Raw genomic sequence first — 72,089 nt, 5'->3', positions numbered from 1 at the left:
GCTAGCTTGGCTACCCTCTATTGCTATATGAGTGCGACCTCCCGCGGACGGGTGAACATAGTCGGCGGCTATTGGAGAGCCTGGGTGGTACCTTCTGCCCTGTTGATTCACATTTTTGTTTTTCATTATCTGTATATTGCACACACGGCACACTTTACATTTTGTACTTACATTCTGCCCTCAGCATTCTGTATTCATATTCTGCACTCAGCATTCTATATTCTGATGGCTTTTGCCCTGTTTTCCACAGTTATGGGTCTTCGCATACTTTCCGATGCTAGCCCCGGAGCTCGAGGTGGAGGCCCTCCTCATGACCCCTTATTCGCTCGTCTTCGAGGGCCAGTACCGGTCGCGGCCCCGAGAGACTCTCCCTTACCTACGACAGTATTTTGACACGGTGCGGGCCACCGAGGTATGTCAGAACTCTCAGTTCTTCCCGTGTTCATCTTTGATTCATGCTTGGACATTTTTGATTTCTAATCGGCTTATGCATTGGCTATCCGCAGATCTTATGGCAGCCCTGGGCGCCTTTGGGTGAGGATCTCCGATTCCAGTTTGCCAGAGGATGGGCCTCCTCCCGGTATAGGATCTTGTTCAAGGGGCCAGTTAGTAGGGCCTGGTTCCTGGGGGAATGCTTTCTTCGTCAGACTATGGGCTTCCCTGAGCCGAGTGTCCCTTCAGCACCCCCAGACGATATGAAGCTCGCTGATAGGCTTACTCCCCAGGGTGTCATTGACGCCAGGCTGGGCATTGATGCACTGCTGCATTTGGAGGACGGGGAGTATGCGACTTACCGTTACACCTACTTGATGCCTCCATTGACAGGTGTTCGTACTCCCTCGAGGAGGTCTACAGGCATGCCGTCTTCGAGTCGCACCCGAGCCAGAGACATTCCTTCGGCCAGTAGGGCTGGCACATCCAGAGGTGGGGCTGGATTGGTCCCTCCGATTCCCCCGACTTATCATCATGCCGAATGGCCAGGTATCCCAACTGAGTTGACGGGATGGAGATACGGGGCTTCCTACCCAATTCCACTAGAGCCTCCTATGCCAGATCATCCATACACCAGAGACCCTGACTCACCACTGGTATGTTTTACAGCTTTGCTTTATCACTCAGATACTTGGACATTCATTCATTCACTGATGATTTGCACTTGCATCTGCAGCCTACCACGGAGTATGCTGAGGGGTTACTTGGGTTAGTGGCCTCGCTCGAAGGCATGGTCTTGCGGAGAGAGGCACAACTGTCCATCATGGGCGTCTCGGTACTGTTTAGTTTTCTTGCATTTATCATATTTCTGATGACATGCTGAATTTGAACATTTCACTGTATTGATTGACCGACTGTATGCGGAGAGCACATCTGACACACACTACATCTATGTACTATATTTGCATACATCCACTCCATGTAGCTTTTTATCCGTACATCTGATATACATATTTTGGCTGATGTATTCAAATTGCACTCTTTCTTTTCAGATGCCTCTAATATATACCGAACCACAGGCCGGGCAATCTGGGCCTTCCGGAGGAGCTGGGCGATCTAGGCCTTCTCGAGGAGCCGAGAGAGGGGAGTCGTCTCGCAGACGAGGCGGGCGCCGAGCACATATCATTGAGGAGGAGTCCAGTGAAGAGGAGGAGTCCGCGCATCGTCAGTCAGAGACATCTGCTGGCAGAGAGGATGACTCTGAGTCTGGTTTAGAGGGCAGAGATGATGCCGAGGAGGATCTCGAGGATGACAGCTCTGACTCAGATGGCGATGATGGTGCTGAGGCTATTCCGCAGAAAAGGACGAAGAGGGCCTCTTACTCCTGTGCTTGAGAGCATTGATGCAGCTGTTCCCTGCTTTATTTACCTTTTTTACTAGTAGTTATAGCACATTGTACATTATTAGGCACTTTTATCTTCTGTAAAACTTGTACCCTTGTTGTAAAATGTTGTAACAAAGGAAACATGATGGAATGAAACAGCTTTTGTTCAAAAAAAAGTGTTGTATTTTATGTTCTTGCATCGCATCGCATTATTTTGCACAAAAATGAGATTGAATGGAAATCATGCATTGAAAATTGCCAAGTTAGGTAGTGAACCGACACAACAAACAAAGCAACTTAACTTACTAAGAAAGGACAGAACCTAAGCAAGTTTACAACTTGATAAGCAAGACACAACAATGTTGATAAACAAAGAGTAACAACTCAATACACAAAACTCGTCAACTCGACAAAACTTAACAACTCGATAAACTAAACAACTCGATAAGCAGCAACAACAACTCAATAAGCAGGATTTAACAACAACTCGATAGACAAATGCATTTCGGACGATCTGGGTGATGGAACGCATCTGAAACAGAGGAAAACTCGCACCTTTAACGCTCCCAATGCATGGAAATGCTTGGAACTTTCTTCTAGAGGCTAGAACAAGACTAAAGCCACCCTCCTCTTGATGGTCGACCACCTAAGGGAGCTGGCCGACCAGCTTTTTGCATTGGAGGGGAGAGGGGTGGTCGACCTGACAGAAAAGGTGGCCGGCCGGCCACCTAGCTCGGCAACCACCAAATTTTCGACACGTGTCCTCCAAACAGTGCCTTATCCTCTTTAAAAAAACTCCAGCCTCGTGGTTCTCTCATTTCATCTTAGTTTTGCACCAAAATGGAAGCATTTCTTACCCAAAATCTCACAGCTTGGATTGCTTCTCTAGATGGCTCGGAAAAGTTGAACTTCCGGGGTTTTGGCTTGAATGCACTATTCACGCTGAGCCGTACTTCGCTGCACATTCCGTTCTTTCATGCCGCGGCGAGGTTTTGGAATCTGGTAACACACGGCTTTAGCTTCGGCGGGCAAGAGATATGTCCGACCTTCGAAGATTTTCAAGTTTTGATGGAATCCGAGCGCCATGAAGAGATTTTGTCCCAGCTTCGCTTCGGTCACGCCCAAGCTTTAGAACAGATGTGTGGGCTCACTATGCACAACGCTCGGTCTCTGATCTGTAACGGGGAGCTGGATATCCTTGGCTTGATTCATCGCTTTTCTGATGCCGGTAACCGCAGCGACCATCATTGGCAAGGTTTTCGGCAACACGCACTACAACAAATTTGGGATTTAAAGACGAAACAAATTTGTCCCAAAATGTATATATTTCGTCACCCAAACTAATTACGAAGAACATTTTTCGTCACCCGTTTTGTCGCCAAAGGGTCGTCTCTAAAGGGTCTTAGAGACCAAAAAAAAAATATCGTCATTGAAAATGATAAATTTATGGCAAATTTTTTTGTCTCCAATACACTTTGTTAGGAACATACTTGTAAGTAATTAGCGACAAAATATTTTGTCATTAAAGGAGAAATTAGAGACAAAAGTATTTCGTCATAAATATAAGAAATAGAGACGAAATAATTTTGTCATGTTTAATATAAATAAAGACGAAATTTTTTGTCAAAGAAGCTACCAATAGAGACAAAAACAAATTCATCATTAAAAAGGATAAATTTGTGACGAATTTTTTTGTCTCCAATACACTCTATTGGGAACATACTTGTAAGTAATTAGCGACAAAATATTTTATCATTAAAGGAAGAAATTAGAGACAAAAGTATTTTGTCATAAATATAAGAAATAGAGACGAAATAATTTTGTCACGTTTAATATAAACGAAGACAAAAAAATTTTGTCAAAGAAGCTACCAATAGAGACAAAAACAAATTCATCATTAAAAATGATAAATTTGTGACGAATTTTTTTGTCTCCAATACACTCTGTTAGGAACATACTTGGAAGTAATTAGCGACAAAATATTTTGTCATTAAAGGAGAAATTAGAGACAAAAGTATTTTGTCATAAATGTAAGAAATGGAGACAAAATAATTTTGTCACGTTTAATATAAACGAAGATGAAAATTTTTTGTCAAAGAAGCTACCAATAGAGACAAAAACAAATTCATCATTAAAAATAATGAAATAATGTCAAAAAAAATTCGTCACACATTGAGGGTAATAGTGACAAAATGTGACAATATTTTTTGTCATGACAAATTTATTTAGCGACGAAATAAAGAATTCATGACAAAATTAATCATCCACCTAAGCTAAATAAGAGACAAAAAAAACCTTCTTTAGAGATGAAAAATTTTGTCAATAATTCCATAATATTTTTTTCCACATTATATACCTATTTTATCAAAATCTAAATTTTAATTCAACAAATATGACCCTGTTCATGTTGAAACCTGTTGAATATAACAATTCCATCACAACTTAACCTAACTTGTTATCAACACATTTACGAATTAACAAAATGAAGATATCCATTCATCATTACAAATAATTTCATCCTAATATAATAAAATAGTGAAATATCAACAAAATATCCAAAAGTTATAACTTGTTCAATTCCACCAAAAATCCAACAATAACTAGTCCATCAAGTCTAACCATTCACAAGACAGATAAGCAACATAGAAAATATAGGTAAGGGATAGAACATCAACTTCGACATCTATATTTTCAACCATTGTCTCACCCCCAAGCCTTAAATTTAATGTTTGTTTTTCAATGCCCTTAACTATAAGCAATTGTCCAAAATAGTAGCCTAAAGTAAATTAGTCAATTGCAATAATAATGTGAAGATCACATAAATCTTCATAAAATATGCACCATGAAATTTTCTGAAGATTAGTCCCATATTAGTAGAATGTAATATGTATCCATCAAGAAATTAATATCAACGTGATCTCAGAGTAGGATTTTATCGAAGCATTAAAATGCATCCACCATTAAAAAAAGAAAGCCGAAGAATGTTTGTGAGTGCATGTCGTACTTGCAATCCATTATTCTGACAACTGGTGGATCTGCATCTGGCGATAATATTACCTGCATTAGTAACAACAGAAATATAATCAAATAAACTCAAGCACAATGCCATATGAGAAGCTCAAAAGGCAAACACTTTCCATAACTGCACAAAATAAATATAAAAAAAATACAGAATAGTTAAACGTTTGACAAGACCATTGATTGGGGAAAATGAGCTCCAAGACAACGGCTACTGATAGCAAAATTACTAGAGTCAAAGAAGAGTATCACCTTGGGTGGAGCACTAAGAAAATCAAAAAACGGTGAAGGAGATCCTCAGCCTGACCGGATGGAAGTAAAAAATGCTCAGCATCTTAACAGAGATGAAGTTAAGGAAGAACTAATGACCACAGATGTCAGAAAAGGGAAAAACCTAACAAAAGAGGAACACCTAAAATTGAGAGGTAAGATAATGGTTAAAAATAAGGCAAAGACCAAAAACCAAACTTCCAAAGCAATACCTGTACAAGACCATGAAGGGTCAATTTCGCCTCGTTATCAACATAAATTTCCATTGGCTGAAAGGAAGAAATGTCACAGTAAAGCATATTAGGAGCCTTCCTGAAGGTAATGGAATCCAACACGAAATGAATGATGGATGAACATCCCTTCAATTGAGATTCCGGTCCATTTGATGTCTCCTTGCAGATATTCTAACTCACAAGAAGCAAGTCCACTGTTGCTCAACATATATACTATTATGTAACCAAAAGGAGCCACAGGTAAGACATCCAGCATCAACCCCATTAAAAACCCACACTCAAGGCCTAAAGTAAACAAGAAAATAACTAGGGATGTGAACAAAAGAAAAAATAAGGTACCGAAGAACGAAGAAACTATCCCCACACATCAGACCTAAAGACCGATCTTTCTTCTGCCACTACCCATCCCCTATCACATTACATACTTAGGTAGAATATTGAATAATGGGCATAAACAAAATGCTTTTGTAGATGTACTTACAATATGTATATAGTTATTACTTTACATTTGTCACTTTGTTCAAATTATGCTAAAGACTAAACTATTTTTCTATTTTTGATATGGATCAATTGATAGTTTTATGAAGAACTTAAGTTTAGGTCAAGTAGTTGAGATCCTTGGGTTTCATTTTTTTTTTCAAACATTCAAGTGATTATACTCCTTGATTTCTAAGAAATAAATTGGGGGAGATTCTGAGTTTGAATTTATGGTGAAGCATCGAATGTTTATAAGTAGTAATTTAACTTACTACTAACTAATTAACTAACCCACTAATTTTGACACCCGAAAAAAAAAATGTAATTTGATATTTTTAATTTTTTATTTTTAATATTAGTTTGGTGGTGTGTGTGATTTTGCAGCGGTTCCATTGCCATCTTCATCTTCATCACCTGGAATGGTAGCTGTAGGGCAGGTGGGAAGCTATGGTGGGTATGGATCTGTGACTATGGAGAAAAGTTTTAGGGTAAGTTACACTATACTATACTACTCTCTAATCTAATACTAGTTACTGACTCACTCACTGAATACAGGTTGCCGTCGTTATGTAGTTGGGCAGCCAGTGAACACAAAATCATGGTCTACTTATTGTCTTCCTCTCTCAACCTTTACAATTTCCTGGTTTGGCAAAAAGCCAACATGAAATTTGTACATCTAGTGTAGTTTATATGCATCATTAAAATAAAACTTTGTCTCTCCAAACAATTATAAAAGGAGAGACAACCTAAACATTTTCTTCACTTGAATCCTTCAAAACAGCTATTAAAAAAAGCCCTTTAGTTTTGTTGTTTGTTGTTGCAGTAACACTAGAGGGTAAGGTTTAATCAACTTCATAAAGGGTAACTCTTTTCTCTTTGAGCCAAACAACAAGGGTTACAGTCTATGCAAAGAAAATTTGAAAATAGAAGAACATTGATAATTAGAACATTGATAATCATTAAGGTATATTTGTTTTCTCACGTGGCTTCACTTTTATGCTTGGATGCAACCACCCTATGTACAAGGACTAGAAACATCCACCTTACAAGTTACATTGTGTCATCATTTTGAACTATATTGATGTTTTTTTTGAAGAATTTATGGCAGACTAATGTAAGAGCAATTATTGCATACAAGGACGACAGTAGCTTTTTAATTTTGTTTCTTTCTTCTCCTTTTCTTTTTATGTTCTTTGTTGATTCAAGTGCAGCTTTAATATGTCAGGTTTTGATTCTTTTTGTGGTTGTCAATCAATCTTAGGATATGGAAACGATTAGCAATAGACTTCAAAAACTTTAGGCAATGTTTGGTTCCAAGCCCATTGTTATTTATCACAACATTATGTAGTAAAAGTTATCCAAATTGTAGTTCATTATTCAACACTTTCAAAAATATCTCTCTCACTAATGATATAGCGATACAGGACAATCTATATAAGTCAGTCAATATCATTGTGGAACCATAGCAATATGTGTTGCAGTAGACTTGAACCGGAAACACTGATATTCTTTTCAACTTTATGTCATGGAACATGGTTAAGTATGATTTTCCTGGATTGATAAGCCAATCCAAAAGCAATCAGAATATTACACACATTTCTCTCTTATTCTGAATTTTATAGACCAGAAATTGGACATCAACTGCATTTTTTTAAAACTTATCTATTTTCTGCTTTACTTCATACTATATTCCAACACCATATAAACCTTCCTAACTGAATAGTCATATCTAATCTGTTCTAATTCAAGATTTCTAATAAATATACCCTGAAATTATACAATCCCTGTCCTGCACAAGCACATTTACGAACTTCGGTTGCAAAGTAACACATCTCAGAAAGTTATTCATGAATCAACAGCAGGCATTACGATTTAGTATAAATGGTTACAATTAATGCTTTTCAGACATCCATGACTAGTATCTACTTAATCAAGGTATATGAAACCCAATGTTTAATTTCCCATGTGATCTAATCATATGCTTATTTGACTCTAAAATCCCACAGATGTTCCTATACAAGAGGAGATCATATTGTGTTGTGTTCATAACATGATTAGGATCCACTTACACAAGGCATATGAAATCTATTGAATTCCCAAGTGTATCTAGTCACATTCTTATGTCATTCAAAAATCTCAGAAATTGTCCTATACAACATGAGATCGTATGAAATATCGCAATCGTCAATTGTTGATCCTCCACCGTAAGAGACTACAACCCCAAATGTTTACATAGTGCTTTACATGAATGTGAGAGAGAGAGAGAGAGAGAGGGGGAATCCGAACATACCTGAGATTTTTTACAAATCGAAGAGAAGAACCAGTCTCGCCGTCGAACCAGTCTCGAATTGTCAAGCGTTGCTGCCGCTGAACCGGTCTCGCCGAACCGTCGATCGCTGCCGCCGTCGATCGTTCCCCTTCGAAATCTGGCGCCGCTGAACCACTCTCCCCTTCGAACCTTCTCTCTTCTCCTTCTCTTCTAGGTTATCTAATTTACAGCTTTCTAACTTCATTAATTCACCCAAAAAAAACTTCCTTTTAGAACCCAATTAGAAGCCACATTTCGTAATACATTTTTGGTCATTGGCGCTTTTATTTATTTATTTATTTATTTATTTATTTTTTAATATCATTCACTCCATAAATTGTGCATTGTGAAAATTAAAAGTGGAAATTTTGAGAGTAACAAGGGGTTTACCTCCTAGAAAAAAAGAGAAAATTTTGAGAGGTAACTTTTCACCGCCTCAATTTTTAAAGACAGATCACCAAAAAATAGAAAAAATAAAAATAAAATAATTTTTAATTCTTTAAAAAAAATTAAAACTAATTTGAGAACTATAAAAATTAGAAATATATTTTTAAATTATTTATGACCTTCTAAAAGATAAAATTATATAAAAATAATAAGTATTTTTTTATTTTTTCACGAAAATTTTTTAAAGTTTTTCAGGGAAAAAAAAAATCAGAAACAAGTTTCTGAAAATAAAACTAAATATATTAAAATTAATAATCTAACATTCTTTGGAAAGTTTAGATTATCTCAAATTAGCCATCTCAACTTAAGAGTGTGTTTGGGCTTGATGGGTTCATTTTGTGATCTAATTCGATGATCACTTTAATTTTACAATTCAATAACTAGAATATTTAAAACTCTTTGAAAAGTCATAATAAAAACACAAATCACTAAATCACCTGATTTCATTAGCAAAGTTTTTACCAACGAATAGTGTCATCGTCGCTAAATGTTTAACTCTTTGCCCACGCCAACTAGTCGTCGCCAAAAGTAAGCACACTAATAGCGACGCTTATTGTGTTGTTAAAAAATAAGCTTCGTAGCTAAAATTTTTGAAATTTTGGCGCCAACCAATAATTTTGGCGCCTAGTGAATGTTATAATTTTTTAGTGACGATTGTAAATTGTGTCGGTAAAGGTCTACTTTTACCAACGAAATTGATCACTGCGTCGCCAAAAATATAGTTTTGCCTATGAAAAATTGACGTCGTCGCCAAAAGTGCAATTTCTTGTAGTGAAAAGTGGGTTGGGAGAAGTCAATAGATAGATAGATAGATAGATAGATTTAATAAAAATTTATGTCTGTTTTAGATATTTTTTAATTTTTTAAGATTTTTTTATAATAATAATTTAACAATCTCATCACTAGCCATAGTGTATGGGAGAAGTTAAAAAGGGCGTAAGAGTATATATAGGAGAAGTCAAAAAGTGGGTTGGGAGAAGTCAATAAATGCTGAGTTTTTTTTTTAAAATCAAAATATCAGGAAATTTAGATTGGGATATTGGAGCTCCTACAAGGCTTGGGGGTTAGAAACCCCCTTTTCCTTAATATATAGATATAGATAGATAGATAGATAGATTTAATAAAAATTTATGTTTGTTTCAGATATTTTTTTAATATACAAATTATTTTTTTAAAGATTTTTTTATAAAAATAATTTAATAATCTCATCACTAGCTATAGTGTATGGGAGAAGTTAAAAAGGGCGTAGGAGTAGATATAGGAGAAGTCAAAAAGTGGGTTGGGAGAAGTTAATAAATGCTGAGTTTTAAATCAAAAAATCAAAAAATTTAGATTGGAATATTGGAGCTTCCACAAGGCTTGGGGGTTAGAAACCCCCTTTTCCTTAATATATAGATACTAGTGGTAACCCGTGCTATGTACGAGATTTTATAAATTAAAAAAAATTATTATAAATATATTGAACTAATTTAATATTTTATCTTGTGATATACATGAAATTTATAAATTAATTTTTATGTTTATAACTTTTTAAATTATTAGTTTAAAAAAAATTAATATATATATAAATCTATTTAGTGCAATTTTGATAATTTGTAATAAAAAAAGAAATAAACCTAATTAAATGAGGTTACATTATTATGATATACCTCTTCTTGTTATGAAAATATACCAATTTAAAAGTTATAATTAAGACAAATATACAATTTATTATTAAATATGAAGTGAAGTGATATTTAACAATAATTGATATGATATTTCTGTTATTAATCCAATAAGTTAAGTTACATTTCTTTTGGTTTTAATTCCATAACTAAAAATACAATATGAATATAATAATGGAAAAAAAAAACATTTTAATGGAAAGCAAATTTTAATTTTCTTTTGGAATTCGATGAGAGAAATTACAATGGAGAGATTATGAAATATTTTTGTTATCTTTCTATTTGAAATCCATATATTAAGGGATAATTATTATTTACAGAATAATTAAATAGGTATGAGAGAAGTTGAAAAGGGGGGATAATTATTATTTTTAAAATAATTAAATAGGTATGAGAGAAGTTGAAAAGGATATCTATGGAAGAAGTCAAAAAGACTTGGAAGAAATTACTATGTTTTGAGTTTTTTTTTTTTTTTTTTTAAATCAAAAAATTAAGACAAATATACAATTTATTATTAAATATGAAGTGAAGTGAGGGCACTTTTTTATAAATCTCTTTTCAGCTACTTGTGTTCCATTTAGTCACATTATTTTCTTATATTTCAATAAGTCTTATGAATGATATAGTTACCCAAATATAGTTATCAAAAAATGCTAAGGTTATTTATTTTTTTAAATCAAAAAATTAGAAAATTAGGATTGGGATATTGAAGCTCCCTCAAAACTTGTGGGTTAGAAACCCCCTTTTCTTTATATAATAATAATAATAATAATAATAATAATAATAATAATAATAATAATAATAATAATAATAATAATAATAATAATAAATTGTGATTATCTATATATGTGAATTGCCAATGAAATATATTGATGTGAATGTTAATACCGTCAATGTAAATATTTATATCGCCAATGTAAATATTCGCACGGGTTGTGTTTACAATTATCTATATATGTGAATTGTGATTTTTAAATGTCTTTTTTTTAAATGTTTTTTTTTTCTTTTTTATATTATATTAAAGTTTAATATTTTGATAATAATCATATGTGCTGGACTTTTCAAGGAATTAAATCTCTTCTTTTTTTATATATTAAAGTTTAATATTTTGATAAGAATCATATGTGTTGGATTTTTCAAGGAATTTTTTTTTATGCTTGTTCTTAATGCATTAAAGTGTTATTATGAGGGATAATAATCATATGTGTTGGGACTTTTCAAGGAATTCATGTGTTGGACTTTTCAATGATTTTTTTTTTTTATACTTGTTCTTAATTCATTAAAGTATTATTACGAAGGTAAGGCTTGGGGTTGGGAGAAGTTAATAAATGTTAAGGGTTTTTTTTTTTTGTAAAAAAAAAATAGGAAATTTAGATTGGGATATTGGAGCTTCCATAAGGCTTGGGGGGGGGTTAGAAACCCCCTTTTCCTTAATATATATATATATATATATATATATATATATAGATATAGATATAGATAGATAGATATAGATCGATAGATAGATAGATAGATAGATATAGATATGGCACATACCATTTATATGACACAAGGACCAAAGTACTGGGACAACTGCTGCAATTTGCTCTCATCTAAATTAAAGGGATTTAAAAAGTTAAAAAAAAAAAGAACAAAATATTATAATATTAAAAAATGTTCACTAAAAAAATATAGATTAAAAATTAAAAATTAATTATTGAAAACTCCATACTAAACAAGGTAATGTTTTTTATTAATTTGAAAATTAAAAAATTATTATTAATTTTTCCTCTGTTTTTTTTTTCTCACAAAAAAAAAAGCTACATTAATTATCTTCTTCTTTTTTTTTTTTTTTTTTTTGTGGAGAGGGGTTTTGACCTGCGATTTTTCTAAAATGGGTGTTCTAGACGGAAAGGGTAGAGTTGGTTCAGACAATAAGAAAAAGTGCTTATGCAAGAGGCGCCTTCACTATGAGCAAGAATAGTCGGTTTTGCATAGGGTGCCTTCTTGTATAATAGCTTCAATACTGGTATGCATGAAGGGCTTAAGTGTGAGACATATGAGAGGGGCTTTAGTGCGAAAATAGAAGAAATGGTTTACAGAGTGTCTTCTTGCTTCACGACTTCAATACTTGTGAGAGAGGAGTAGGCTCAAGTGCGAGAGAGAAATGAGGGTTTGTAGGAAGTGTCTTCTTGGGTCATGACTTGAGTGTCCGTGCACATGAAAATGAGTGATAAGGGTCAGAGTGTGTCTCTTGGGGTCACGGTTTTAGTGCTCCGAAACACAAAACCATAGCATATTAATAAAGAGAAATAATTAGTGAAAAAATGTTTTTGTCTTCTTAAATACAAGAACAGAGAATTTATTATTGGTGATGAAATATTTTTGTCTTCCACAACATAACCTTATGAGACGAAAAATATATTCGTTGTGCAATCAATCAGAATTTATTTGTGACTAACTATTTTCATCTCCCACAACTTATTCTTCCAAGACAAAAATATATTTGTTACCCATTTAATAAAAAGATGAAACGGCATCGTTTGCATGATGGAGTGTTTATTTGTGACGAAATATATTCGTCTTCCATAACCTCTCATTCCTAGACAAAAATATATTTGTCGCCTAATAAATGGAAATATGCAACGACATCGTTTAATAGGTAGGAAATTTATTGGTGACGAATTACATTCGTCGCAAAAAATATATATATTTTGTGACAAAAATGTTCGTCTCTAATCAGCTAAAATAATTCGCACCAAAGCAAATGAAATTGGCGCCTAAATTTTGCAGATGAATTTTTTTTTTCGTCTCCTATACGTTTGAGAAAAAATAAAGCAAACAACAAAATTAATATTTTATCATCTTTGGGTTAAATTTTAAGACAAAAAAAAATTTCGTCACCAAATTTTGTCACAATAGCCTAGATTTCTTGTATTTTGTTTCCTTGTTTAATTATTATTATTATTTTTTTCATATTGTGGTGAGGGGTTTACTATGGGAAAGAATAATAGCTTTGCACAAAATGTCTTCTTGGATAATAATGTTTGCATGCACAAACGGCGAGAATAGAGGAGTTTCAGTGCGAAATAGAAGAGATGGTTTATAGAGATTGTTTTCTTGAGTCACAGCTTCAATACTTGTGAGAAAGGAGACTCAAGTGCGAGATAGAAATGAGGGTTTGTAGAGGGTGTCTTTTCGGGTCACGACTTTAGTATTTGTGTGTGTGTGAAAGTAAGTGATTAAGGTGAGAGTGATCTCTTAGTTTCTGACGACATTTTAATAAAGAGAAATAATTAGTGATAAAATATTTTCGTCTCAAACTCATATGTTCGTTTCCTAATCAACAAAAATACAAAAACAACGTTGTGTGAGGATGGAGAATTTATTGGTGATGAAATATTTTCGTCTCCTTCAACTTAACCTTATGAGACGAAAATATATTCGTCGCACAATCACTCAAAATGCAACACGACACATGGAGAATTTATTAACGACGAAATATTTTCGTCTCCCAGAACATATCCTTTCGAGACAAAAATATATTTGTCGCCTAATTAACAGAAAGATAAAATGAGCATGAAGAGTTTATTGGTGACGAAATATTTTTGTCTCCCATAACTTATCCTTCCCAGCCAAAAAATATATTTGTCACCAAATAAATAAGAAAATGAAACAACATCGTCTAATAAGTTTTGAATTTATTGGTGACGAATTCCTTTTGTCGCAAAAAACTTTAAAATTTGTGACAAAAATGTTCGTCTCCAATGAGCTAAAATAATTGGCGCCAACAAGAAAAAAAATTGGAGCCTCTTTTTTTTCTGATGAATTTATTTTTTCGTCTCCTACAGTTTTGAGAAGAATTAAAAGAAACGACAAAAGTTATATTTGGTCATGTTTGGGTTATATTCTAAAACGAAAATAAATTTTATCACCAAATTTTAAAAATTAATTATTGAAAACTCCATACTAAACAAGATAATGTTTTCTATTAATTTTGAAAATTACAAATTTTTTATTATTTGTTTCTCTGTATTTTTTCTCACAAAAAAATAGCTACATTAATTATCTTTTTTTTTTTTTTTTTGTGGAGAGAGGTTTTGACCTTTGATTTTTCTGAAATGGGTGTTCTAGACGGAAAGGGCAGAGTTGGTTCAGACAATGAGAAAAAGTGCTTGCGTACATAGGGTGCCTTATTGGATAATAGCTTCAATGCTGGCATGCACGAAGGGCTTAAGTGTGAGACAGAAGAGAGGGGCTTTTGCGCGAAATAGAAGAAATGGTTTATAGAGTGTCTTCTTGAGTCACGACTTCAATACTTGTGAGAGAGGAGTAGACTCAAGTGCGAGAGAGAAATGAGGGTTTGTTGAAAGTGTCTTCTTGGGTCACGACTTCAAGGTCCGTGTATATGAAAATGAGTGATAAGCGTTAGAGTGTATCTCTTGGGGTCACCGTTTCAATGCTTCGAAACACAAAACCATGGCATTTTAATAAAGAAAAATGATTAGTGATAAAATATTTTTGTATCCTTCAATACCAGAACAAAGAATTTATTATTGGTGATGAAATATTTTTGTCTTCCACAACTTAACTTTATGAGATGAAAAATATATTCGTCACGCAATCAATTAGAATTTATTAGTGACGAAATATTTTCGTCTCCCACAACTTATTCTTCTGAAACAAAAATATATTTGTCGCCTATTTAATAGAAAGATGAAATGATATTGTTTGCATGATGGAGTGTTTATTGGTGACGAAATATTTTCGTCTTCCATAACTTATCCTTCCCAGACAAAAATATATTTGTCGCCTAATAAATGGAAATATGCAACGACATCGTTTAATAGGTATGAAATTTATTGGCGACGAATTACGCTCGTCACAAAAAAAAAATTATATTTTGTGACAAAAATATTCGTCTCCAATGAGCTAAAATAATTCGCGCCAATGCAAATGAAATTGGCGCGTCATTTTTGCACACGAAATTTTGTTTTCGTCTCCTTTACTTTTGAGAAAAATTAAAACAAACAACAAAATTAATATTTCGCCATCTTTGGCTTAAATTTTAAGACAAAAAAAAATTCGTCACCAAATTTTGTCACAATAGCCTAGATTTCTTGTATTTTTTTTATTGATTTTAAGCATTTGGTGACGAAATTTGGTTTTTCTCTCTAAAAATAATACATTTGGAGACGAAATTATTTCCTCTCTAAATTTTTTTACAATGGTGACGACAAATTTCATCTCCAAAATGGCGCCAAATCTTCCACCAAAGTTTGGGTGACGAAATATATACATTTTGGGACAAATTTGTTTCGTCTTTAAATCCCAACAAATTTGTCCCAAAATGTATATATTTCGTCACCCAAACTAACTACGACGAAAATTTTTCGTCACCCATTTTGTCGCCAAAGCCTCGTCACTAAAGGGTCTTAGAGACGAAAAAACAATTTCGTCATTGAAAATGATAAATTTGTGACGAATTTTTTTGTCTCGAATACGCTTTGTTGGGAACATACTTGTAAGTAATTAGTGACAAAATATTTTGTCATTAAAGGAAGAAATTAGAGATGAAATAATTTTGTCACGTTTAATATAAACGAAGACGAAAATTTTTTGTCAAAGAAGCTACCAATAGAGACAAAAACAAATTCATCATTAAAAATGATAAATTTGTGACGAATTTTTTTGTCTCCAATACACTCTGTTGGAAACATACTTGTAAGTAATTAGCGACAAAATATTTTGTCATTAAAGGAAGAAATTAGAGACAAAAGTATTTTGTCATAAATATAAGAAATAGAGACGAAATATGTAACGCCCTCAAAATAATAACAATAAACCCATCAGATAAGACATGCATTTACATTTAAACTAACTGCATTCCTTTCATTCATTAGAATTCCAAGACATAAGTATTACATGTTAACCTCATAACAAAATGCCCTACGGGCTTACAGCTTTCCAAGTTAACACTTGGTTACAACAAAGAGTTCTAACTCGTTTACACATTAAGCCCTTGGCTTGAAATTACATGTAATACATCAAAAGTAAAACGACAAAACTATGCCCGCCACTAGCCTCCCAGCTATGTCCTTGGAGGTGGCATGCTTCCTGCACCTGAAAATGATATTCCCATATAGGGTGAGCCACAGCCCAGTAGAAATACACTAAACCAACCATGGACAATGACTAAAACATTAGCAATTGATAGTTGGTCAACACTGATACAATCACATAAATTACATATTTATGTCAACGACTTACAAGTCCCAATTACTTTTCATTTTCCCTTTTTCAACAGATAAGCATGCTAGCTCTATCATCATTTCCACAGATATGTATAAAAACTATATCTCACATTCAGATAGCATAAAAGCTATATCCACATTCTCAACAGATATGTATATCAACAATATCCACAGATAAGCATACAAGCTGTATCCACATTCTACAACAGATATGTATATCAACAATATCCACAGATAAGCATACAAGCTGTATCCACACTTCACAACAGATATGTATATCAACAATATCCACAGATAAGCATACAAGCTGTATCCACACTTCACAAAGATAAGCATATGAGCTCTATCTTCACTTCTCTAGACAAGCATATGAGCTCTGTCTACGGAGTTCATCCCCTATCTCCTCCCAATACCTATCCGGTTTAGAGGTACATCCCCTAGCTTCCCCTAAACCGCGGAGTACATCCCCTATCTCCTCCTCTACACATAACGTATATAAACACATTGGTTCTATATACAATCACACAATACACACAATTAATGTATTCTATCAACCGTCAAGTTCCATGACACATTCCATTGATTAGTTTCCGTTTACCTAATCATCATGCATTGTCTACAACAATCTCGACTATCCTCCACCGATAGCCCAAAGCAGTTATTTCTAAAACAGAAAATAAATGCACAAATAGATATTCAATCAACATTTCATTTCCTCATTTCTCACCAATTAATTATCCCAATTAATTAAACAATGTAATTAGGCCATTTTCCATAATTACCATTTCAACCCTTAGGTCCCATTTACATCAATGATTCAACAATCATTCTATTTTTCTATGCCGAACATGCATCTAGGTTTATTATGAATGAAACCCCAACTTTTGTAAAATTACACAAAAGCCACAAACTTTCACAAATTTACCAAACCAAGCCCAACATCTCAAAATACCAAAATTTAAAGACAAAACCCATAGAGAGGAGTAGGTTATCCCGACCTCAAATTCGGAGTCCCAAAGGAGAAGACGACAAAACCCAACGTGCTCCAAAACCCGAGATTTTCAGATTAAAATGAAGCCCTCGACGATCAACAACTTTTTTGTAAAGGCCAAAGGTGAGTAAATCACTCCTACTAGATCAAAACCTAGAGAGAAGGTAGAGTCTAGAGTGAGAGGCTCAACAATGGTGATTTTGGAAAAGTAAGAGAGAGAAGAGAAAGTGAAAAAGTGATTTGAAAAGTCACAATTTTGGGATTTTAAACCCAGTCTTCCGCTCGAGCGTAAAACACCCCGCTCGAGCGGCCACTCACAGACTTCCGCTCGAGCGGCCAACCTCCCGCTCGAGCGCAGAATGCACTCGCCCAGCACTTTTGCAGAACCAGGCCTCCGCTCGAGCTCCTAATCCCTACGCTCGAGCGGCCACTCACACAGATTCGCTCGAGCGGCCAACTCCACGCTCGAGCGTACAACACTGCACAACAAATACTGGATGGGTGTATTATCCGCTCGAGCGCCAACACCTCCGCTCGAGCGTACAGGCCAAAAATCTGGGCAACTAGTTTTGGTTTCTAAACTCAACCAACCTGTAACCAACCCGCCCAACACATCCTATAACTCAAATACAAAGTAAGAAAGGATGTAAACAAGATAATAAACAACTACCAACATCCACGGACACATGTCCGGATCACTATACAACAAGGGTAAACCCGGGATCGCTATAACCTCTCCCCCTTAAAGAATTTCGTCCCCGAAATTAAACACAAGTTTTCAAAAAACAAGTTTTCCTCCATTTTAAACAATGTTACATTTTAACATTCAACAATTCGACCCATTACCGGTCATCCCATCCCTTTAACAAGAGACATATCACAATATGTAAACAACATATGTATTTTCAGCATGCATCAACATTATGCACTATCCTTCCAATTTCAACAATATATTCAACATATATAGTGTTACATCCAACTACCATATGAGGCAAGTTCCAAAACATACTTCCAATAATCAAAACATTCTCAATGTTTTACAACTTAAGACATATATAAAAGCTCTTAAGTTCAACATAATGTAAAATTTAAATACAAGATCACACATCAACAAACAAGTCCGGATATTTCTCACGGACTTCCAACTCACGTTCCCAAGTGGCTTCCTCCACTCCGTGATGTTTCCACAAGACTTTCACCAAAGGAATGGTCTTGCCACACAGGACCTGATCCCGCCTATCCAAGACCCGAACCGGTCTCTCCTCATACGAGGCATCCTCATCTACCTCTAAATCAGTCCAATCCAACACATGTGATGGATCTGGCTCATACTTCCGAAGCATACTCACATGAAACACGTCATGCACTCCGGACAACTGCGGTGGTAAGGCTAATCGATAAGCAACCTCACCAATCCTCTCAAGGATCTCAAAAGGACCAATAAACCGAGGGGATAATTTCCCACTCTTCCCAAACCTCATCAGACCTCGCCTAGGTGATATCTTCAGAAAGACATGATCACCTACCTCAAACGCCAAAGGCCTCCTCCTACGGTCGGCATAACTCTTTTGTCGACTCTGGGCTGTAACAAGCCTCCTACGGATAAGCTCAACTTTCTCCGTCGTCTCCCTAACCAACTCCGGACCCAACAAAGGTGCATCACCCACCTCGGCCCAACAAACTGGAGACCTACACGGTCGGCCATACAAGGCCTCAAACGGTGCCATACCGATGCTAGACTGAAAACTGTTGTTGTAGGCAAACTCTACCAATGGCAAGTGCCTCTCCCACGTCCCACTGAAATCCAGGACACAACCCCGAAGCATATCCTCGAGGATCTGAATAGTACGCTCGGACTGCCCGTCAGTCTGAGGATGATAGGCCGTACTAAAGGTCAACTTAGTACCCAAGGCACTCTGCAAACTCTGCCACAACCTAGTAGCAAAACGAGGATCTCTATCTGAGACGATCGTCACTGGGACCCCGTGTAATCTCACTACGTCCCGAATATACAAATCGGCAAGATGATCTACCGAATCTCTCACGCGCATAGGAATAAAGTGCGCCGACTTAGTCAACCGGTCTACAACCACCCAAATAGCGTCACTACTCCGTTGAGTCCTCGGAAGACCTACAACGAAGTCCATAGTGACATGCTCCCACTTCCATTCGGCAATAGGCAAGGGTTGCAACAAACCCGCTGGCCTCTGATGCTCGGCCTTCACTTGCTGGCAAGTAAGGCACTTCGATACGAAAACAGCCACATCTCTCTTCATACCCCGCCACCAAAATTGGCGACCCAAATCCTGATACATCTTAGTACCTCCCGGATGCACCGTAAGGCGCGAATGATGAAACTCTCGGAGTACTTCCTCTCGGCAAGACTCCGGTACAAACAAACGGTCTCGGTATCTCACACTCAGGTCGGGATATACCGTCAAACCCTTCTCAACTTTCCCACTGGAGATCTTCTCTCGGAGGGATTCTACCTCAAGGTCACCTCTCTGTGCCTCTAACACTCTAGTCACAAGTGTAGGCTGCGCAACGACAGAAAACAAGGCCGCAGCCTCAACAGATTCGCCCAGTAGCAAATCAAACTCGCCAAGTGCTCCCAACATCACCCATTCCCGGATGGCTATACTAGCAACATCACTAATGGTCTTCCTACTAAGGGCATCGGCCACAACATTGGCCTTTCCCGGATGATAATGTAACTCAAAATCATAATCCTCGATGAACTTCATCTATCTCCTCTGCCTCAAATTCAAGTCTCTCTGTGTAAACAGATACTTCAAACTCTTATGATCCGAGAATACCTCGAACCTCTCACCATAAAGGTAGTGCCTCCAGATTTTCAAGGCAAAGATCACAGCTGCTAACTCTAGGTCGTGTGTGGGGTAATTCTTCTCGTGTATTTTCAACTGACGTGAGCCATAAGCTACCACTTTCCCCTCTTGCATCAACACACAACCCAAACCCTCTCGTGAGGCATCACAATAAACCGCATAACCCAACCCTCTCTCCGGAATAATCAACACCGGAGCGGTGGTCAATCTAACTTTCAACTCTTGGAACGACTTTTCACAAGTCTCACTCCACACAAACTTGACTCCCTTCCGAGTCAGTCTAGTCAACGGTGACGCTAACCTGGAGAAATCTTTCACAAACCGACGGTAATATCCAGCCAATCCCAGAAAACTACGGATCTCAAACACACTCTTAGGCTGTGCCCAATCTTGCACTGCCTCAACCTTGGATGTATCAACAGACACCCCTTCCCCGGATACCACGTGGCCTAAGAATTTGACTTCCCTCAGCCAGAACTCACACTTCCCAAACTTGGCATACAGCCTATGGGCTCTAAGTAACTCAAGCACCACTCTCAAGTGTGCCTCGTGCTCCTCCTCAGAAGACGAATAGATAAGGATGTCGTCCACAAAGACAACCACAAATCGATCTAAGAACTCCCGGAAAATCCGGTTCATCAAGTCCATAAAGACTGCCGGTGCATTGGTAAGTCCGAATGGCATCACCAAAAACTCGTAATGGCCATACCGCGTACGGAATGCCGTCTTAGGAATATCTTCCTCCCTGACCCTCAACTGATGGTAACCCGATCTCAAGTCTATCTTAGAGAAACAACGGGAACCCTTCAACTGGTCAAACAAATCATCTATACGGGGCATAGGATACTTATTCTTAACCGTAGCCCGATTCAACTTCCGGTAGTCTATACACAATCTCAAGGCACCATCTTTCTTTTTAACAAAGAGGGCCGGTGCTCCCCACGGTGAAACACTAGGGCGAACAAAGCCCTTATCGAGCAATTCCTGGAGCTGAACTTTCAACTCAACCAACTCTGCTGGAGCAAAACGGTAAGGTGCCATAGAAATCGGCGCCGTACCAGGCACTAAATCAATAGAGAACTCTATCTCTCGGTGAGGTGGCAAACTAACAAGATCTTCGGGAAAGACATCCGGATACTCACAAACCACCCTTGGCAATACAACCTGGGTCTCACCACTCTCACCACTCTCAAAGCTAGCAAGTAGACTACTAAGCTCACTTCGCCCTCGCGAATCATACCCCGGTGGCAAAACACTACCAACCCGGTCTCCCAAGAAATGGAACCACTCCCCGCTCAAGGTACATAACGTGACCCTCTGGCGGTAGCAATCAATAACAGCCCGGTATGACGATAACCAGTCCATACCCAAAATAACATCAAAACCCTTCATGGGCATGACAACAAACGGAAAAAGAAGCCTATAATCGGCGACCTCTATATCACATCCTCTAACACCCTGTTTCAGGATCAACTCACCGCCCAAAGGCGATACCACACAAATAGGAGATGCTAACTGTGCTAACTCCAATTCCAAAACAGATGCAAATGCAGCAGATACAAAAGATTGAGATGCACCCGTGTCTATCAACACATTAGCAACTGAGTTGCAAAACAGAAAAGTACCTCTCACTACTGATGGAGCCGGTACTAAATCCTGCGCGGTAACAGCATACACGCGCCCCGTAGGCCCCTGGTCTACCTGCTCACCTCTCGGAGCAAAAGACTGCTGCACAGACTGGGATGGCGAAGCTCCCGGATTGGCCCTCGAGGCCTGCACAGACTGAGCTGGCTGAAAACCCTGCGTCTGCCTAGAACCAGACGCTCCCGAAGTGGCACTCAACTGTGGGCAAAACCTCTTCATGTGCCCAGGTTGTCCACACTGATAACAAGTCAAGAGCTGCCCCCTGCCCAAACTCTGACTCTGCGGTCTAGCTGAAGATGAAGCAGCTTTCTGACCCCCACCCTTCTGCGGGCAAACAGAAACCTTGTGACCCAGCTGGCCACACTTGTAACAAGTGAATTCCCCCTGACTGCCTCTCCCCGAGCCTACACTCGGCACTGGAAAGGTCGATCTAGAGACTGCACCCTGAGACTGCTGAGGGTTATAACCCTTCTGTCTCCTGCCATCACTCTGACTATCCTGGCTCCTCTTGGAGCCTCTCTGACCCTCATCCTCCTCCTGCATCATAAGCTCCATATGAGCTGCAGCGTCCACTAGGTGTCTATACTCTCGAATATATGACCCACCAATTCTCAACTTGAGGCCCCGCCTCAACTTCCGCTCAAACTCATAACAACGGCGTTCCTCAGACGCCACCAGTTCAGGTGCAAACCTGGACAGACTGGTAAAAGTAGCCTCAAACTCGGCCACTGACAAGCCCTGCTGATTAAGCCGGCTAAACTGATCCCTCAGCTTCTCCCTAGCTACTACAGACAAAAACCTCTCCTGAAAAGCATTTATAAACGCCTCCCAAGTACTGCCCACACGAGCCTTCTCGTATTTCCACCATTGACCCGCATCTCCCTTCAGTTGGAAGGATGCCAAGGTCACTTTCAGTGCTCCGTCCTCGATGCCAAGCATCTCAAACGTCTTCGTTGTCTGTTCGAGCCATTCATCTGCCTTAAGCGGCTCTTTAGGATCCCCGATAAACTCGTCCGGATTACACCGGAAGAACTCCCTCTTCCAGAAAGAAGGCCCTGCCTCAGCTGCCTGATTCCCAGCTCTAAGAATACCCAAAGCTCCTGCTATCTCTCTGGCCAAGGCACCCATAGCCTGCTGACCCACTGGCTCGGCCACATTGGCCTGCCCAACTCCCTCCTGCACTGCCGGAATCTCACCCTGTAACGGTACTTCCTGCCTCGCAGGTCTACCACGCCTAGCACCTCTTCCTCGTCCTGACATCCTAATAAAGGCAACACAGAACGTTAGCACATTCATAAATGTGCCGAAACTAAACACTCACGTCCTAATGCCTGGACAACTGTAATTCACTCCACATAAGCACATAAACACATAAGCACTTACGAATTTCATTTCCGGATAATGATAGTCCCAAGGCGTTACTAGAGTTCCGGTTAGAAACAGCGTTGATCAAGTGCTTTTCCAACAAGACTCCCAGAAACTCAAGGATCCAATCAACATCCTAGAAATTAAATCCCATACCCACATAGTCACATAAGCATGTTATCAAATAAACACATAGCATATGGTACTACTTCTACGTCTCTATCAAGCGAGACAAACCCATTGTGATCCTAATCACTTCCCACGTACCCAAAGTATTCGAACCCGGTACGCTCTGATACCAAGTTGTAACGCCCTCAAAATAATAACAATAAACCCATCAGATAAGACATGCATTTACATTTAAACTAACTGCATTCCTTTCATTCATTAGAATTCCAAGACATAAGTATTACATGTTAACCTCATAACAAAATGCCCTACGGGCTTACAGCTTTCCAAGTTAACACTTGGTTACAACAAAGAGTTCTAACTCGTTTACACATTAAGCCCTTGGCTTGAAATTACATGTAATACATCAAAAGTAAAACGACAAAACTATGCCCGCCACTAGCCTCCCAGCTATGTCCTTGGAGGTGGCATGCTTCCTGCACCTGAAAATGATATTCCCATATAGGGTGAGCCACAGCCCAGTAGAAATACACTAAACCAACCATGGACAATGACTAAAACATTAGCAATTGATAGTTGGTCAACACTGATACAATCACATAAATTACATATTTATGTCAACGACTTACAAGTCCCAATTACTTTTCATTTTCCCTTTTTCAACAGATAAGCATGCTAGCTCTATCATCATTTCCACAGATATGTATAAAAATTATATCTCACATTCAGATAGCATAAAAGCTATATCCACATTCTCAACAGATATGTATATCAACAATATCCATAGATAAGCATACAAGCTGTATCCACATTCTACAACAGATATGTATATCAACAATATCCACAGATAAGCATACAAGCTGTATCCACACTTCACAACAGATATGTATATCAACAATATCCACAGATAAGCATACAAGCTGTATCCACACTTCACAAAGATAAGCATATGAGCTCTATCTTCACTTCTCTAGACAAGCATATGAGCTCTGTCTACGGAGTTCATCCCCTATCTCCTCCCAATACCTATCCGGTTTAGAGGTACATCCCCTATCTTCCCCTAAACCGCGGAGTACATCCCCTATCTCCTCCTCTACACATAACGTATATAAACACATTGGTTCTATATACAATCACACAATACACACAATTAATGTATTCTATCAACCGTCAAGTTCCATGACACATTCCATTGATTAGTTTCCGTTTACCTAATCATCATGCATTGTCTACAACAATCTCGACTATCCTCCACCGATAGCCCAAAGCAGTTATTTCTAAAACAGAAAATAAATGCACAAATGGATATTCAATCAACATTTCATTTCCTCATTTCTCACCAATTAATTATCCCAATTAATTAAACAATGTAATTAGGCCATTTTCCATAATTACCATTTCAACCCTTAGGTCCCATTTACATCAATGATTCAACAATCATTCTATTTTTCTATGCCGAACATGCATCTAGGTTTATTATGAATGAAACCCCAACTTTTGTAAAATTACACAAAAGCCACAAACTTTCACAAATTTACCAAACCAAGCCCAACATCTCAAAATACCAAAATTTAAAGACAAAACCCATAGAGAGGAGTAGGTTATCCCGACCTCAAATTCGGAGTCCCAAAGGAGAAGACGACAAAACCCAACGTGCTCCAAAACCCGAGATTTTCAGATTAAAATGAAACCCTCGACGATCAACAACTTTTTTGTAAAGGCCAAAGGTGAGTAAATCACTCCTACTAGATCAAAACCTAGAGAGAAGGTAGAGTCTAGAGTGAGAGGCTCAACAATGGTGATTTTGGAAAAGTAAGAGAGAGAAGAGAAAGTGAAAAAGTGATTTGAAAAGTCACAATTTCGGGATTTTAAACCCAGTCTTCCGCTCGAGCGTAAAACACCCCGCTCGAGCGGCCACTCACAGACTTCCGCTCGAGCGGCCAACCTCCCGCTCGAGCGCAGAATGCATTCGCCCAGCACTTTTGCAGAACCAGGCCTCCGCTCGAGCTCCTAATCCCTACGCTCGAGCGGCCACTCACACAGATTCGCTCGAGCGGCCAACTCCACGCTCGAGCGTACAACACTGCACAACAAATACTGGATGGGTGTATTATCCGCTCGAGCGCCAACACCTCCGCTCGAGCGTACAGGCCAAAAATCTGGGCAACTAGTTTTGGTTTCTAAACTCAACCAACCTGTAACCAACCCGCCCAACACATCCTATAACTCAAATACAAAGTAAGAAAGGATGTAAACAAGATAATAAACAACTACCAACATCCACGGACACATGTCCGGATCACTATACAACAAGGGTAAACCCGGGATCGCTATAAAATAATTTTGTCACGTTTAATATAAACGAAGACAAAAAAAAATTTGTCAAAGAAGCTACCAATAGAGACAAAAACAAATTCATCATTAAAAATGATAAATTTGTGACGAATTTTTTTGTCTTCAATACTCTGTTGGGAACATACTTGTAAGTAATTAGCGACAAAATATTTTGTCCTTAAAGGAGAAATTAGAGACCATTATTTTGTCATAAATATAAGAAATGGAGACAATAATTTTGTCACGTTTAATATAAACAAAGACGAAATTTTTTTATCAAAGAAGCTACCAATAGAGACAAAAACAAATTCATCATTAAAAATGATGAAATAATGTCAAAAAAAATTCGTCACACATTGAGGGTACTAATTGCAAAATGTGACAATATTTTTTGTCATGACAAATTCATTTAGCGACGAAATAAAGAATTCATGACAAAATTAATCATTCACCTAAGCCAAATAAGAGACAAAAAAAACCTTCTTTAGGGATGAAAAATTTTGTCAGTAATTCTATAATATTTTTTTCCATATTATATACCTAATTTATCAAAATATAAATTTTAGTTCAACAAATATAACCCTGTTCATGTTAAAACCTGTTGAATATAACAATTTCATAACAACTTAACCTAACCTGTTATCAACACATTTACGAATTAACAAAATGAAAATATCCATTCATCATCACAAATAATTTCATCCTAATACAATAAAATAGTGAAATATCCACAAAATATCCAAAAGTTACAACTTGTTCAATTCTACCAAAAATCCAACAATAACTAGTGCAACTCCACAAAGTATGTGTATCCTTATCAAACAAAAATGAACATTCAAGCAAATTACATCATTGTTGCACGTCAAAAATGCCACCCCAATCCAATCTGCAAAAAAATAAATTAAAAGCTTTAGTAATTAATTAATTATACAAAAGATTAAAAACATTAATAACTCATCAATTTACAATTAGATCAATTATACAATTTACCCCTCTAACAGACTTTTTTTTCGAGATTATGAGAACAAAAAATTAATTTTAAGGCTAATTCACAAATGGTGCATCCCATTAATGTGCCGTAAGTTCATACAACTTATATTGGTCCATTTAATTCTTAAAGTGCAAGGATACGTACCGGTTTTTCTACTCTAACAGGGATTGACCTAGAACCACATCTGTGTTTTGTATACATTATTTCTCTGTTCGCGATGTTACCCTTTGATTGCTCCTATAAGAAAGAATGACCAATATAATAATGAAATGCAACATTAGTAAGACAAATATGTTGGCTTTTGATTGTTCCTGTAAGGAAGAATGAACAAATATAACAATGAAATATATCACTAATAAAACAAATTTAATGCTTGATAATAAAGAATTGCATTGTTCATATCTATCCTTTTCCTATATATCATTTCAACTTAAAAGATGTTTCAAATTATTCAGTAGTTTCATTCAATTCTTTGAAAAATAGATTAGAGGACTTGTTGAGATTTCATCATAAGATGGTTTTTCTAGGTGAAAAAAGAAAAACGAGTAATTCACACCGTTCACAAATAGGGGACATATAAGCATGGGCAGGATAGATTGTGAAAAAATCCATTTACATTTCACAAGATATGGAACAATTACTGATACCAAACTCATATCCCTTTCTTTCTTCCACAACTATATCAAATCTAAAGTTCTATCTTAATACCCTGTATTAGTTACTCAGCTAGTTGCTTACCATTATCATGAAACTTCAGACCAAACTCAAGAACAAACAGAAAATACAATCATAGAAACTGAAATCTTAGTTCTTTATTCTATGATGTGAAAGATGCACTTTAAGGAACCATAAATTAATCTCCTATTATGTGAGCCTTCCAATCCATGTTTAATAGTTTCCCTTTCTCATTTTGCCACTTATTTAGTTTTTATTATGTTTTACTTACATGCCTAGAGGATAAGGGAAAAAGAACACACATGGAATTTCACAGCAAATTGATTGTGTTCTTTCTAGTTTTTTTGAAATCTCTCCCTATTCTAATCAAATTCTTTCTTCGCTGATATAATAAAAAAGATGAAAATGTTATCAGAAATTCTTTAGTGTTCCACTTTTTATCAATAAGATCTATCCACTTGGTAGGATCAACATCCTTCGGTGAGTGGTTTCTTGCATACTCCTCCCCGAGCTCTCAATGGTATCTCTAACAGCTGAATAACATAATAAAATATGAATATATGTACAAAGATATACATATCTATGTGTGTATGAATTGAAAGTAACAAGACAAAATATATTTCACAATGCATAAATGTATAGTACCTCATGCTCAAACGAATCATAGGATTCAGTGTCACTGCCATCTTCAGCCTCTGACAGTCGATAATCATCATCATTTTCCTCAATTGGTATTTGTTTTTCCTTCCTTAATTTCTTATGTTGAACCGCAGCCTTCAAACAGGTTGTTATATTCTTCACTCCTAGAGCATTCATTCTCTCATGATTGTTATTAATTGTCTTCATTCTTTGTTTCTCATAGTTCATTACCTTCTTAGTTTCGGTACTTGGTTTGGTCAACTGTTTTTTTGTAGTGTCCATTCTGCCCAACTATAAAGCATAATTGAACATTTTTTTGGTGGATAAGCATAATTGAACATTAGATGTAAAGAAAAGATAATTATATATTTCTATATATAAAGCATAAAGCAACAATAATCTCAACAAGTGGATATGTCATATAAGCTCTAAATCATTGAAATATGGCTAGAGTGAGATGGATGATTTTTGTTTTTACCTTTTACATATCATAGAACAAATTAATTATAAAGCCATCAGACACATAATATAACCAATCAACGATAAACCATGTTAAAAAATCAAATTATAAACAAAAGGAGATAACTTCAATCATACAAATCACAATTTTTTTTAATACTATCTAACTACAATCACATTTTTCTCATAACAAAAAAAAAAATGAAAAAAACAACCATTAAAATAGTAAATAAAAAGATTATTTAGAAGCATTGAACAAACTACAATCACATTTTTCTTTTTGTAAGTGTTTATGTTTATCTAACTTCAATCATATTAAAAACTCAAATTATAAACAAAAGGAGATAACTTCAATTATACAAATCACAATTTTTTTTAATGTTATCTAACTACAATCATATTTTTCTCATAATAAAAAAATAATTGAAAAAAAGAACCACTAAAATAGTAAATAAAAAGATTATTTAGAGCTATTGAACAAACTACAATCACATTTTTCTTTTTGTGAGTGTTTTTGTTTATCTAACTTCAATCATATTAAAAAATCAAATTATAAACAAAAGAAGATAACTTCAATCATACAAATCACAATTTTGTTAATTCTATCTAACTATAATCATATTTTTCTCATAATAAAAAATAATTGAAAAAAGAACCATTAAAATAGTAAATAAAAAGATTATTTAGAAGTATTGAATAAACTACAATCACATGATTCAAAGTCATGAGATCACACACTGCATTTCTTTCTTGTAAAAGGCATCTAAATAGTATAAACATGTATATAAAATTTTGTTCACGTGCATTGTTGTTGCCATTGGACATCCTCAAGCCCACAGGTTTATATATCATCTTTGTATCTACTAGGTCATTTAATTTCTTTCTTGGCTATACATTGAGTATTTTCTAAGTCAAGCTCAAGCATATATATGAACAACATACTGTTTTCTAATCTCACATGACGTTATATTGGTGTGTTCCCTGCTCTAGACTAAATTGATTCCTCTTCGTGATCAACTAGCCCTAAAAAAACTTACAAATCAAATCATATCAAATCAAATAATAAAAAAAAAAACCCCTTAAAAATGAAGTGATGGTGTAAATTTATATCTAATGCGATGTGAACTACAACTAGAAGGAATCTAATTCATACATTTATTTTTGAACTACTTCATTATGCATTTTTTTACTTGCTGGCATAAGATCATCTATATCATTTCCTATATCATTATTTGTCTCATACTCTTTTGACAACTAGTTTTTGATGAAATGATAATATGTAATTGATATAAAATAAAAATAAAAAACAACAGAGAGTAAGGCAGATGAAAATTCTTCCCGATGCTCTACCAATTAATCCACTACAGCCTTCTTTTATTTTTGTTAGTAGTAAATACTAAATAGTAAAAATTGAACCCTAGACCCAATCCCTTCTCTACTGGTATATTTTAAGTTAAATGACAGCTTTGGCAGTTCACTGCTAACTAAGGTTGTAATTATTGAAAATTTCATCTGATCTTACAATGATAAAACCAAACTAAGAAAATAAAACATAGAGAGAAAGTAGGGACAGAAAAAGTTATATATCCTATTAGATGAAGTTATATATCCTTTCACTCATTGACTTTCAATTTGAATTCAGAGTTGATATATCAATAACCTAATTTTGCCACTAAACAGTTAGTCAAATTCACAAATTAACTTTCAATTTGAATTCAGAGTTGATATATCAATAACCTAATTTTGCCCCTAAACCCTCCAAATCATATCAATTAAAGTTCAATTAACCAATAAACCAGAACTCTGAATATCATTTCACATTCAGAACACAATCAAAACATCAAATTAAACTACAAATTGATCAAATTATTCGAAATTTTATGAATCAACATCACACACACGACCACTCTATCAGGATTGAATAATGATTCTTAGAATTGATAATCATTATTCGAAATTAAAGAAACAAAAAAGCAAATATATAACCCTAGAAATTGGGTGAAGATATATATATATATATAGAGAGAGAGAGAGAGAGAGAGGAAGAGGCCGGAAACACCTGATGTGCGCTGGAGGAGAGACAAATCAAAGTAGCTACTGTTCTCTGTCGCTGGTGGGGAGATGGGTTGTACCGTCGCCGGTGGGGAGGTGGGTTGTACCGTCGCCGGTGAGGAGGTGGGTGCTCGTGTGCGACAGTGGTGGCCGGTAGGAGGGTCGCTTGAGAGAAAGAGAGAGAGAAGAGGGATGATGAGAGACATGACTGAGAAAGAGAGAGAGAGGAGGGACGATGAGAGAGTGAAATGGGAGAGGACTGGGAGAGTAGTAGAATAATTAATAACAATTGGCCACTAAATATTTTAGGCTAATTCTATTTTTAATCCCTCCAAAATTTGAAATCTCCCTCCAAATATTTTAGGTTCTGTTTGGTTTATATTTCAAAACATAATTCCATCACTCTTTAGGCTCTATTTGATTTAGATTTCAAAACATAGTTTCACCACTGATTTGAGTGTGGTATAATTTAATAAAGGATGCAAAATTTTATCACAGTTAAATTTTTTATGCAAATTATGAAAACAAAAAAGATTGAAATTTAAAATTTAAGTCTCACAATTTTATCACAATTTATTTATTATTTTTTAATTTATCACAAACTTATTCATGTAACTTTAAACCCCCTTACTAGAATTGCAAACTTAGGTGAGCTCAACCCAAGCAACTTGAATCAAGCTTAAAATTTTTTAAAGATTGAACAACATAGTTTTTAATTAAGTGAGAACCTATGCAGAAATTCAAAAATTCAAATTAAATTTGAGTGGATTTGGACAGAACCACCAAATAACTTGAGCAACCAAAACAAAATTATATATATAAATATATGAACTATTTGCTAGTTTATTTTTTTAAATAATAAATAAGATTAATTAAAAATTTAATATTAATGAATAAAAGAAAAAGCAATATACTTAAGATTTCCAATAGAATTTTTATTGAAAATATTTTAAAAAATATACCTTTTAGAAAGGGAACATTGAATAAAGGGTTGTTTGGGAAGTGCCATACTAGCTCACTTTTTTTTTATAATCTTTTTATCTTTTTTTGGTCCCATCACATCTCTACTTTTCTACACAGTATTTCGTAAAAGTAAAAAAAAATATATACTTAATTATCTTTTTGGGTCACATTACATCTCTACTTTTCTATACATATTTTCGTAAAAAGTAAAAAAGTATGTTTATTTGGCACTTCCCAAACTACCGCTAAGTTGATGTTAAAAAAATTTACTTTTTATAATGGCATACATAATTTAAATATGATTTTTTAGAAATTCTTTTTAATTTAAAATTACAATAAAATATTAAATAGAATAAAAACAAATTTCTTACAAAATAAAAGTATTTGAATAAAAAAAGGTAAGAAGGAAATTTAATAAGGTATTTTTATTTAATCTGAAAATAATTTTAGGTGAATAATAAATTATCACCTATAACCCTCTTCTCTTTTTTTTAAAAAAAATAAAAAAGTTTAACGAACTATCACTTTTAATAAAAAAGAAAAATTAAGGTTTTCTTCTAATTTATTTTAACAAAAGTAACTTTTTAACAATTTGAGCCAAATATACCTTTATTCTTTATTTTAATTTCTTTAATTGACAATTGAGATAAATAAAATAAAAAATCTAATAAAATCCACCATGTTTGGTAAATACTAAAAAATTTATGTTTTGTTCTTTTTTTTAAAAAACATTATATTAAAAAATATTATTGTTCGAGTCCTTATAATTTAGAAGGATATAATTTTTTTTATAAATTTTAAAAAAAAAATTAATAGCGATTAATAATTTGAACACATGTATTTAACATAAATTATCTTTAGACCAATAATATTATGACACATGTAAATATTGAACTCATTAATATGTTTTGTTCTTTTTTTTTTTATGGTTGTTCTTAATGCATTAAAGTGTTATTATGAGGATAAGACTTGGGAGTTGAGAGAAGTTAATAAATGTTAAGATTTTTATTTTTTTTAAATCAAAAAATCAAGAAATTTATATTATATTAAATGTCTCACCCGTGCTATGCACGAATTGTGTTTACAATTATCTATATATGTGAATTGCGATTTTTAAATGTCTTTTTTTTATTTTATTTTAAATGCCTTCTTTTTTTCCTTTTTTATATTATGTTAAAGTTCAATATTTTGATAATAATCATATATGTTAGACTTTTCAAGGAATTAAAATTTTTTTTATTATATTATATTAAAGTTTAATATTTTGATAATAATCATATATGTTGAACTTTTCAAGAAATTTCTTTTATACTTGTTCTTAATGCATTAAAGTGTTATTATGAGGGATAATAATCATATGTGTTGGGACTTTTCAAGGAATTCATATGTGTTGGAACTTTTCAAGGAATTCATATGTGTTGGATTTCAAAGAATTTTTTTTATACTTGTTTTTAATACATTAAAGTGTTATTATAAGGGTAAGACTTGGGAGTTGAGAGAAGTAAATAAATGCTAAAGTTTTTTTTTTTAAATCAAAAAATCAAGAAATTTAGATTAGGAGATTGGAGCTCCCACAAGGCTTGGGGTTTAAAACCTCCTTTTACTTAATATATAGTATAGATAGATAGATAGATATAAATATGGCACATAACGTTTATATGACACAAGGACCAAAGTACCGGGACAACTGCTGCAATTTGCCCTCATCTAAATTAAAGGGATTCAAAAAGTTAAAAAAAAATAAAAAAAAATTATAATATTAAAAAATGTTCACTAAAAAAATATAGATTAAAAATTAAAAATTAAAAATTTATTATTGAAAACTCCATACTAAACAAGGTAATGTTTTCCATTAATTTTGAAAATTAAAAAATTATTATTAATTTTTCCTCTATTTTTTTTTTTCACAAAAAAAAAAAGCTACATAAATTATCTTCTTTTTTTTTTTTTTTTGTGGAGAGAGGTTTTGACCTGTGATTTTTCTAAAATGGGTGTTCTAGATGAAAATGGTAGAATTGGTTCAGACAATGAGAAAAAGTGCTTATGCAAGAGGCGTTTTCACTATGAGAAAGAATAGTTGGTTTTGCATAGGGTGCCTTCTTGGATAATAGCTTTCAATACTGACATGCATGAAGGGCTTAAGTGTGAGACATATGAGAGGGGCTTTAGTGCGAAAATAAAAGAAAAGGTTTATAGAGTGTCTTCTTGCTTCAAGACTTCAATACTTGTGAGAGAGGAGTAGGCTCAAGTGCGAGAGAGAAATGAGGGTTTGTAGGAAGTGTCTTCTTGGGTCATGACTTGAGTGTCCGTGCACATGAAAATGAGTGACAAGGGTCAGAGTGTGTCTCTTGGGGTGACGGTTTCAGTGCTCCGAAACACAAAATCATAGCATTTAATAAAGAAAAATAATTAGTGATAAAATATTTTTGTCTCCTTAATACAAGAACAGAGAATTTATTATTGGTGATGAAATATTTTTGTCTTCCACAACATAACCGTATGAGACGAAAAATATATTCATCGCGCAATCAATCAGAATTTATTAGTGACGAAATATTTTCATCTCCCACAACTTATTCTTCAAAGATAAAATTATATTTGTCGCCCATTTAATAGAAAGATGAAACGGCATCGTTTGCATGATGGAGTGTTTATTGGTGATGAAATATTTTTGTCTTCCATAACTTTGCAAGGAATTTATGTGTTGGATATCAAAGAATTTTTTTTATGCTTGTTCTTAATGCATTAAAGTGTTATTATGAGGGTAAGACTTGGGGATTGGGAGAAGTTAATAAATGCTAAGGTTTTTTTTTTTTAAATCAAATATCTTCCTTTTTTTTTTAAATGTCTTCTTTTTTTCTTTTTTTATATAAAAGATTAGGCAAATTACATATACCCCCCTCGAGGTTTAGCAAAATTACAGATACCCCCCTGAAGTTTGAGAAATTACAGATACCCCCTTAAAGGTACTGTTTACATAACAAATTAGGGGGCAAATTGTTATGAAAATATGAACCTCAGGGGGGTATCTGTAATTTAGTTAAATCTCGAGGGAGGTATATGTAATTTGCCCTATATTAAAGTTTAATATTTTGATAATAATCATATGTGTTAGACTTTTCAAGGAATTATATGTCTTTTTTTTTTAATTATATTATATTAAAGTTTAATATTTTGATAATAATCATATGTGTTGAACTTTTCAAGAAATTTTTTTTATGCTTGTTCTTAATGCATTAAAATATTATTATGAGGGATAATAATTATATGTGCTGGGACTTTTTAAGGAATTCATGTGTTGGATTTTAAAGAATTTTTTTTATGCTTGTTCTTAATGCATTAAAGTGTTATTATGAGGGTAAGACTTGGGGATTGGGAGAAGTTAATAAATGCAAAGGTTTTTTTTTTTTTAAATCAAAAAATCAAGAAATTTAGATTGGGAGATTGGAGCTCCTACAAGGCTTGGGGTTAAAAACCTCCTTTTGCTTAATATATAGTATAGATAGACTAGCATATCACTCGTGCTATGCACGGATTGTGTTTACAATTATCTATATATGTGAATTGTGATTTTAAAATATTTTCTTTTTTTTATTTTAAATGTCTTGTTTTTTTCCTTTTTTTATATTATATTAAAGTTTAATATTTTGATAATAATCATATGTGTTGGACTTTTCAAGGAATTAAATGTCTTTTCTTTTTTATTATATTATATTAAAGTTTAATATTTTGATAATAATCATATGTGTTGAACTTTTCAAGAAATTTTTTTTATACTTGTTTTTAATGCATTAAAGTGTTATTATAATGAATAATAATCATATGTGTTGAGACTTTTCAAGAAATTCATATGTGTTGGATTTCAAAGAATTTTTTTTATGCTTGTTCTTAATGCATTAAAGTGTTATTATGAAGGTAAAGCTTGGGGTTGGGAGAAGTTAATAAATGTTAAGATTTTTTTTGTTTAAAATCAAAAAATCAGGAAATTTAGATTGGGAGATTGGAACTCCCACAAGGCTTGCTATGCACGGAATAATTATATATATATTTATATTTATTTTAATTTTTTTAATATATAAATTATATTTTTTAAGATTTTTTATAAAAATAATTTAACAATCTTATCACTAACCATAGTGTACAGGAGAAATTAAAAAAGCTACTGCAGTAACTATGCAACAGTTGTATCTATAATTATTTGTATGAGGGGATTTTAAATGCTAATCAGAGATTTTTACCAAATCAATAAATGCAGGCATGTAGATTGAAAAAAGTTAATAAATACTGATCGGGAGATTTTGACCAAATCAATAAATGCTGAGATTTTTTTTTAAATCAAAAATTTAGAAAATTAAGATTGAAAGATTGGAGCTCCCATAAGGCTGGGGGTTTAGAAACCCCATTTTTCTTAATATATTTACAATTATCTATATATGTGAATTGCGATTTTTAAATATCTTTTTTTTTAAATGTCTTCTTTTTTTTTCCTTTTTTATATTTTATTAAAGTTTAATATTTTGATAATAATCATATGTGTTGGACTTTTCAAGAAATTAAATGTCTTTTTTTTATTATATTATATTAAAGTTTAATTTTTTGATAATAATCATATGTGCTGGACTTTTCAAGAAATTTTTTTTATGCTTGTTCTTAATACATTAAAGTGTTATTATGAGAGATAATAATCATATCTGTTGGGACTTTTCAAGGAATTCATATGTGTTGGATTTCAAAGAATTTTTTTTTATACTTGTTCTTAATGTGTGTTATTACGAGGGTAAGACTTGGGGGTTGGGAGAAGTTAATAAATGCTAAGTTTTTTTTTTTAAATAAAAAAATCAGGAAAATTAGATTGGGAGATTGAAGCTCCCACAAGGCTTGGGGTTAAAAATCCCTTTTTGCTTAATATATAGTATAGATATAGATAGATAGATTGATAGATAGATAGATAGATTTAATAAGAATTTATGTTTGTTTGAGATATTTTTTTAATATACAAATTATTTTTTAAAAGATTTTTTTTTAAAAATAATTTAACAATCTCGTCACTATCACCCGTGCTATGCACGGATTGTGTTTACAATTATCTATATATGTGAATTGTGATTTTTAAATTTTTTTTAAATGTCTTATTTTTTTCCTTTTTTATATTATATTAAAGTTTAATATTTTGATAATAATCATATGTGTTGGACTTTTCAAGGAATTAAATGTCTTTTTTATTATTATTATATTATATTAAAGTTTAATCTTTTGATAATAATCATATGTGTTGGACTTTTCAAGAAATTTTTTTTATGCTTGTTCTTAATACATTAAAATGTTATTATGAGGGATAATAATCACATGTGTTAGGACTTTTCAAGGAATTTATATGTGTTAAATTTCAAAGAATTTTTTTTATGCTTGTTTTTAATGCATTAAAATATTATTATGATGGTAAGACTTGGGAGTTGGGAGAAGTTAATAAATGTTAAGATTTTTTTTTTAATAAAAAATTTAGAAAATTCAGATTGGAATATTGAAGTTCCCACAGGCTTTGGGGTTAAAAACCCCCTTTTGCTTAATATATAGTATAGATATATATAGAGAGAGATTATAAGATGAGAGAAATAAAGTGCTATCTTATTATAATAGAGGAGATCTTATAAAAAAAAGTGTAGACATGAATGCCCTCATATTTTATTGTGTTTACAATTATCTATATATGTGAATTGTGATTTTTAAATATTTTTTTTAAATGTCTTCTTTTTTTCCTTTTTTATATTATATTAAAGTTTAATATTTTGATAATAATCATATGTGTTGAACTTTTCAAGGAATTAAATATATTTTTTTTATTATTATATTATATTAAAGTTTAATATTTTGATAATAATCATATGTGTTGGACTTTTTAAGAAATTTTTATTATACTTGTTCTTAATGCATTAAAGTATTATTATGAGGGATAACAATCATATGTGTTGGGACTTTTCAAGGAATTCATGTGTTGCATTTCAAAGAATTTTTTTTATGCTTGTTCTTAATGCATTAAAGTGTTATTATGAGGGTAAGACTTGGGAGTTGGGAGAAGTTAATAAATGCTAAGATTTTTTTTTTTAAATCAAAAAATCAGGAAATTTAGATTGGGAGATTGGAGCTCTCACAAGGCTTGGGGTTAAAAACCCCCTTTTGCTTAATATATAAATATAGATAGATAGATAGATAGATAGATAGATTTAATAAGAATTTATGTTTGTTTTAGATTTTTTTTAATATACAAATTATTTTTTTAAAATTTTTTTATAAAAATAATTTAACAATCTCGTCACTAGCCATAGTATATGAGAGAAGTTGAAAATGGCGTAGGAATAGATATAGGAGAAGTCAAAAAGTGGGTTGAGAAAAGTTAATAAATGCTGAGCTTTTTTTTTTTTAAATAAATAAATCAGGAAATTTAGATTGAGATATTGAAGTTCCCACAAGGCTTGGGGTTAGAAATCCCATTTTCCTTAATATATAGAAGATATAGATAGATAGATAGATAGATAGATAGATAGATAGATAGATTTAATAAAAATTTATGTCTGTTTTAGATATTTTTTTAATTTTTTAAGATTTTTTTATAAAAATAATTTAACAATCTCATCACTAGCCATAGTGTATGGGAGAAGTTAAAAAAGGCGTAGGAGTAGATATAGGAGAAGTCAAAAAGTGGGTTAGGAGAAGTCAATAAATGCTAAGTTTTTTTTTTTTTAAATCAAAATATCAGGAAATTTAGATTGAGATATTGAAGCTCCTACAAGGCTTGGGGGTTAGAAACCCCCTTTTCCTTAATATATAGATATAGATAGATAGATAGATAGATAGATAGATAGATTTAATAAAAAATTATGTTTGTTTCAGATATTTTTTTAATATACAAATTATTTTTTTAAAGATTTTTTTATAAAAATAATTTAACACTCTCATCACTAGCCATAGTGTATGAGAGAAATTAAAAAGGACGTAGGAGTAGATATAGGAGAAGTCAAAAAGTGGGTTAGGAGAAGTCAAAAAGTTGGTTGGGAGAAGTCAATAAATGCTGAGTTTTAAATAAAAAAATCAGGAAATTTAGATTGGGATATTGGAGCTCCCACAAGGCTTGGGGGTTAGAAACCCCCTTTTCCTTAATATATAGATACTAGTGGTAACCCGTGCTATGTACGAGATTTTATAAATTAAAAAAAAATTATTATAAATATATTGAACTAATTTAATATTTTATCTTGTGATATACATGAAATTTATAAATTAATTGTTATGTTTATAACTTTTTAAATTATTAGTTTAAAAAAATTTAATATATATATATATATATATATATATATATATCTATTTAGTGCAATTTTGATAATTTGTAATAAAAAAAGAAATAAACCTAATTAAATGAGGTTACATTAGTTATGATATACCTCTTCTTGTTATGAAAATATACCAATTTAAAAGTTATAATTAAGACAAATATACAATTTATTATTAAATATGAAGTGAAGTGATATTTAACAATAATTGATATGATATTTCTGTTATTAATCCAATAATTTAAGTTACATTTCTTTTGGTTTTAATTCCATAACTAAAAATACAATATGAATATAATAATGGAAAAAAAAACATTTTAATGGAAAGCAAATTTTAATTTTCTTTTGGAATTCGATGAGAGAAATTACAATGGAGAGATTATGAAATATTTTTGTTATCTTTCTATTTGAAATCCATATATTAAGGGATAATTATTATTTACAGAATAATTAAATAGGTATGAGAGAAGTTGAAAAGGGGGGATAATTATTATTTTTAAAATAATTAAATAGGTATGAGAGAAGTTGAAAATGATATCTATGGAAGAAGTCAAAAAAACTTGGAAGAAATTACTATGTTTTGAGTTTTTTTTTTATTTTTTTAAATCAAAAAATTAAGACAAATATACAATTTATTATTAAATATGAAGTGAAGTGAGGGCACTTTTTTATAAATCTCTTTTCAGCTACTTGTGTTCCATTTAGTCACATTATTTTCTTATATTTCAATAAGTCTTATTGTAACGCCCTCAAAATAATAACATTAAACCCATCAGATAAGACAAGCATTTACATATAAACTAACCACATTCCTTTATTTCATTGAGTTTCATTACATAAGTATTACATGTTAACATCAAAACAAAATGCCCTACGGGCTTACAGCTTTCCAAGTTAACACTTGGTTACAACAAAGAGTTCTAACTCGTTTACACATTAAGCCCTTGGCTTGAAATTACATGTAATACATCAAAAGTAAAACGACAAAACTATGCCCGCCACTAGCCTCCCAGCTATGTCCTTGGAGGTGGCATGCTTCCTGCACCTGAAAATGATATTCCCATATAGGGTGAGCCACAGCCCAGTAGAAATACACTAAACCAACCATGGACAATGACTAAAACATTAGCAATTGATAGTTGGTCAACACTGATACAATCACATAAATTACATATTTATGTCAACGACTTACAAGTCCCAATTACTTTTCATTTTCCCTTTTTCAACAGATAAGCATGCTAGCTCTATCATCATTTCCACAGATATGTATAAAAACTATATCTCACATTCAGATAAGCATAAAAGCTATATCCACATTCTCAACAGATATGTATATCAACAATATCCACAGATAAGCATACAAGCTGTATCCACACTCTACAACAGATATGTATATCAACAATATCTACAGATAAGCATACAAGCTGTATCCACACTTCACAAAGATAAGCATATGAGCTTTATCTTCACTTCTCTAGACAAGCATATGAGCTCTGTCTACGGAGTTCATCCCCTATCTCCTCCCAATACCTATCCGGTTTAGAGGTACATCCCCTATCTTCCCCTAAACCGCGGAGTACATCCCCTATCTCCTCCTCTACACATAACGTATATAAACACATTGGTTCTATATACAATCACACAATACACACAATTAATGTATTCTATCAACCGTCAAGTTCCATGACACATTCCATTGATTAGTTTCCGTTTACCTAATCATCATGCATTGTCTACAACAATCTCGACTATCCTCCACCGATAGCCCAAAGCAGTTATTTCTAAAACAGAAAATAAATGCACAAATGGATATTCAATCAACATTTCATTTCCTCATTTCTCACCAATTAATTATCCCAATTAATTAAACAATGTAATTAGGCCATTTTCCATAATTACCATTTCAACCCTTAGGTCCCATTTTCATCAATGATTCAACAATCATTCTATTTTTCTATGCCAAACATGCATCTAGGTTTATTATGAATAAAACCCCAACTTTTGTAAAATTACACACAAGCCCCAAACTTTCACAAATTTACCAAACCAAGCCCAACATCTCAAAATACCAAAATTTAAAGACAAAACCCATAGAGAGGAGTAGGTTATCCCTACCTCAAATTCGGAGTTCCAAAGGAGAAGACGACAAAACCCAACGTGCTCCAAAACCCGTGATTTTCAGATTAAAATGAAGCCCTCGACGATCAACAACTTTTTTGTAAAGGCCAAAGGTGAGTAAATCACTCCTACTAGATCAAAACCTAGAGAGAAGGTAGAGTCTAGAGTGAGAGGCTCAACAATGGTGATTTTGGAAAAGTAAGAGAGAGAAGAGAAAGTGAAAAAGTGATTTGAAAAGTCACAATTTCGGGACTTTAACCCAGGTCTCCGCTCGAGCGTAAAACACCCCGCTCGAGCGGCCACTCACAGACTTCCGCTTGAGCGGCCAACCTCCCGCTCGAGCGCAGAATGCACTCGCTCAGCACATTTGCAGAACCAGGCCTCCGCTCGAGCTCCCAACCCTACGCTCGAGCTCACAACACTGCACAACAAGATACTGGATGGATGTATTCCCCGCTCGAGCGCCAACACCTCCGCTCGAGCGGACAGGCCAAAAATCTGGGCAACTAGTTTTGGTTTCTAAACTCAACCAACCTGTAACAAACCCGCTCAACACATCCTATAACTCAAATACAAAGTAAGAAAGGATGCAAACAAGATAATAAACAACTACCAACATCCACGGACACATGTCCGGATCACTATACAACAAGGGTAAACCCGGGATGGCTATACTTATGAATGATATAGTTACCCAAATATAGTTATCAAAAAATGCTAAGGTTATTTATTTTTTTAAATCAAAAAATTAGAAAATTAGGATTGGGATATTGAAGCTCCCTCAAAACTTGTGGGTTAGAAACCCCCTTTTCTTTATATAATATATAGATATAGATAATAATAATAATAATAATAATAATAATAATAATAATAATAATAATAAATTGTGATTATCTATATATGTGAATTGCCAATGTAATATATTGATGTGAATGTTAATACCGTCAATGTAAATATTTATATCGCCAATGTAAATATTCGCACGGGTTGTGTTTACAATTATCTATATATGTGAATTGTGATTTTTAAATGTCTTTTTTTTTTAAATGTTTTTTTTTCTTTTTTATATTATATTAAAGTTTAATATTTTGATAATAATCATATGTGCTGGACTTTTCAAGGAATTAAATGTCTTCTTTTTTTTATATATTAAAGTTTAATATTTTGATAATAATCATATGTGTTGGATTTTTCAAGGAATTTTTTTTATGCTTGTTCTTAATGCATTAAAGTGTTATTATGAGGAATAATAATCATATGTGTTGGGACTTTTCAAGGAATTCATGTGTTGGACTTTTCAATGATTTTTTTTTTTATACTTGTTCTTAATTCATTAAAGTATTATTACGAGGGTAAGGCTTGGGGTTAGGAGAAGTTAATAAATGTTAAGGGTTTTTTTTTTTTTTTAAAAAGAAATAGGAAATTTAGATTGGGATATTAGAGCTTCCATAAGGCTTGGGGGGGTTAGAAACCCCTTTTCCTTAATATATATATATATATATATAGATATAGATCGATAGATAGATAGATAGATAGATATAGATATGGCACATACCATTTATATGACACAAGGACCAAAGTACCGGGACAACTGCTGCAATTTACTCTCATCTAAATTAAAGGGATTTAAAAAGTTAAAAAAAAAAGAACAAAATATTATAATATTAAAAAATGTTCACTAAAAAAATATAGATTAAAAATTAAAAATTAATTATTGAAAACTCCATACTAAACAAGGTAATGTTTTCTATTAATTTGAAAATTAAAAAATTATTATTAATTTTTCCTCTGTTTTTTTTTCTCACAAAAAAAAAAATAGCTACATTAATTATCTTCTTCTTCTTTTTTTTTTTTTTTTTTTTTTGGAGAGGGGTTTTGACCTGCGATTTTTCTAAAATGGGTGTTCTAGACGGAAAGGGTAGAGTTGGTTCAGACAATAAGAAAAAGTGTTTATGCAAGAGGCGCCTTCACTATGAGCAAGAATAGTCGGTTTTGCATAGGGTGCCTTCTTGTATAATAGCTTCAATACTGGTATGCATGAAGGGCTTAAGTGTGAGACGTATGAGAGGGGCTTTAGTGCGAAAATAGAAGAAATGGTTTACAGAGTGTCTTCTTGCTTCACGACTTTAATACTTGTGAGAGAGGAGTAGGCTCAAGTGCGAGAGAGAAATGAGGGTTTGTAGGAAGTGTCTTCTTGGGTCACGACTTGAGTGTCCGTGCACATAAAAATGAGTGATAAGGGTCAGAGTGTGTCTCTTGGGGTCACGGTTTTAGTGCTCCGAAACACAAAACCATAGCATATTAATAAAGAGAAATAATTAGTGAAAAAATGTTTGTCTTCTTAAATACAAGAACAGAGAATTTATTATTGGTGATGAAATATTTTTGTCTTCCACAACATAACCTTATGAGATGAAAAATATATTCGTTGTGCAATCAATCAGAATTTATTAGGGACTAAATATTTTCATCTCCCACAACTTATTCTTCCAAGACAAAAATATATTTGTTGCCCATTTAATAGAAAGATGAAACAGCATCGTTTGCATGATGGAGTGTTTATTGGTGACGAAATATATTCATCTTCCATAACTTCTCATTCCTAGACAAAAATATATTTGTCGCCTAATAAATGAAAATATGCAACGACATCGTTTAATAGGTAGGAAATTTATTGGTGTCGAATTACGTTCGTCGCAAAAAATATATATATTTTGTGACAAAAATGTTCGTCCCCAATCAGCTAAAATAATTCGCGCCAAAGCAAATGAAATTGGCGCCTAAATTTTGCAGATGAATTTTTTTTTCGTCTCCTATACGTTTGAGAAAAAATAAAACAAACGACAAAATTAATATTTTATCATCTCTGGGTTAAATTTTAAGACAAAAAAAAAATTTCGTCACCAAATTTTGTCACAATAGCCTAGATTTCTTGTATTTTGTTTCCTTGTTCAATTATTATTATTTTTTTTTTCATATTGTGGTGAAGGGTTTACTATGAGAAAGAATAATAGCTTTGCACAAAATGTCTTCTTGGATAATAATGTTTGCATGCACAAACGGCGAGAATAGAGGAGCTTCAGTGCGAAATAGAAGAGATGCTTTATAGAGATTGTTTTCTTGAGTCACAGCTTCAATACTTATGAGAGAGGAGACTCAAGTGCGAGATAGAAATGAGGGTTTGTAGAGGGTGTCTTTTCGGGTCACGACTTTAGTATTTGTGTGTGTGTGAAAGTAAGTGATTAAGGTGAGAGTGATCTCTTAGTTTCTGACAACATTTTAATAAAGAGAAATAATTAGTGATAAAATATTTTCGTCTCAAACTCATATGTTCGTTGCCTAATCAACAAAAATACAAAAACAACGTTGTGTGGGGATGGAGAATTTATTGGTGATGAAATATTTTCGTCTCCTTCAACTTAATCTTATGAGACGAAAATATATTTGTCGCACAATCACTCAAAATGCAACATGACACATGGAGAATTTATTAACGATGAAATATTTTCGTCTCCCAAAACATATCCTTCCGAGACAAAAATATATTTGTCGCCTAATTAACAGAAAGATAAAATGAGCATGAAGAGTTTATTGGTGACGAAATATTTTTGTCTCCCATAACTTATCCTTCCCAGCCAAAAAATATATTTGTCACCAAATAAATAAGAAAATGAAACGACATCGTCTAATAAGTTTCGAATTTATTGGTGACGAATTCCTTTTGTCACAAAAAACTTTAAAATTTGTGACAAAAATGTTCGTCTCCAGTGAGCTAAAATAATTGGCGCCAACAAGAAAAAAAATTGGAGCCTCTTTTTTTTCTGATGAATTTATTTTTTCGTCTCGTACAGTTTTGAGAAGAATTAAAAGAAACGACAAAAGTAATATTTGGTCATGTTTGGGTTACATTCTAAAACGAAAATAAATTTTATCACCAAATTTTAAAAATTAATTATTGAAAACTCCATACTAAACAAGATAATGTTTTCTATTAATTTTGAAAATTACAAATTTTTTATTATTTGTTTCTCTGTATTTTTTTCTCACAAAAAAATAGCTACATTAATTATCTTTTTTTTTCTTTTTTTTTTTGTGGAGAGAGGTTTTGTCCTTTGATTTTTCTAAAATGGGTGTTCTAGACGGAAAGGGTAGAGTTGGTTCAGACAATGAGAAAAAGTGCTTGCGTACATAGGGTGCCTTATTGGATAATAGCTTCAATGCTGGCATGCACGAAGGGCTTAAGTGTGAGACAGAAGAGAGGGGCTTTTGCGCGAAATAGAAGAAATGGTTTATAGAGTGTCTTCTTGAGTCACGACTTCAATACTTGTGAGAGAGGAGTAGACTCAAGTGCGAGAGAGAAATGAGGGTTTGTAGAAAGTGTCTTCTTGGGTCACGACTTCAAGGTCCGTATACATGAAAATGAGTGATAAGCGTCAGAGTGTATCTCTTGGGGTTATCGTTTCAATGCTTCGAAACACAAAACCATAGCATTTTAATAAAGAGAAATGATTAGTGATAAAATATTTTTGTATCCTTCAATACCAGAACAAAGAATTTATTATTGGTGATGAAATATTTTTGTCTTCCACAACTTAACTTTATGAGATAAAAAATATATTCGTCACGCAATCAATTAGAATTTATTAGTGATAAAATAATTTCGTCTCCCACAACTTATTCTTCTGAAACAAAAATATATTTGTCACCTATTTAATAGAAAGATGAAATGATATTGTCTGCATGATAGAGTGTTTATTGGTGACGAAATATTTTCGTCTTCCATAACTTATCCTTCCCAGACAAAAATATATTTGTCGCCTAATAAATGAAAATATGCAACAACATCGTTTAATAGGTATGGAATTTATTGGCGACGAATTACGTTCGTCACAAAAAAAAATTATATTTTGTGACAAAAATGTTCGTCTCCAATGAACTAAAATAATTCGCGCCAATGCAAATGAAATTGGCGCCTCATTTTTGTACACGAAATTTTGTTTTCGTCTCCTATACTTTTGAGAAAAATTAAAACAAACGACAAAATTAATATTTCGTCCTGTTTGGCTTAAATTTTAAGACAAAAAAAAATTCGTCACCAAATTTTGTCACAATAGCCTAGATTTCTTGTTTTTTTTTATTGATTTTAAGCATTTGGTGACGAAATTTGGTTTTCCTCTCTAAAAATAATACATTTGGAGACGAAATTATTTCCTCTCTAAATTTTTTTACAATGGTGACGACAAATTTCATCTCCAAAATGGCGCCAAATCTTCCACCAAATTTTCCAAGGGCGGGAAATTGTTTTGTGACGAAAAATAAAATTTAGAGACGAATAAAATTTTCGTCACCTATTGTTTTATTTGATTTTAAGCATTTGGTGACAAAATTTGGTTTTTGTCTCTAAAAATAGTACAATTGGAGGCGAATCTTATTTTCATCACTAAAACATGTATATTTGGAGACGAACTATTTTTTCGTCACGCATTTTTGTCACCATAGACCTTTTTTGTTGTAGTGGTTCCCTAGGCTTATCGTACCACACCTTGGCGGTCTACTGGAGATACACCTTTTTCCTTAGCCTACGGCATGGATGCAGTAATCCCACTGGAAGTCAGCCTCCCCACAATTAGAAGTGAAAATTTTGATCCAGACTTAAATAAAGAAGCCATAGCATTGGAGCTTGACCTGGCAAAAGAAAGAAGAGAAAAAGCACTGGTTCACATTGTCTCATACCAGCAAGAATTATCCAGAAAATATAACAAGACAGTACATCCAAGGCAATTCCAGATTGGAGATTGGGTGCTGCGCAAAGTAATGGGAAACACCTTGACACCCGGAGATGGCAAGTTAGGGCCTAATTGGGAAGGACGTTAAAAAGTGGTTGGATTAGCAGGAAAAGGGGCACACCATTTGGAAGATGAAGATAACAAGGCCATTTCCAGACCGTGGAACACTGCCAATCTCAAACTATTTTATTTTTAGCTTTTCTTTAAACATACTTGTAGTTTTTCTTTTTTCAATAAAACAAGTAGTTCCTTTTTCAACATAAATTGTTTTCTTCTATAAAAATAGTTTTAGTGTACTAGGGGCAATAAAATCAGAGTTGGCCGGAATAACCAACTTTGATCAGCCGAGAAAAGGATCTAGGCTAAAGAGGTTGGCTAGAAAAACCAATACTTCTCCTAAGCCGATGATAAGGATCTAGGCTGCAGGACGTTTGGCAGGAATAACCAAACACTTCACTCTAGGTTGGCAGCAGGACGTTTGGCAGGAATAACCAAACACTTCGCTCTAGGTTGGCAGGAATAACCAACTTTGAGCTCTCTTCAGCCAAGATCAGGATCTAGGCTGAAAAGGTTGGCTGGAAAAACCAACACTTCTCCTAATCCGAGGATAAGGATCTAGGCTGCAGGACGTTTGGCAGGAAAAACTAAACACTTCGCTCTAGGTTGGCAGAAATAACCAATTTTGAGCTCTCTTCAGCCAAGATCAGGATCTAGGCTGAAGTGGTTGGCTGGAAAAACCAACACTTCTCCTAAGCCGAGGATAAGGATCTAGGCTGCAGGACGTTTGGCAGGAATAACCAAACACTTTGCTCTAGGTCGGCAGGAATAACCAACTTTTAATACTCTTCAGCCGAGGTAAGGATCTAGGCTGAAGAATGGTTGGCTAGCATAACCAACTTTTAGCACTCTTCTGCCGAGATAAGGATCTAGACTGAAGAGTGGTTAGCTGGAATAACCAACTTTTAGTACTCTTCAACCGAGGTAAGGATCTAGGTTGAAGAGTGGTTGGCTGGAATCATAACTTTTAGTAATCTTTAGCCGAGGTAAAAACCTAGGATGAAGAGGTTGGCAGGTATGACCAGATAGGTCTCAAGGTTAAGACCGAGATAGATATCTCGGCCAGAAAATGTTATACGTCATTCAGATTATAGTTGGAAAATAAATGCAAGCATGGATTAAACTGAAGCAACGGTTGAAACAAAAGAAGATTTCATTCAAAATGCAAAAGAGTTACAAAGGAGTGGGACTTCACCCCGGTTACAGTTTCTTTCTAAAAGCAAAAAGAGAAAATACAACATCAAGCAAAGAGGTCGTCAAGATCCGCGTCCAGGTCAACTCGGAGCTCGGCTTCAACAGGTAGCTCGGTCACATTTTCAACCAAGTCTTCCACCGGTGGCTCCACTCGAGCTGCCTGAATCACGGGATCATTGGCAACGACCGGGGTATTGTGGGGTTTTGGCGACTCTTCTTCGTCCTCAACTTGCAGAAATTTATGTTGAATGGCATTTGCGTACTCCACTATGTAGCTCGGTATAAAATGTGGAGGAAGGTTTAGGAAGACCTCGGTCTCTGGGCTATAACCGAGCTGCAACACAGCGGCTTTCCACCCACATTTGAAGAAAGTATCTTTCGCTGCTTCACATTGTTGGATGTAGGTGGCCTTCCCCTCCTTGTAACCCCGATCTTTAGCGTCCTCCACACTCTTCTCCAACCAGGTGATCTCAACATTCTTCTTTCCCTCGAGCTTGGCCAGCTCACGTAGATATTTGTCTTTAAGCACGGTTGCAGCCTTTTACTTATCTGCTTCAGCCAAACTAACAAGACCAGTCAAGCGGGCCACCTCGGTATGTAGTTCGACCATTTTCTTCTTGGCCTCTTCTAGCTCGGCCGATTTAGCATCGGCCTCTGCCACAGCCTGCCTTATGGTTTTTCAAAGCTCCAACACGCGTTTGTGAGTGACGTGGTTTTTCTGAAGGGCCTGCAAAAAGAGGAACAATTTTGAGCCGAACCAAGCAAACAGATGTAGAAATTAGGGCGAGAGAAGAGAGAACTTACCAACACCATTGATTTTGTTGCCGAACGAATAACCTTCAGCTCGGTGAGATGGTTATGATGCTCCATATCAGCTGGAAGGCATACACTCTTGGCAAGGTTAAAAGCCAATGAATGGTCTTTTTCAGCGACCACTGAGTCAGAGTCAGTGATAGCTCGGTTCTTGTAGGTGACCTTGGGCACCCATTCTGATAGGCTAGCCCGGTCTGATCACTGAGGTTGTGGGCTCGGTGGTGTGATTTGGGGAGAACAATCTCATCCTCGTCAACAAGGCATGGCTCGGTTGTGGAAGTCCGAGCACGCTTCCTAGGCCGAGATGAGGAAGGCTGGGCGGTTGGAAGCGCTACTATGGCCTCGTTTGTCTGACCAGCTTGTGGTACCTCGGGCTGGTTTGTTTCAGTGATAAGAGCTCTTACTGCTCTCTTTTTGCCATCTCTTGTTTTGTAGTTAGTGGAATAAGGTTGATTTGCCCAGCAAGAAGTCTGTCACCCTAGTCTTTCGCCTGCTGTTGTATCTATCTGTTGGCTCAAAATTAAGCAGCTCGGCCCAGCCTCGGTCAGGATGTCGAAGTGCGGCGCGAAGGGCGTCTAGGTTGGGGTAACTGTACTATGACTTTAAAAAGTCCAAATCTGCATAAGGAAAAAACACAAGGGTTAGTGCGATTCAAAGATTACAAACAGAGTAGGGAATACAAAAAGTGAGCTGAGGTATGTATACCGGCTACTCTTTTATTCTAATTAATTCGGTCGCCCGGGATTTGGGCTTCTTGGTCTTCGAAGTTGCTTGAGACCCAGAAAAAATCGTCATCGTTTACATCTTTATCCGGGGTATTTTTTATTATTTTCTCTCGGTGGCGTCTTATTCTTAAATAATAAACCCATCCATCTTCATTTTGGCCTAGAGAGTACTGGTGAAATAGCTCGGCTAAACCGAGGTTGAGGCAAAGCCGGAAATTTTGCTCGGCGATGCCATTTATTATTCGGTAAGAATTTGTGGAAAGCTGGGTAGGGCAAAGATTTGTTTGTCTGAGGAATTCACAAAGAAGAGACTGTATAGGGAATCGAAGTCTGGTTTCTACAATGGAAAGGAGGGTAAAGGGAACGAAGCCAGCTTTTCCCCAAGGGGTAGTGGCTAGTTCGGCTAAGCTAAGGTGAACATCATCAGGGATATGGTAGTCCATTCGAAATTCGGCCATAGCCCCTGGAAAGTTTACTAAAAACCTATATTTACCCATCTGGTCTTAAATTATGTATAATTTAACTGAGTATTGGCTCGGTGGTGAGATGATGTTGAGTACCTCGGTTGATCATTCAAGGGAGTGCCTGGCCAACCTAAGTTTGCAAAGTGAAAAAGAAAGGTGTTAAGCACAGATCGTTGGACCGTGCTAAAAGAAATAAAGGCAACATAAATGGAGTCCTAGCTTGGCTGCGTGGGATACTATCCATCCTTAGCTCGGTTGAAGCGATGGACTTTAGCCCGGTTAGGCTATAAGGGGTTCGTATCCCGGTTGAAGCTTAGGGTGCAGCATTCTTAGTTCGGTTTTGACTAAGCCAGAGAGCTGATTTGGCCCCCTTATAGCACGGTCGTTGGTAAAGGCTTCATAGTGCGGTAGTGCGCAAACCTAATACAGCTCGTTAGCCTGGCTAAATGATACAGAAGGTTCTTGAACTGATTGTAACTACAGGCTTGGCTTGTAAGTTTTAGTTCGGTTATACCTAAGCCTTGAGTTGCCCAAACAGGGTTTTAGCTCGGTCACACCACGATTCTAGATTCAAACCTCATAATTTTTTGAATCCAGAGGGTGTGCTCTTAAACATAAACCTATGGTTTGGGCGTTTGGTTTTTGGTGCTCTTTTTTCTTGCTCATAACATGTTTACTCAGAGAATGTTTCGTGTTATACATGAGTATATATGTATCTATATTATGCATACTCACAAAAATGAATGGAAAAACAAGAGATTTGAGCCACTCACTAGTTCGAAATGAAGGAATTGAAGGTGACAACAGTACCAGCAGAGAATACGAGCTTTTTCAGACGCGGTATTGAGGAAAAATGCAAGTTCAGAAAGTAGAGAGAAAAGTATGAATAGTGGTGCGTTTGGTTCAAAGAGTAGGATTTTTGCGAAAAGTGCGAGTTTTGGGCGGGACTGTTCAAAATATGCGAGGTACGAAGACGGCTGGACAGCTGTGCTTGACCAGTAGGGGCCTGCCACGTGTCTATGGAATAGCAAATGGTTCAGATGACAGCGTGACTAAAGAGACGTTTTTTGACCGAACCAATCGGTAGCTCGGCGACATTTTATCTCGATTGAAAGGCTAGCAGTTTTAGCACGACTGGAAATAGGTAATCTCAATCATGCTGCGCAGATGGAATTAAAGGGCAATTGAGAGGGAAGTTTTTATGTGCACTAGGGCCTAGCTAGGCCAAGGCGCAATAATGGGCCGTTCTGTGGGCCGTGGTCAAAAGGGCCCAGTAAAAGGACCGTGCGGTTAGCTCGGTCCATTTGTGGTTATGGTTACCATGGTCGGTACGGTGTAATTAGCTCGGTGATACCATTCAAAGCTGAGATTATTTGAGCCTTCCTCCAGACCTTGCTCTTTATTAACTCGGTCCAAGCTTGCTATGGTTAGCTCGGTCTCAACAGGCGAAACTGAGGTACAAATAATGAAGAGAAGAACTGAGCTAGTTGGAGCTTGGTCATTTCTGCCACTTTAGCATGGCTATGTTAGCTCGGTCGTGTTGTCATACTACCGAGGTAAAACTATCTCACTTGGTTTAAGCAGTGAGGGGGGTGTTGAAGGATAAGCATTATCTTTCAGGAGTGTGATTCCTAGGAAGACTCTACATGGAGGAATAAGAGTCCTACTAGGATTATGCCACGTGGAACCTATAAAAGCTCACAACATCACTTATGGAGAGGAAACACAACTTTGATTCTCAAATACACAGAACTTTTGTCTATTTGCCTATTTTGCTGACTTAGGCATCGGAGAGGTATCCGGCACACACCTGCCGGCTAGCTCACGTTTGTGTTTTCAGGGAGTAAAACAACAACGTGTGGAGGAACGCAGACTTCGTCAACAGGATTATACGAAAAGAATTATTTCGTGCTCGTACAAAGACCATCCTAGCCCTGTCTTTGATCAAATCGTTTCTCAGCCTTGTGATTTCCTGGTTTTATGAGTCAATACAAGAAAACAGGATAGGTGAAACACACAAAGGTTGTGTTTGATTGGATGGACTAGATAAAGAGGGATTAAAATCCATCGGACTTGAGTCTTGGGACTGTGAATCCCCCGGACTATTTGGTTGGATTGGATATGTATTATGTGTTTGTTTTTTTATGGGATTAGATGTCTGGAAATGATTATTTTTAGTGAATCCAACGTTTGGTTGGACGGACTGGATAGAATAAATGAACAAAAAACTATTTTACCATTTTTCAATTATTTACTAAGTAATAGTAATATTAAACATATCTTTAATATTTTAATTATTTTTAGCTAGATTAAATAAAAATTTATTTTATTTTATTTTTTACACAATTAAATAAATAAAATATCAATAAAAATATATGTTATTTTTTTAATTAAAATTTTAAATAAATTTGTTTTAAAAATAATAATAATTAAACAATAAAATTAAATAAAACATCTATTAACATTTAAATAATGAAATTAAATAAAATATAAACAAAATTTTAAAATAAAATATCAATAAAATATCAATAAAAAATTATTTTAAAAAATTAAATAAATAAAACATCAATAAAAAGTTAAATAAAATTATTTTATTTTTAAATTGGGACATTTAAATTTTATTGAATTTTACTAAATATAATACATAATTAAATAATAGAGGGTCAAAATGGTCATTTTACTATCTAATCCTAACAGTAAATTGTCCCCCCAAAACTGTCCCACAACCCCCCCTCCCTTTCCGCCGGGATAGTATAATCCCCCATATGGGAGATAAGGAGTCTGACCGGACTAAAAAAAAAACAAACGATGGACTACTCACTCCTTCGGATAAGCAATCCGAATAGTGAATATAGTCCCCCCCTAATCCCCTAATCAAACACACCCAAAAGGAAAGCAACCCTAGTGAGAATTGGACTAGGAATGCTCTCATCCCTATGTTGTTGCACCATTGCTTGGCAAGTCGAAACCAGGAGGTTGAGTTCTTTGGATGCAAACAATGGATTGATGAACATTATGTGGTTAGTTCCACAGTTTTGTTGCTTAGGACTAATGGAAGGACTTGCTGAAGATGGAATTGAAATGTTTTTCTGTTTTCATGTTTCGAAACGAATGGCGGGTTATGGGAAGGTATTCACAGATTTCGTGATTGGAATGGGTAATTTTGTGAGTGCCATCACTATTTATGCATCAAGAAGATGGTTCAGAGACACCTTGAACAATAGTCGTCTTGACAAGTATTACCAGATGTTGGCAATATTGAGTTATGCAAACCTTTGGTACTACTTTTATGTGTCAAGAAGAATGTTGAACAAGGGCAATTGAAAATTGTCATCGGAAACAATGTTTAGGCTTAGGGTTATTTTGGATTTAAAATTTTAGAGTTTATAGTTTTGGATTGATACACAAAACAATGTTAGAAGAGTCACTTAATTCATGACTCCATGTTGAAAATATGTTATAAATAGTATAGTTGTTCCTGTCTCTGACAACTTAAACTTTTAGATAAGTAGTGGTCAACAATTTAATATAATATCAGGGTAGTCAGTGAAAGCATTTAGAAAAGTTCATAGTTTTGATACTCCACCTCCATGTCCATCTCTCTTTTATTTATTTATTGTTAAATTATTCAGTGTGAAAGAAAAGAAGAAATATGTAACTCTTCATTCACCAAATGGGCACAATTGTTAGTCTTTCCAAGCAGTTGAGTAGACATTTTTTTAGAATTGCACTTGAATTCAACACATGAATGTGATTACAAATTGGCTGCCGTAATTTAAAAAGGAAAATGCCAGATTAGTAAGAATTTTATGCATAATTTATTATAAGAATGATATATCGGTAATACATTTGTAAATAAAAGTCATGTTAACGAGGCTTTTGTTTAAAATGAAATATTCACATTGAATCATACCGTTTTACATTTATTTATTTATTTATTTTTTATTTTTTATTTTTATTTATTTTTGTGTGTCCATCGGAAAGTAATTAGTAAGGTTCTTGAAAGCAAGATAAGAGGAAACACATAAAGAGATCATATCCAGACGAGTAGCTAATCGGAAATCACAAAACGTCCCGCCCATCCTAAGCCCAAAATTGACCCAAGGACGTTGTGGGCGGACTGAGTACAAAGATGATATGGCCGGCCCAGTCTAACGAACCTGCGGGCTTTTTAATTTTCTAAACAAAACTTGCATGTAGGCCGAGAATTGGTTGGCCTGCCAATTTTCCAAAGTATTGGGCATGGGCTTGAGACTCTCCCTTGAGTTAACACCCTTTAGAGAGAAGAAGATGCTTTTCACTAACGGAAAAAAGAAAAAGAACAACTTTAAAACAAAACAAAATAAAATGAAATAAAATTCATTCGAAAAACATCATGACACATTAGTAATGGGAGGGTATACCACCTAAAAAATTAAAGCGAAAATGAATGAAAAATCCTATTAGGAAGATAGGTTCACCAATAAGTCATCTTAACTTTTTAGTACACTAAAAAGTCCTTTTAATTGTTATCATAAAATTTTTATTTTTATTTTTTTAGCAGAGTTTTTATAATAAAAAAAAATATCACTGTTTTTAACAATAGTTTAAAAATTCGCCATAAAAAAATGTTACTAATTATTATTTTTCAATGACAGATTTAGAAAATCGGCACATGAAAACATCACCAATTTTTTTTTTTTTTAGTGACAGATTTAAAAGCAAGTCACTAATTAATTTTTTTTCCATTTATAAGCTCTACATACTTTTCTACTTACATATTCGGTAATTGTTGAGTTCTTTTAGAATATTACGTCATATTGCATACACGGTAATCTAAACTAATGGTGTAGCAAGAATTCATATGAATAGAATATGTGCCTCAACTTTGTTAGATAGTTAAGACACCTAGAATGATCCACCAAGTATATGTTGTGATTTTTTATTGACAAAAAATAACACGTATACAAATGTTACCAGGACTATCTAATTATTGTTATTGAATGATTAAAATCAACGATAACGTTTGATCATTCGAATTTCTCTCCACTCGAATAGTTCGAATTGTCTGAATGAATATCTTACATGTATGATATTTTTTATCCGGTTGAAATAAAAATCTTATATTTATTTGAGCAATTTGGATAGAGAAAAATTCAATAGATGTAGCGCTACCGTAAAATCAAATCTAATCATTTAAAAAGTCAATAGTCTTTCGTTATTTGATTCTATATCCATGTATGTACCAATATTATGAAGTCATTCTAAAAATAAAAAATAAAAACTAACAGAGAATCGATTACAATATCAACTACATAAAACAATCTTTAACCATACAAATTAGATGATAGGATCCATTATAAAACATACAATTTCATTCAAAATGCTCTACGAAGGTTCTGGAAAATATTTTACATGTGTCAGTAAAAAATAAAATAACAAAAGGTGACTTGTCAACTTGTGTCCTAGAACTTGAAGTAACTAAGTTAGCAAGTGAATTATAATGTCAACGAATGAAGCTACAAAACAGTTGGCAACGCGGCTGGCTCTTTCTCCCTTTGAAATTCCATCTCCATTATGTGTACATATATATGTTACAGTCTTAAGGCTGCAATTCAAAACTACTCAACCGTTCTCTCAATTTCTACGTCAATATCTTTTATCATTGGTTATCGAGTTTATTCTAGAGTTTGAGGTTGTCAAGATTTAGAAAGAAAATTTTGATAAATAGTGAGCTTTTTTTGTTTTTTTTCAATCTGTGTGATTGTACTTGAGGTGTCCTTCATAAAGACTCCTAACAATTTAATTCTGCAGCATTAAAGCTAATTTATAGTTTGCAATTGACAGGGATATCTTTGTGTTAGTCTGAATTTCAATTTTTCATCTTTCACAGAAAGTGAGGAAGAGGAACATAATCAACTGCGAAAATGGTGTCCCATGTGAGAATCTTGGGTAATTATAATACATTTTCCAAATGGAAAATTTTATTCATACAAAAAAAACCTCTAAAAAATGATTTGATAATGACAGTTATGTAAATTAAAATGATCTTAATAGATATTTTGTTTTAAAATCAATATTAAAGTGCTAATTTAAGTGGTGTGTGTTGTTATGTTCATGAATGCTATGCTAGTGCTGATAGGGGATGATATGTACGCCATGTGGATGACGATGCTATACTTGACAAATGCGTGGAAGCTCAAATTCACTCATGATGCTGCTAGTGTAAATGTGTTTTAGGGTTTGATGGGCATTATACTCATACCCATGAAATTCATTGTTGATGTTTTCATGGGTAACTACTGGGTGCTGGTCATCTCCAGTTTTGCCTATGGTGTTGTGAGTATCTAATTTTAACTCCCAACTGTATTGTTTTTTTTTTTTTTTTTTTTTTTTTTTTTTTGGGTAGCTAGAAAAAGGTAATCGGGCCGAAATCCTCTTTGGACATGACCATGGAGAGTTGGACATGAAGAGCCCAGGCCTATAGACAGTTCTACAAACGTGCTAGGTTTGAAGGAGGACCCACATTAAGGCCTCGTTTGGGAACTCTCCCTTGTAGTTAAAAAGTCAAAAAGTTACTAAATTAGTCAAAAAGTCAATAACTCATACCAAAAGTTAAAGATTCTATTTTCTCTCTACTTTTTGCACATCTTTTCGTAAAAAGTCAAAAAATTATCTCAAACATACTAGTTTTTTTTAGTTCATATTTTAGCCAAATAACCAAAAAATTACTAAATTAGCTTGTTTCCAAACGAGGCCTAAGGGTGGACATAACTGAAATTGAATGTGTTTGGACTAAACTCATGTTACATGATAATACTTAAAATCATTTTTCAAGCCGGGCCTAGCCTGGGACCAACTTATGCTTTATTATGAAATCAGTTCAAAAATAAAATATAAAATTTTTAACCCTATAGACGGCCTCTATATTATACTTAAAGTATATTTTTTTTCATATTTTAAAATTAAAAAATTATAATTAATTTAATTATTTTGGTGCCTCTTTATTCAAGATTAGTATAACTAATTACTTAAATTAATACATAATTTATGCTTACAAAAATAAAGTTTAACAATATAAAATATACATAGAAGTATGTATAAATATAAAAATATTTGTTATATAATATAGTTTCTCGAAGCCGTAAATCACGAAATATTATGCGGTGGTGTTGGGACAAATTCATATAGTGCACTAACTTCATATATTTATTGGTTAAAGTTGTAGGACTCAGTACATTTTATTAAGATTTTAAAAGACAATTTAACAAGTATCAAGTGATAAATCATGTGGAACAATATTTTAAGACCACAAAATAATCACTCGTGGATCACCACTAATCTCATTATATCTCATTATATGAAGCTAACACTATCAGTTATTGAATATTGATTGTCATCTATGCAAACCACATCCTATAATCAGACTTTGTCCTCTCAAACACAAAACTTCTTTGCTTGCAGGGTTTGGGATTACTAACAATGTCAACACCTCCAGTCCTTGCCAAGGCCACAGCCACCTGCAGTCTATACAAGCCCGAATGCATCGGCGAGGGAGAGAAGATACTCTTCTACACAGCACTAGCCCTAGTAGCTATCGGAGTCTCAGGCCACTTAATTTCACTATCCACTTTCATGGTTGAGCAATTAACAGAAGTTGTCCGGGACAACTTAACCATGCGTTCCTGCCTCTCCCTCTTCTTGGGAACCTACGCAACAATCCTCATCCCAATAGGCAGAATCATTGCGATTTCATTTATAAAGATTTGGTCACTTCGGTTTGGGATACCGGTCATATGCTCTGTGGTGGCGACACTGATATTCTTGAGTGGTTCGGGTTCGTATAATTGTGTTAAGCCACAGGGGAGCTCGCTGACCACTGTGTTTAGAGTGCTTGTGGCTGCAACCTCCAAGATGTTTCACAAGTGGCCAGAGGAGGCTGATCAGCTCTATGAAATGGTGTTGATCTTCATTTGGAGCCTCATACTCGTCGCCTAAGGTATCTCTCAACTTGTTCAAATTACAAGATTCAACCCATTTAATTTTATGTTTTAGTTAATTTATATCAATGGGGTCTTTTTGGAGGATCCAGTTTTTATGATTTTAGGCCAACTTGGCTTCACTACCTTGATTCAAAACATTTATTTTATCATATATATCTGGAGAAATAAGTGATAAGTATGAGGTTAAAAATGATGGTCAATTTTTGTGAAAACAAATATGATGAAATTACATACCAACAATTAGCGAAAATGTTAAATACCATGAAATTGCTGTCCGAATTTTATTCCAAAAATAAGATAGATGGTATAAATTTAAAGTTGGTAATATGAGTCACTCTTAGAATGATTGTGGTCCATAGATACATTTTTTAAAATAATTTTTTTAGTACTTTTTCTGCATTTCTAATATTGTTAATTTTTAATTTGAGCTCAATTGGTCCAATTAATTTCAAATAGTGTATTAAAATCATGAACAAAATGATAATAAAATACAACTATAATCCACAAAACATGGGTTCATTGTCACTTTGGTTCATGTCATTTTATCCATCCATATACTGTTTTTGAAACACAGGCATCTAGACAAGGCTGCAATTATATTACCAACAAAGCCTCTAGAAGAACAACTAACAAACAGATGAAACTCCACAGAGTCACATAAGTAGAAGAAAGCAATCTCACCATACGAATGATCCCTTTATGCATCACTTTCATTTTCTGCGGCGTCGTATTTTCCATCATCAACACATACTTCGTGGCGCAAGCAAACCACATGAACCACAAGCTCGACCACACCTCAATTCCCATTCTAATCCTCCTCTGGAAAACTAGAATTCACCAACCTCTTGTGGGGACATATTTTCTGATTACCAACACGTGGCATGGTGACGCCGACGTGTCAGCCGGGGTGCCACGTACCCTGGTAGTTAAGCCGAGGTAATCTCGGATAAGCCGAGGTCATCTCCGAAGATGTCGGAATCCGAAGATAAGGGACAAGAGTCCTGAAGCAAAGAGGGGACTTAATTAAGATAAGGATAAACCTCTTAGGGAGTTTATCTCTATCTCCTAAAGAGTCCAGAGTAAGTACTAAGATTGGGGTACACAGAAGTCATATTTCTAGTTGGACTTGGATTAAGTATATTATAAAAGAGAGGCACCCCCGTGGGTCTAAGGTATGTAATTCATACTTTGAGTATTCAGTTTAATACTTGATTATCCTTGAGAAACGTACTGACTTGATCGTCGGAGTGCCCCCGGGTGGAAGAACCACCGCCGGAGCTTTTCCTTTCTGTTACAGGTTGTTGGAGCCATCTATTCTGCCGGTGCTTTGCTGCTGATCACTAAACGGGCAGTGTGGTCAGATTTTTACCCACACAATTTGGCGCCGTCTGTGGGAACGAAGGAAGAATAGATGGCCAGTAACGGACAGCAAGGAAACGCTGGGGACGATGCTCCTTCTGGAAGCAGCAGACCAATTAACCTTGACGCCGAAGGAGACAATCACAATACAGAAGCCCGTGACCAGGGTCACAGGGAGAACGATGATATCCAGGAAGGTGACACAACAAAAAGATCAAACCAAGGAAAATACTACAATGAAGACAACCTCCAGGTATGGAGGGACAGGTGCCTACGCAGAGACGAGGAAGTAAAAGAATTAGCAAACAAGTTGGCGGACCTCCAGTCGGTCGTCAACTTCATGATGCAGAATAATGTTATGCAACCACCATACCCGCTGCAAAATACGCCGATGCCAGCAACCAACACCCAGAAAGGTGGAGGAAAAACAATCCCCGAGGTCCCTCAACATACCAGGAGCGGAAGGCATTCTCACCGGTCTTCCAGGGAAGTCGGACGAGAAAGGCCAAGGCAAGAAGAGTCCCGAAGGACACAACACATGAAGAATCCAGACCCCAAAGAACATCGACATGTTCGGGGGCAAGTACTCCACTTTGACACAACCCATGAAGAAAGACCCAAACGGACCCACCTCGAGGCCGAGAGCAGTATACCAAAAAGACTAAAATCAAAAGAAAGCCGAGCTCCAGGGAGGAGCAAAGAAGACTTAAGGGACTACCTCAAGAGGAGGCAGCAAAATGCAGAGGCCGAGGTAAACTCCCCAGTAAAACCGAAGACAGCCTTCTCGGTAGAACTGGACAAATTTGAACCACCCAAGAGGTTCAGTATGCCGAGGTTCCAAATCTATGATGGTAAGTCAGATCCAAACTTTCATGTTGGGCTATACCTAAATTCAATGGCACTATATAGCGGGAACGAACCATTGCTCTACAAGGTATTCCCCTCATCCTTTGGGGAAATTGCATCTGATTGGTTCCACAAGTTACCGAAAGGAAGTATAAAGACATGGGAAGGCTTGGCCGAGATGTTTGTGGCCAGGTTCGTGACCAACAAGCTGCAACCCCTGAGGGTTGATGCCTTGATGGCTCTAAGAATAACCAAGGAAGAAGGCCTTAGGGCCTATGCAAAGAGGTACTACGAGGTGTTCAACCGAATACCTGAATGCAACCAGGAAGTAGCAGTCGTGTCTTTCAAGAACGGCCTGAAAGATGACTGCCCACTACGGAAGTCTTTGGCAAAAACATTGCCAAAGAGCATGGAAGAACTCATGGCAAGAATTGAGAAATACGCCAGGGCCGAGGAAGATACGTCGGGAAACAAAGAGGTGAAGCAAGAAAAGGGAAACGGCTCGCCAAAGCGAGGCCGAGTCAACAATGGACCCACCAGACAAGAAATAGAATTAAGAAATAAACAGGCGGTAACCACGGTATTCCGGATCCCAATCCATAAAATCTTGGATCGGATTCGAAATCAACCATATTTCAAGGTTCCGGAAAGAGCACCAGGGGAATACATGGGAAGAAACGTCGGCAGACGTTGCGCCTACCACAATGAAGAAGGGCATCCAACTCAAGGTTGCAGAGCCTTAAAAGCACACTTGGAGGACCTAGTGAGGCAAGGCCTCCTGAGGGACCTGGTCGATGAGGCCAGAACAAGGGAAGAACAGGCAAGGTTGCCTCAAGCACCAGCAGCACCCCCTCCCCCAGCACAGCTACCACAGGCAGGAGAACCAAGGGTGGTCAATGTGATCCACTCAAGGGTCAACGAAAACGAAGTCAGAGGAGAAACCCAGAGGGTAAGACATCTACAGCATATCTACCAAGTTGGGGACAAGAGACATCGGCCAGAAGAATGCCAAGGGCCAATGATAGCCTTTACCGAAGCCGACCTAGAATTGGTCCAACATCCGCATAATGATGCCTTGGTAGTGTCCCTCCAGGTCGGGGAGTGCCAAGTAAAACGCATCCTAATAGACCAAGGCAGCTCCTGTGATATCATGTACGTCAGATGTTACAAAGAGCTAGGCCTTCACCCCGATGACCTAGAGCAATCCAGCGGCCCGATGGTCGGCTTTAATGGAACGCCGACATGGCCACTGGGTGCAACAAGCTTGGAGGTACAAGCCGGCACTAAGAAGATCAGGACAGAATTCCTGGTTATTGACACACCCTTACCATACAACATCATCCTTGGAAGACCATGGTTGCATGCAATGGGGGCAGTTCCCTCGACGTTGCACCAACTACTCCGATTCCCAACAGAGAATGGGATTGAAGAAGTCAGAGGGGATCAACTACAAGCCAAAAATTGCTCAATGGCAGCGATAAAGTCCACCTGTAGTATACAGGAGCCAAAGAAAGCAGAAGTTGAAGATGGAGACATGGAAGTCCTGGAAGACGTCGGGAAAGAACCGACCGAAAAAAGCGAAGAAGCGCTAAAGAAAATCCTCGTCTAGGAGGGCGACGAAGAACGATTTTTTCTTCTCGGCTCTGGCTTAGCTAAAGAAGAAGAAAAGGAACTAGAAAATTTTTTAAAGGCAAACATAGAGGCATTCGCCTGGACACCCTATGAAATGCCTGGCATTGACCCCGAGGTCACTTGCCACAGTCTGAATGTCGACAGATCGGCAAAACCAGTGATTCAACGAGCCAGAAGGCCGACGTTATTACACGTCGAAGCAGTGGAGGAAGAGGTAGACAAACTCCTTGAAGCCAGGGCCATCCGAGAAGTTCAGTACCCAACGTGGCTGTCCAACACAGTAGTAGTAAAAAAAAAGAATGGTAAGTGGAGGGTTTGTGTGGATTTTACCAGCCTCAACAAAGCTTGCCCCAAGGACAGCTTCCCTCTGCCCAAAATCGACCAACTGGTAGACGCCACTTCGGGACACGAAAGAATGAGTTTTTTAGACGCATACAGAGGGTACCACCAGATTGCTATGTACCCTCCAGATGAGGAGAAGACCGCGTTCATCACCCCGAAAGGCCTGTACTGTTATAAGGTAATGCCTTTTGGGCTGAAAAACGCAGGAGCAACCTATCAGAGGTTAGTAACAAAGATGTTTAAACATCTGATCGGAAAAACAGTAGAAGTTTACATTGATGACATGGTCGTAAAGACCAAGGAGTCAAAGGGTCATCTTGCCGACCTAAAAGAGGTCTTTGACATACTCAAAAGATATCGGCTCCGACTCAACGCCGCAAAGTGTGCATTCGGAGTTGGGTCAGGTAAATTCCTAGGCTATCTGGTAACAAGAAAGGGCATAGAAGCCAGCCCAGACCAAATCAAAGCCATCCTGGAGCTACAGAGCCCAACATCGACAAAGCAAGTCCAAATGCTCACTGGAAGGGCCGCAGCCCTGAACCGATTCATCAGCAGAAGCTCAGACAAGTGCAGACCCTTCTTTAACCTGGTGAAAAAAGCCACCGACTTCCTATGGACAGAAGAATGTGAAGCTGCCTTAGCCGACCTAAAAAAGTACCTGACCTCAACCCCGGTCCTTTCTAACCCAGTCCCAGGGGAGGAATTATTTTTGTACTTAGCAGTCTCTGAACACGCAGTCAGTGCAGTGCTAATCCGAGAGGAAAAAGGAGAGCAAAAGGCTGTCTATTATGTAAGCAAGACTTTGGCAAATGCAGAAACAAGATACCTACCACTGGAAAAATTAATGCTGGCCCTGGTAATGGCTTCAAAGAAATTAAGCCATTACTTTCAGGCACACAAGATTGTGGTTCTAACAGAGCACCCACTGAAGTCCTTATTGCATCAAGGAGACTTAACAGGAAGGATAGCAAGATGGGCAGTGACACTGGGTCAGTTTGACCTGGAATTTAGACCAAGAACAGCAATAAAGGGCCAAGTTTTGGCCGACTTCGTCGCAGAACTCACACCTGAAGCCATCACACCTCGGGCTCCGTCGAGCCAAGATGAGGACCATCCCAATAAGCAAAAAGAAACCCAGTCAAAGACAAAACAGCAAGAGAAAGAAAAGCTCAGACCATGCAGCATCTACATCGGCGATTCGTTCAGACTATTTGTCGATGGAAGTTCAAACCGCCAGGGAGCAGGAGCAGGAGTACTGCTGATATCTCCAGATGGAGAGATTGTAGAACAGTCCATCCGACTGGGGTTCAAAGCCTCCAATAATGAAGCAGAATATGAGGCATTAATTGCAGGACTAAAGCTAGCAGCAGCAGCAGAGGCAGACGAGGTAATTGTTTTTTGTGATTCGCAATTAATTGTTAACCAGTCAACAGGAGAATTTGCAGCCAGAGACGAAAGAATGTCGGCATATGCAAAGGAAGTCATCCGACTGGCGGCCCTATTCCAGAACTGCAGATTACTCCAAGTCAGCCGAGATGACAACACCCACGCCGACGCGTTAGCCAACCTGGCCAGCTCAATTCAAACTGGAAAAACAAGGACAATTATGATCGACTACATGTCGGCCCCGAGTATAGATAAACAGAGTACCGAACAAGAAACGATGTGCGTGGGCCTTGGACCAAGCTGGATGGATGCAATCATTGCATTCCTAAAAGAGGGGAAGCTACCAGAAGACCACAAAGAAGCACATAAAATTAGGCTGAAATCGGCCAGATTCAGCCTAACAGCGGAAGGCCATCTCTACAGGAGGTCCTTCACTGGACCACTTTTAAGGTGCGTACACCCTTTGCAGGTTGAAGATTTTCTTTATGAGATTCATGAAGGAATTTGTGGAAGCCATGCTGGGGGCAGATCGTTAGCCCATAGGGCCATTACCCAAGGGTATTGGTGGCCCTACATACAAAAGGATGCCGAAGCCTATGTAAAGAAGTGTGAGCAATGTCAAAGGTTTGCACCTTTGATACATCAGCCAGCTGCTGACCTAAACCCAGTATCCAGCCCTTGGCCGTTTGCCCAATGGGGCATGGATCTGGTTGGACAACTTCCCCAGGCAACTGGGCAAAGAAAATATTTACTGGTAGCAACAGACTACTTCACAAAATGGATAGAGGCAGAACCTCTTGCCAAAATCCGAGATGTGGATGTCAAGAATTTTATTTGGAGAAACATAATCACCAGATTTGGGATTCCAAGAGCAATAGTTGCCGACAACGGAACACAGTTCGACAGCAAACTTATCAAAAACTTCTGTGCGAAATTCAAGATCAAGAACTATTTCTCAACTCCAAGTTTTCCTCAAAGCAATGGGCAAGCAGAAGCGTCCAACAAAGTAATCCTGGATGGAATAAAGAAGAGGCTCCAAGCAGCAAAAGGAAAGTGGGTGGACGAGCTGCCCAACGTACTTTGGGCATATCGGACTACGCCGAGAAGATCAACGGGAGAATCCCCCTTTGCCATGGCCTATGGCACAGAAGCAGTCATCCCATTGGAGATCGGCATCCCAGGGATCAGAACCCAGGGAGTAGAGAATGGCAACAATGACATACTCTTAGCCCGAGACCTGGATTTACTAGAAGAACGAAGAGAGAAGGCTGCAATCCAGCTTGCAGTATACCAGCAACAGCTTGCCAGAGCTTACAACAAGAAGGTTAATCCAAGGGATTTTCAAGTTGGCGACTTAGTCCTAAGAAAAGTCGTCGGGAACAAGAAGGATCCCAGGGAGGGCAAGCTTGGCCCAAACTGGGAAGGACCCTACAGAGTTACTTCAGTACTTGGCAATGGAGCATATCGGCTTGAAGACAATGAGGGCAAAGCATTGCCCAGACCTTGGAATACTTGTAACTTGAAATTCTTCTATCATTAGATAAACGTCATTGTTTGGCCGATATTATCAATAAAGTCTTTTCAGAATTCTCTCAACATGTATGATTAATGTTTATTGAAGACATATCAAACTCAGGCAAACTAAACCGATGTTATTCCTTGATCCACTTGTTGAAATTTGTAGCAATTTACAAGTTGGAATCAAGCTGATTCCTTATCTTCGCTTGTTGAAATTTGTAGCAATTTACAAGTTGAAGTTAAGCCGATGTTATTCCTTGATCCACTTGTTGAAATTTGTAGCAATTTACAAGTTGGAATCAAGCTGATTCCTTATCTTCACTTGTTGAAATTTGTAGCAATTTACAAGTTGAAGTTAAGCCGATGTTATTCCTTGATCCACTTGTTGAAATTTGTAGCAATTTACAAGTTGGAATCAAGCTGATTCCTTATCTTCACTTGTTGAAATTTGTAGCAATTTACAAGTTGAAGTTAAGCCGATGTTATTCCTTGATCCACTTGTTGAAATTTGTAGCAATTTACAAGTTGGAATCAAGCTGATTCCTTATCTTCACTTGTTGAAATTTGTAGCAATTTACAAGTTGAAGTTAAGCCGATGTTATTCCTTGATCCACTTGTTGAAATTTGTAGCAATTTACAAGTTGGAATCAAGCTGATTCCTTATCTTCACTTGTTGAAATTTGTAGCAATTTACAAGTTGAAGTTAAGCCGATGTTATTCCTTGATCCACTTGTTGAAATTTGTAGCAATTTACAAGTTGGAATCAAGCTGATTCCTTATCTTCACTTGTTGAAATTTGTAGCAATTTACAAGTTGAAGTTAAGCCGATGTTATTCCTTGATCCACTTGTTGAAATTTGTAGCAATTTACAAGTTGGAATCAAGCTGATTCCTTAACTTCACTTGTTGAAATTTGTAGCAATTTACAAGTTGAAGTTAAGCCGATGTTATTCCTTGATCCACTTGTTGAAATTTGTAGCAATTTACAAGTTGGAATCAAGCTGATTCCCTATCTTCACTTGTTGAAATTTGTAGCAATTTACAAGTCGAAGATAGGCCAAGGTTATTGCTTAAAGTTCTCATAGCAATATGTGGGTTGTCTGAACCCTAGAGAAGATGCTTAACACCTGTTGAAAGTTGTAGCAATTTACAAGGTTATGTTAAGCCGACGTATGATCACCCGCTGAGGTATACAGAAAATTAACGGGTCGAAGCAAAGGTTAAGTATATTGTTTGAACACTTGTTGAAATTTGTAGCAATTTACAAGTAGGTTAGAACGAAATCATTGTTTAAATACTTATTGAAAATTTAAAAAAATGGCAGAAGTACACATTGAGTAGTATATGTTTTGTGCTTGCCAAAATTTATACAAGGTTTGCAGGTCAGTATCTTGCCGAAGTAAAAGCTTTGTAGTTATACCCGAGGTATGTAACCCCGAGAAGATTTCACAAAGAAAGCAAAATAAGAAAGCATGCAAAAATTTCTAAGTATAGAACTATGCAGAAGCAAACAACAGAACATCATAAGATCGAAAAATATCCATGGCAAGAACAGTACAATTACATAACGAAGAAAGAACATCGGCCACAAGAAGGAATATACATTGTCCAAAAATTAAGAGAAAAAACAAAGTCCAGAATCCAGAAAAGAAAAAACGAAAGGGAAATCAAGACTCTCGAACATCAGCAGCAACAGGAACTGGAACCTCGGATGATTCAGCTGGAATCTCCTCAGCCACCTTCTCCGCTTGTATTTCGGCATCTATCTCTGCCAAAGTTGTGTCAAGACTTCTTTCAGTCAGAAGGAGGTCAGATGATAGACGCCCTGAAACAGACTCCTTGGACACTTCCTCAGCATCATCACCCCCCTCATCTTGAGTTAAGTCCATAACCAGTTCAGCGGGAGGAGGGGACTTGACTTCGGCAGCATTCTTGGACTTTCTCACCAAGGCCTCACCATCATCATTTTCTTCATCTTCCTCCTCGGCCTCGGACTCTGACTCACCAGCAGGAGGAGGTGGAGGAAATGGTAACGGAATAGCATCGGCCTGACGCAATGGCGAGTCAGCAGGAAGGTCAAGCTTTTTTATCAAGGATATCCAACCAAGGGAAAACCCCCTGTTGCATGCCTGCCTGACTTGGAGCTTGTAGTCTTCTGCAACGTCGGCCATACCTTGAGCATAGGCCTTTTCATCGGCCTCTTTGATTTCGGCCTCCTTGGTGGCCAGCGCTTGTTGAAGTTCTTTTTGCGCTTGGACCTTCTGAGCCTCGGCCTCCCTTTTCTCAGCTTCAGCTACTTTTTTAACGGCTTCAGCAGCTTCGGCCTTTTCAAGAGCTAAGGTTTGGTTCTTTGTTGCAGCCTCGGCTTGATCCTCTAGTTTTTTCATTTTTACTTCAAGGGCCTTTAATTCTCTCTTCATTGAAGTCGCTTCCCTCTTCATATCAACCAATCTTTGACGATTTTCAAAGGATTGCATTGAAAATGAATGGGCATGTTGGATAGCCTGAATGCAAACAGAAGTATCAGAAAATTTTCTCAGAAAGAAAAAGAAGGAAGAAACATAAATACAAACAGAAATACTTACTTGAGCAGAATGTTGGAGCATAAGAGCATAATTTTCATACTCACTAAAACTGGCATTTCGCTCCAAGTCATTCGGTAGAAGGAGAGCAGTGCTAAGAGCGACAGCAACATTAATGTCGTCAGCACTCTCGCTAGCCATAATGGGCCTGTCCTCCAGAGATAGATCAGGGGCCCATGGGACGTCGGGCTTCTTTGAAGCCGAGGTCGTCGCAGACGATGACCTTCGCCGCTTTGTTTGTGTAGACCCTGAGGGTTGACCCTCAGCAGATCTCTTGGTGGAGACAGAGGCTGATTTCTTGCTTTCTGCCAGCTTTGAAATAGGCACAGTATCTTCAGCTTCGGCATCTGTAGCCTTGGCCTTAGGCTGAGCCCTTTTTACTCTCTTTTGTTTGGGTGGGAGCATTATTTGCCCTGGTGCGGCTTCGGCGTCAGTTGGAATGTCGGCAAGAAGATCTTGAACGACAGGCTTTGAACGAACCATTTCGGCTGTTTTTACAAGCTTTCTTCGGCGTTTACGTTCTGGAATTGGTATTAAGTAGGGGGCCGAAGTTGATGGAAGATCGGCTGGGTCAGATGTGGATTCTTGATCTGTTCGGGATGTAGAAGCAGTTAAGGTTGTGGCTGTAGGTGGAGAAAGGCTCTTTTTCCTTTTTCTTGAGACGTCGGGTAAGGTAGATTTGTATGTAGGGATGAAGTTTAGTAATACTGGGGCTTTTCGTTTATGGATTGGGAGGCCAAGAAGCGTTTTCAGATCTGTTACTGGGAAGAAGGATTGACGAAAATTTTTCGATGGTTGATGAAGATCTGCAAAGAATCAGACGTCAGAAATAAAGTATTGAAATCTTAAGTAAAAAACAACTAAGTGTTGACTCAGGGCTCTTACTCTTGCCCTCTGTAAGTGTTCGAGGAAGAGGGTAGAGGTGGACATCTTCATCTGGGCCAAATTCCCAATTTCCAGAGGCAATAAGAAAGTCATCTCCAGCCCCCTTGTTGGAGTCTGGAAGGTCGGCTATAATCTTGTACTGAGTGGATCTCGGCTTAAGGTAATAGACAAAACCCCTATCCTTCAGATCGAGAGGACACATGGTATAACAATATTGAAGGTCGGCTAGGGTGATTCTAAGGTTTTCTTGCCTAGCTAAGGCAATAATGCCGTTAATTACCCTATAGGAGTTGATAGTGAGTTGCATAGGGTTCAGCCTATAAAAATGGAGAACTTGACGAAAGAGGGGATCGAGTGGAAGCCGGAGTCCACATTCGGTAAAAGCAACTATTGGAAAAGGCATTGTATGATCTGTGGGCACGATGGTATCATCATCCCCAGCCAATTTAAGATGAACATCGGCTGGGATAGAGAATTCTTGTCTAAAGTATTCAAGTTTTGTTGGGGTATTTACCCTATGCCTCCACATACCCATTATGTTGGCTTAAACTAAGAGGAATCTGTCTTAAAAGATGGGCGTTTTTTTTTTAAGTTTCCCTAAAGATTAAGGGTTCTACAGACAAATCCCAAATCTATGAACTATGAAGATAAAGATCGAGGGCACAGATCTGGGACAGATACAAAAAAGAAGAAAACAAAGACGAAGTTTCAGATTCAAGAACAGAGGTATAGTTCTCAGAAGCAGTAGAGATACAGAAACAAATCAAGAAACAGCAGCAAAGAGAATGATGGAAAAGCATAGAAGCTCAAAATATAGCCACAAATTCAAGAGACAAATAAATCCCAGACCTCGAACAAAATCAGTAATGGCAGTAGACAAACAAAAGCACATAAAGAGAATTGAAGAATTAAAAGAAAGGGTCTTACCAGAACAAATGAAGCCAAGGCAGTGCTCACCAAACCCAGAAACCAGTTGCAACAGCAAAGAGGGCTTTTGCAAGAATGAAGGGTCAAAAGCAGTTCCAGGAGAAAGTTTGAAGCAGTGGCGGATTCGAAGAAGAAAAAGCTTTCAGAAGGAGAGAGAACGAGAAGACAGAATGAAAAAAGTAAAGGAAAAGAAGAGGCAAAAAAGAGTTTTGTCAAAAATTTGAAACGGCGGCAAAAATAGGGCAATTATTGCGCCTAGGGTAACGCACGCGTCAGACGGCGCAGACGAACGAACAGATAGCTTCCAGGCGCGTCACTGACACGCTCCAATAAAGACGAAACACGTGGAAGAAACAGTTAGATATGCATGACAGCTCATGTGCGTAGGGGAGTACGACCGAAGCCTCGTTCTCCGAAGAGAACACGTCGGCTGAAAGAAGATAATCTTGGCAAAACAGTTTTTTTGAACCATTACTCAGAAAAGAAATGACAAAATTTCGAACAGTGTAGGTTCCATCACCTCAGAATGCCGAGGTAATAGAACCTAGGGGGCAGTTGTGGGGACATATTTTCTGATTACCAACACGTGGCATGGTGACGCCGACGTGTCAGCCGGGGTGCCACGTACCCTGGTAGTTAAGCCGAGGTAATCTCGGATAAGCCGAGGTCATCTCCGAAGATGTCGGAATCCGAAGATAAGGGACAAGAGTCCTGAAGCAAAGAGGGGACTTAATTAAGATAAGGATAAACCTCTTAGGGAGTTTATCTCTATCTCCTAAAGAGTCCAGAGTAAGTACTAAGATTGGGGTACACAGAAGTCATATTTCTAGTTGGACTTGGATTAAGTATATTATAAAAGAGAGGCACCCCCGTGGGTCTAAGGTATGTAATTCATACTTTGAGTATTCAGTTTAATACTTGATTATCCTTGAGAAACGTACTGACTTGATCGTCGGAGTGCCCCCGGGTGGAAGAACCACCGCCGGAGCTTTTCCTTTCTGTTACAGGTTGTTGGAGCCATCTATTCTGCCGGTGCTTTGCTGCTGATCACTAAACGGGCAGTGTGGTCAGATTTTTACCCACACACCTCTATTGCAAACTCGCCATCAAGCTTGGCGTGTCATGTTGGGGATCGGGGATCCCGTCCAAGACCTTCCATAAATTATACCAAGTAGAAAAACACACCCACACCCAAGGAGACACTAAATTTAACGTGGTTCGGCCTCAATGCCTACTTCCACGGGAGAGTAGCCGACTATCACTATAACAATGGAGATATTACAGAAAGATTACAATAGAGGAGGAGCTCACACCATCCTCACGCACTCACTCACCCGTTTCCCTCTCACACACAGAGAGAGACGGTCTCTCTGCCTCACATCTTCCTTCTCTTTTGGTTTGCTCTCTCTCTCTTCTCCCTCTGCTCTCTCTTCCTTTATTTATACACTGAGAATGGTGGAGAACTGGCTGGCCTTGCACATGGCCAGCCGTTTTGCTGCGTTGGCTTCACAGAGCACATGGAGAAGAGATCACCCTCACAATGGGGTGATAGATATCCAACATGTCACAGGAACGACACTACGCTCCTCTCACAGTCATCGTTGTGTCTATAGTTTTCTCAATTCTGAGTTGTATTACTGCTGCCAAAGTTGAGACAAGAAGGCTAAATATGGTGAGGACACACAGTTTAATTGACAAGCCAGAGGAGACAATTTCAATGAGCGTATTCTGGTTGCTTCCACAATTCGTACTCATTGGTGCCCTTGATGGGATTCTTGAAAATAGCGTTAGATGTTGTTCAATCAAGTACTGTTAGAATTTCAAGTATATTTCCAAAAACAAAAAAACAAAAAAACAATTTGGGGCAAGACAGTGATTATATGCCTTTGTCGATCAGTTTTCTGTATTGTTAATGTGGTCAATTTTCAACAAGTTGGGCCTACGATGAGAGCCTGCGAGGTCTATTTTGGTCACGTTGTCACGATGGGATTGGGAAGTTTAGGGAGTGTTCTCTTGGTGTATTTATTAGGACAGGTGAGTGAAAGAGGAGGAAAACAGAATTGGTTTCAGGACACGTTGAACTGTAGTCGACTCGACAAGTATTATTGGACTCTGGCTTGGTTGCTTGTTCTGAATCTTGGTTTGTACATTGTGGTGGCACTTTTTTACGGTTTTAGGACATCAGAATTGGAAGATGAAGACGCTACAAATTACGATTCAATTATTGGGCTTTTTTAGGATAATACTTTATCAATGTTGTTGCTATTTAAGTGGCAAGGTATTCTCGGTATTCACTGTTTTTTAGGGGGTGAGCATGGTCCGAATTGAGATAAAATCAAGACCAATCTGTTATTTATGGTTCTTGAAAAATTGGAACCAATCAAATCCATTTAAATCTTGGAACCAATTCGAACCAATTTGTTTAAACATGGATTGGATCAATTTAGGACCATGGATTCACATAATTAAATAATAAAAAAAATATATAGAACATTTTAATTTCAGAAAAATATAACCATAGCATCAAGCAAAAGCAATAAACAAAAACAACAAACAACAAATAATAAAACTGGATACACATTACACAAAACAGAG

General features: G+C 36.1%; 2 protein-coding genes and 1 long non-coding RNA gene across 3 annotated transcripts; 1 reads left to right on the top strand and 2 right to left on the bottom strand.

Annotated features, from left to right (window-relative positions):
* Nucleotides 1–4,468: 4,468 nt before the first annotated feature.
* Nucleotides 4,469–8,387, bottom strand: LOC145801617 (uncharacterized). Its single transcript, XR_014343239.1, has 4 exons — nucleotides 8,105–8,387; nucleotides 5,317–5,373; nucleotides 5,087–5,136; nucleotides 4,469–4,873 (listed from the first exon to the last, which is right to left on the bottom strand). It is a non-coding gene; the product is annotated as an uncharacterized LOC145801617 (long non-coding RNA).
* An 18,046-nt stretch (nucleotides 8,388–26,433) lies between these two features.
* Nucleotides 26,434–30,837, bottom strand: LOC114266281 (uncharacterized). The gene is made up of 4 exons (XM_082891323.1): nucleotides 30,599–30,837; nucleotides 28,087–28,371; nucleotides 26,911–27,003; nucleotides 26,434–26,661 (listed from the first exon to the last, which is right to left on the bottom strand). The coding sequence occupies exons 2-4, from the start codon at nucleotides 28,360–28,362 to the stop codon at nucleotides 26,638–26,640; spliced, it is 393 nt and encodes a 130-aa protein (XP_082747449.1). The 5' UTR covers nucleotides 28,363–28,371; nucleotides 30,599–30,837; the 3' UTR covers nucleotides 26,434–26,637.
* A 22,250-nt stretch (nucleotides 30,838–53,087) lies between these two features.
* LOC145800357 (protein NRT1/ PTR FAMILY 5.5-like) lies at nucleotides 53,088–58,013 on the top strand. The gene is made up of 3 exons (XM_082890016.1): nucleotides 53,088–53,288; nucleotides 56,256–56,354; nucleotides 57,480–58,013. Exons 1-3 carry the CDS (start codon nucleotides 53,088–53,090, stop codon nucleotides 58,011–58,013), a joined length of 834 nt encoding a protein of 277 aa, XP_082746142.1.
* The last annotated feature ends 14,076 nt before the right edge of the window (nucleotides 58,014–72,089 follow it).

Source organism: Camellia sinensis, chromosome 10 (assembly GCF_055761805.1).
Source record: "Camellia sinensis isolate YWXY chromosome 10, ASM5576180v1, whole genome shotgun sequence".
Taxonomy (NCBI): Eukaryota; Viridiplantae; Streptophyta; class Magnoliopsida; order Ericales; family Theaceae; genus Camellia; species Camellia sinensis.
This window is presented reverse-complemented; position numbering and strand designations above follow the sequence as displayed.

What these genes read in the sequence shown, in the direction of transcription:
- LOC114266281 (XM_082891323.1), bottom strand. Translation starts at nt 28,362, where the DNA reads ATGGACACTACAAAAAAACAGTTGACCAAACCAAGTACCGAAACTAAG. An exon ending in ATGATTCGTTTGAGCATGAG is followed by an intron (nt 27,004 to 28,086) that starts GTACTATACATT and finishes TCTTTCTTATAG; the next exon opens with GAGCAATCAAAGGGTAACAT. An exon ending in CTGTTAGAGTAGAAAAACCG is followed by an intron (nt 26,662 to 26,910) that starts GTACGTATCCTT and finishes ATTTTTTTGCAG; the next exon opens with ATTGGATTGGGGTGGCATTT.
- LOC145800357 (XM_082890016.1), top strand. Translation starts at nt 53,088, where the DNA reads ATGGAAGGACTTGCTGAAGATGGAATTGAAATGTTTTTCTGTTTTCAT. An exon ending in ACAAGTATTACCAGATGTTG is followed by an intron (nt 53,289 to 56,255) that starts GCAATATTGAGT and finishes AATGTGTTTTAG; the next exon opens with GGTTTGATGGGCATTATACT. An exon ending in CCAGTTTTGCCTATGGTGTT is followed by an intron (nt 56,355 to 57,479) that starts GTGAGTATCTAA and finishes CTTTGCTTGCAG; the next exon opens with GGTTTGGGATTACTAACAAT.